Source organism: Silene latifolia, chromosome 10 (genome assembly GCF_048544455.1).
Source record: "Silene latifolia isolate original U9 population chromosome 10, ASM4854445v1, whole genome shotgun sequence".
In the NCBI taxonomy this organism is placed as follows: Eukaryota; Viridiplantae; Streptophyta; class Magnoliopsida; order Caryophyllales; family Caryophyllaceae; genus Silene; species Silene latifolia.
The window spans coordinates 125997133-126068541 of record NC_133535.1 but is presented as its reverse complement, the minus strand read 5'-3'; the positions used below and the strand labels follow the sequence as shown (position 1 = coordinate 126068541).

General features: G+C 42.6%; 6 protein-coding genes and 1 long non-coding RNA gene across 7 annotated transcripts in view; 4 read left to right on the top strand and 3 right to left on the bottom strand.

Annotated features, from left to right (window-relative positions):
- Window positions 1–21109: 21109 nt before the first annotated feature.
- Window positions 21110–22419, bottom strand: LOC141609169 (uncharacterized). The gene is made up of 2 exons (XM_074428345.1): window positions 21595–22419; window positions 21110–21514 (listed from the first exon to the last, which is right to left on the bottom strand). The coding sequence occupies exons 1-2, from the start codon at window positions 22399–22401 to the stop codon at window positions 21377–21379; spliced, it is 945 nt and encodes a 314-aa protein (XP_074284446.1). The 5' UTR covers window positions 22402–22419; the 3' UTR covers window positions 21110–21376.
- Window positions 22420–22450: 31 nt separating this feature from the next.
- On the bottom strand, window positions 22451–23435 carry LOC141608178 (uncharacterized). The gene is made up of 3 exons (XM_074427540.1): window positions 22857–23435; window positions 22561–22740; window positions 22451–22504 (listed from the first exon to the last, which is right to left on the bottom strand). The coding sequence occupies exons 1-3, from the start codon at window positions 23433–23435 to the stop codon at window positions 22451–22453; spliced, it is 813 nt and encodes a 270-aa protein (XP_074283641.1).
- A 3255-nt stretch (window positions 23436–26690) lies between these two features.
- On the top strand, window positions 26691–27452 carry LOC141608176 (F-box/kelch-repeat protein At3g23880-like). Its single transcript, XM_074427539.1, has one exon. It carries the CDS (start codon window positions 26691–26693, stop codon window positions 27450–27452), a length of 762 nt encoding a protein of 253 aa, XP_074283640.1.
- A 12263-nt stretch (window positions 27453–39715) lies between these two features.
- On the top strand, window positions 39716–40287 carry LOC141609168 (uncharacterized). Its single transcript, XR_012527262.1, has 3 exons — window positions 39716–39758; window positions 39856–39959; window positions 40153–40287. It is a non-coding gene; the product is annotated as an uncharacterized LOC141609168 (long non-coding RNA).
- Window positions 40288–40919, top strand: LOC141608175 (wax ester synthase/diacylglycerol acyltransferase 5-like). The gene is made up of 3 exons (XM_074427538.1): window positions 40288–40368; window positions 40464–40601; window positions 40794–40919. Exons 1-3 carry the CDS (start codon window positions 40288–40290, stop codon window positions 40917–40919), a joined length of 345 nt encoding a protein of 114 aa, XP_074283639.1.
- Window positions 40920–65474: 24555 nt separating this feature from the next.
- Window positions 65475–66140, bottom strand: LOC141608174 (uncharacterized). Its single transcript, XM_074427537.1, has one exon. The coding sequence runs from the start codon at window positions 66138–66140 to the stop codon at window positions 65475–65477; it is 666 nt and encodes a 221-aa protein (XP_074283638.1).
- A 3455-nt stretch (window positions 66141–69595) lies between these two features.
- The window catches only part of LOC141608173 (uncharacterized), a 3226-nt gene continuing 1412 nt past the window's right edge, over window positions 69596–71409 (top strand). The window contains exon 1 of the mRNA XM_074427536.1: window positions 69596–69614. Within this exon, the coding sequence (XP_074283637.1) occupies window positions 69596–69614 (19 nt within the window). The remainder of the gene's footprint in view (window positions 69615–71409) is intronic.

The following is a 71409-nucleotide window of genomic DNA, read 5'->3' as shown; positions in this document are numbered from 1 at the left end:
ACGGTGACGGGCTCGGGTAAGTCCGGGGAGAATCCGAGGGTCGATCGGGTAAGACTAGGGCTCAGGTCAGGGATGCCACAAGGCTCCCACTCGGCCAAATGATCAACAACGGGGGAGACGAGCCGGGTCCGGAAGTACCATCCACATAGTCCCTCTCACCCTCCAAGCATACGACCCATCATCCATCTTCCTCAACCATCGGTTCGACGCCAATATCAAGGCGTCCATGGTAGGTACAATCTCAACATACTCATTCCCCTCAGGAGGTGGGGCCTCAAAGTCGGCCGGTCGGCCGAGCTAGGCGGGTCACTATGGCCCCGCAAGCAACAAATCGGGTCTCGGATCGTGCCATGCGCTCCGGACTAGAGCACACTATACCAGGAGCACTGTAGTAAAACGGTTTCCGGCGGTGGAGGTTAAGGTAGGACACAAGAAGCATGACCTCGTGAGAGTTGAGTTTACTCACGTCCTCTCTCGAGTAAAGTAGACAGGTCAACATCCTTAGAAACATACGAAGGGAAACGTCTTTGAATATCATTAATCAACATGGCATCGCGACGGTAGGGGGGGTGCGCGGTCAAATAAGGTAGGTACCGAGGTGCGCCACTTTGTTCTTGGCCACGTCACTAAGGTAGTCATCCTCCTCGGCCTCTAAACCTAAATGGTCACCAACTCGTCCGTGGTAAGCTCATGATCCTTATTCATGAGACGAAAAGAGACGGTTTTTCCCTTCTTATCATACACAAAAGAACTCAAAAACTCTAGGGTCAAGTGAGGGTATGATTTCTTTCTCAAGTGATACAACCCCTCCATGCCCAAAATCTTGAAAATGTGAATTATGTCTTCCTTAATCCCCAGAGTCTCAAGAATACTAGGGTTGACACAACGGGTGGGGCGAAAAGGGCGACGCATAAGAGCCACGAAAGCCTTACGGTGATCAAAGTTAGCGAAAATTACTGATGGATGAGCCGCCACCGGCGGTACAACCGGTCCACTGCTACCTTGCCCAACCTCGAGTTGGACCTCCGCGCGAGGTCTCTTGTTGGGTAAACCTCTAGTTTTCACCATACTGCAAGAAAATTTATCTTTAACAAAGGATTGACATTGAAAACTCTCAACACAAAGACGGACTGTTTCACTTGTATACCGATTTAAGAACAATATTTTTAGGACAACTTATCAGAAAAATCACCAATTATTTAATGTTCATATGGTTCCAATTCCAAATCACTTCAAACCGGAGAATACTAATTTATAACAATGCGAATTTCGTTTTTGATAACCCCCCCATCATAAGATAATCAACCAAAAGTGTACACAAAGCCTATATGAAGTCAAATTTGATCAATTAATAAGTTTAAGACTGAATTTCAATTGTTTTTGACAAGAAATCGAAGTATAGTATACTAATACACAATGCCTTTGAAAACAATAAAGGAATTTGAGTTTAAATCTTACCTTAAACTGAGTTAGGGCAACTAAGGACAAGTGTGGCACCAAGATTTTACCCAAAAGCTTGAGAGAAGAGGAGTATGGAGTTTTAGAGAGAAGAAAAGATGAAGATGGGAGGCGGAAATAAGAAAGAAAGGCACGAATTTAGGGTTTTTTGTATAACCCGCAATTGGCCTGCTACAGCAACACTCGGTCGAGTGTTGGGAATACTCGGCCGAGTGTTCACTACTCGGTCGAGTGCTAACGATACTCGGCCGAGTGTGAAATACTCGGTCGAGTAACATTCTTACTCGGTCGAGTTTTGAGGACCAGAATAGATTATTATTCTAACAAAATGAGCACTTGGTTATGTAACCTGACACTCGGCCGAGTTTGGTCCACTCGGTCGAGTACTCGCATCTACTCAATCTAATTTTCGAAATAAGGAAGGAGTCATAACTTTTCACTGTTCCTGCAAAACCAAATAACATCGTTCGGAGTTCCGGGATTCCGGCTCGTCACAATTAAGGCTGATTCCTACCACGTAAACACACAACAACACGTATATCTCCACATTCATCTCCAAACAATCATTACTTTCACTTCATCCCTCACTATACCAAGAAACTATTTTACTGTACCCATAAGGCACATGTCACAATCTAATTACGATAATTACCAAGTTTAGTTCTATATCACATCATTTCTACTTCCGCTAACCACCAGACACACACCTTATTCACAATTGCAATCCAAAAATTTTACACCTAACACATTCCAAATAAAACAAATTGATTAAGTTGTCACTGATCACACATTGCAACAATTCCATATTCCCTTCCACTTTTCTACACATCTAACTAACTTATATCGCTCTATTAATAAATACGCACACAATAGATACACACAGCACACAACACTTAGCAATCCACGACTCACACTAGCTACCCTTTTCCCGTGTCTGGTTTAAGTCCGATGGGGCCATGATTTTGAAATGAGGGCGCCTACTCACCCAAAATCTAGCATCGGCTGGGGCTCCCAACGTACATACACCAGGTTCATTTTAATTGACACCCTATGTTCTTTAATTTCGTTAGTTTAGGTTCCAAAATCGTCGGCTCTGATACCACTTTGTAACACCCCCTTACACCAGAACGCCTTACCAAGGACCATTCCAGTGTATGACGGTGTCACCATCTCGGTTTCCCGAGGAGGTAGATCAAATTAGACAATACAAGAACAATATATATCATTAGAGAATCTGTTACAATACCATTCTATTCAAGTTCCCTAGAACACAGTTCAATTACAACACTTGTGATTCTACATCTCTAGACCAGTAGCGTGATGACTCGATCCCTCCAATCCCAAAGCAGCAGTAATCAATCAATACCGCTAAGCCAACCGCTCACCATCCCCGAATGGATCACCGCAGACACCATAAAACAACACGGGGTCAAGATGGCTAATCAAATATAAGATAAAACAATAAAGTAAATAGCTGATCATCCACTATCCCAACTCACCACCTCGTATACACACCGACTACACACGGAGTGTGTAGTCCTGCCAGATTACCCATCGCAACAGGTAATCCTCGCCGCCAGTGGGTGACCGCAGCCCATCCCCACCTAGTCCAGCTCCTCACGAGCGACTAACAGTCTCTGTCCCTTAATGTGCACATCCCCTCCCGTGGCGGGTTCCACGGAGGGCGAACTAGGGTGTGAAGCCACTCCCGCAAGTGACTCCACCACAATCTCAATCACAACATCACAGCAGTCGCACGACAACGTCAACATTACCACCACCACTATACTCCGATGATCAGCGGATAGCCATGATTCACAATACAATCATAAAATTCAATTCGATTAACAGTAGACTGAGTAGGGAGACCCTACCTCATAACAAAGTATGAAAGACTTCCATCTATAGCCACGCACAACTCCATTAAGCACCCTAACAATGGTAACCATATCCTATTACACAACTATACTCAAATAATCATACAAAAGGACACAAGGCAGTAACTTACCTAACCTTGCACATCGGTGACGACATAGACAACCACCATTTACGATCTCCTTGCTCCGCGAGTCCCGACGTTCCCATGGTAGGGGTTAGGCTAACTCCTTAGAGGTATGAGGCTATGGAGTGATTGAGTAGGGTGATGGTCTAGGGTTAGAGAAAGAGAAACTGCCGAGGAAATGAGAAAAAAAATAGAAATGAATCTCGCGAACTCGCATTTATAATAACGCGTCGACAGCAGTCATACTCGGTCGAGTATAGGAACACTCGGCCGAGTAGACTCCACTCGGTCGAGTATTGGTGGTACTCGGCCGAGTGGCCTCCGCTAGGTCGAGTAACTAATCAAAATGTCTCCTATCACCAGTCTGATCTCTCACCAATCATTCCTAAGGTCTGTTTAGTCAACATGGTCAGTCAACAACGCTCCTACAAATCCTGGGTGTTACAGAATACTCGGCCGAGTATGGAGAATACTCGACCGAGTAGAGGATACTCGGCCGAGTATAGCTTTACTCGACCGAGTATCCGGTCTGGCGAGGGTTATTTTATCGGTTTGATTAGGGAATGTTTAGGGTTATTTTATATTCGACGTTAGTTTCTAAAACATCATTTCCAACCCTAATCATTTTACGATCACTCCCTAATCACTCCCTAATCATTCCCTAATCTCGTGGTGTGTGCAATCGTTGTGGTCCTTACGTATAATCTCTTGTTCTACTGTTGGTAAGTATCACGTTCATGTCATTTGTATTCTTTTGGGGTTACTATTTATATGGAATTGGTAAATATGGGGGATCGTGCAATGTGTAATTGTGTTATGTGGTTATTGTATAGGAGAAGACTTCGTAGAGGAGCCTTTCTGATTGTTCGATTTCCGTTCTACTGTTGATTGCTAAGGTAGGGTTTTCCCTACTCAGTTTACTGTTCATTGTTTAAGACATGTTTGTTTTGTAAATATTGTTATCTGCTGATCATCGGAGTATGGGTGTTGTTGTGACGGTGTTGGTGTGGAGATGTTGTGACAGCTGTGATGCTGTGTGTTTGTGATTGTGGTGGAGTCACTTGCGAGAGTGGCTTCACACCCTAGTTCGCCCTCCGTGGAAGCCGCCACGGAAGGGGATGTGCACATTAAGGGATAGGGATTGTTAGTCGCTCGTTGATGAGCTGGACTAGGTGGGATCGGCTGCGGTCACCCACTGGCGGCGAGGATTACCTGTTGCGATGGGTAATCTGGCAGGGCTACACATTTCGGTGTGTAGTCAGTTACTGTGTGAGATCGGGAGACTGGGATTGGAGGATGATCAGCTGGTTACCGTGTTTGTTTGTCTTATAGTGATTGAGTAATACTGACCCTGTTGTTGTTTGTGGAATCTGCTGTGATCCATTCGGGGATGGTGAGCAGACTTGACAGGTATTGCTTTTGGTGAGCTTGGGGCAGTCATGGGAGAGTTGTCATCACCAGTCGTAGCATCACCGTTCGAGTCTTAGTTTTGATTTCTTAGTTGTTAGACATTTGGTTTATTTTATTGTAACAGTTTGGGATTTGGTTGATGTAAACTTTTATACTTTACGGTACCTTAATAAATGTGCTCAGTTCAGACGCTTTTGATATGTACTAACCTCGGGCAACGATATGGTAACACACTTTCATGGTAGGGTGGTCCTGGTAAGGTACCTTGGTATGAGGGGGTGTTACAAAGTGGTATCAGAGCCGAAGATTCCGGCACCTAAACCAATGAACCTAATGAACTTAGGGAGTCTAAATAAAATGAACCCGGGAAGAGTTGTTTGGAGCTACCGCAAAGACTCGGGAGACGTCCCGGAGTCGCAATTTGGCCCTTATTAACTCGAGCCGGTCACATGGGGAAGTGTGTGAAAGTTGTGTCTTGTATGCGTATGTATGTGTAGATTCATGTTGATAATAAGTGATGGTTGAAAAGGCATATGTGGAACTTGTAAGTATCGTGAATGGAAAAGTAAGGGAAGGGACGGGTACGTGAAGTTTGGTGAAGTGGAATTCGCATGTGAATGATTAGTATGATTGTGTGTTTATAACATGGCACTAAAGTTCTTGTTTATGTATGTTTGATGAGGGAATAGAAAGCATGATAGGGGAGTTTATACTGTTTTAACCCGTCTTTTGTAGGGCTCGGCCGAGCAGGGCAGGTACTCGACCGAGTAGGGAGTACTCGGCCGAGTAACCAAGCACTCGACCGAGTGTTGTTTGGCAGTGAGTAGTCTTGGCTACTATACGTGTTTACTCGACCGAGTAAGTAGGGGTACTCGACCGAGTAGGGATTACTCGGCCGAGTATTGTTGGTACTCGACCGAGTATGCTTTCTGGGTTTTTAAGGTCGGCTACTGGAGTCGATGACTCGACCGAGTATCTAGGATACTCGACCGAGTAGTCGTTACTCGACCGAGTATCGTCTTATACTCGGCCGAGTGTTCCTTTGGCGGAAGATTGATACATTTTGAGCCGTAGGCTTTTGTGCTTACGTTTCCTTGTTTCTTATCAGCTCAAAATGCCGCCCAAAAGAACCCCCGCACAGATCCAAGCTTCTGAGATGACTCTTGATGAGGTTGCTCGTATGATTGAGCAACAAGAGGCCCTCCTCGAAGCTCTCAAAAATGTGGGAAAGGGGAATAAGAAGCCGATGGATGCTACTCAGCTCAGCATCATCATTGCTCGCTTCAACCCTCCCACTTATGAAGGGGTGGGAGAACCAAAGCTGCTCAAGAAGTGGCACCGTGAGATTGAAGCTCTCATGGAAATGGTTAAGTGCCCCGAAGACATGATCGTTGAGCAGGTAGTATACTACCTGAGAGGTGAAGCCGCTGTGTAGTGGCAAAACGTCAAGGAAGATGCTAGAGCCTATTACCAGGCTGAGGGTCTGGGAGCTATTCCGTGGTCTGGGTTGAAGAGCGCTATGAGAGAGCAGTTTGTGCCGGAGCATATCCGACATAAGATGAGGTCTGAGTTTGATTCCTTCACCATATCTGAGGAGATGACAATCACTGACTACTATCATCGGTTCCTAGAGCTATCTCGTTATGTTGAGGACATGCAGCTGGGACAGAGGGGTTTGGCTTTCCGTTTTGAGAGGGGTCTATCTGCCAAGATCGTGAGTCATATGCCAGCTGGGGTTGCTACTGACCTTAAGGAGGTGTACCTAAGAGCGGGCCAAGTTGAGAGAATGGTAGATCTCTCAAGAGAGATCAATGAGAGGACTGCTGCTGAAAAGAGGAAGGCTGACAGTGGAAGCAACAGTCAGTCGGGCAACAAGAAAGGGAACTTCAACCATGCAAAGGCTTTTTCTGGTGGAGCTGGTTTCTCGGGGGGATCTTGTGGCTGGGGGAAGAATGGAGGTCGGAGTGTAAGTGAGAACTCAAACCTTACATGCTTCAACTGTGGTGGCGTAGGCCACAGGAGACGGGAATGCACGAGTTATAGGCCCGACACTGGTTCAGGAGCTCAGCAAGGGAATTTTTCTCAAGGGCCAACTCAGAGTTTTGCTAGTAACCGACCGGGAGGTTCATGGGGCAACATAGGTGGACAGAGCAACCAGGGCAGTTATAACCGCAGTGGTGGATCATATCAGCGCCAGAACAACAGCACCACCCAAGATTCAGCAGCCAAGCCAAGTACCTCCAATGCTTCGGTTCAGAGTGGAGGACAGAAAAATAGTGGGAAGGTTTTCATGATGGACAAACAAGAAGCACAGGTTGATGCTCATGTAGTTACCGGTAGCTTTATTGTTCATGGGTTTGGGGAAGTTTGAGGTTGTAAAAGATGATGTGTTCATACCTTCAGGGGAGTCTGTGTCGTGTCTCAAGTTGTATAAGGGAGTGTCTATGGTAGTTGGAGGGGTAGATTTACCGGTAGACCTGTTAGAGTTTCCTATGGATGGGTTTGAGGTGATTGTCGAGATGGATTGGCTGGGTAAGTATGACGCCAAGATAGATTGTCGGCAAAAGAGAGTGTCCTTAAAAGGTCCTAAGGGTGTTAGAGTGTCCTATAGGGGGTTTGTGGTAAAACTTAAGTGTAAGTTCATAGCTGTGATGACTTTAAAGTCATGTTTGAGGAAGAAGTGCCCCTTGATTCTCTGTCATGTGAGAGATCGTCGAGTAGAGCCGCAGACAGCTGCTGAGATACCTGTGGTGGGAGAGTTTGATGATGTCTTTCCTGAGGAGATACCGAGTTTGCCGCCTAAGAGGGACGTTGACTTCAGTGTGGAGCTTAAACCGGGAACAGGTCCGATATCCAAAGCACCTTACCGTATGGCACCTAAAGAGCTAGCTGAGTTGAAGAAGCAGATACATGAGTTTCTAAGCAAGGGTTATATCAGACCTAGTGTGTCACCGTGGGGAGCTCCAGTTCTTTTTGTGAAGAAGAAAGATGGGAGTATGAGACTGTGCATTGATTACAGAGAGCTCAATCGTGTCACAGTGAAGAACAAGTATCCTTTGCCTTGGATTGATGATCTGTTTGATCAGCTAAGTGGAGCAGGTGTGTTTTCCAAGATTGATCTGAGGTCGGGATATCACCAGCTGAGGATAGCAGACGAGGATATTCCTAAGACAGCGTTCCGATCTCGATATGGTCATTATGAGTACGTAGTGATGCCTTTTGGGTTGACCAATGCACCAGCAGCTTTCATGGACTTGATGAATCGGATCTTTGCACCGTTCTTGGATAGGTTTGTGGTTGTTTTCATCGACGACATCTTAGTCTATTCTAAGACTAAGGAAGAACACGAGGAGCACTTGAGGACAGTCTTGCAGACTCTGAGAGAGAATCAACTTTATGCTAAGCTATCTAAGTGTGAGTTCTGGCTAGAGGAGGTGGCTTTTCTGGGTCACGTTATATCTAAGAAAGGGGTGTCTGTGGATCATAGCAAGATTGAGGCCGTAACCAAGTGGGAATCGCCGAAGAATGTTGCTGAGATCCGGAGTTTCTTAGGCCTTGCTGGCTACTACAGGAGATTTGTAAAAGATTTCTCTACCATAGCACGGCCTATGACATCCTTGATGAGGAAAGAGACCAGATTTGTTTGGGATGAGAGTTGTGAGACAGCGTTTCAGACCTTAAAGGAACGCTTGACCACAACTCCTGTTCTAGCTTTGCCGGAGGGATGTGAGAACTTTGAGGTATATACCGATGCTTCAAAGAATGGTCTTGGTTGTGTTTTGATGCAGGCAGGGAAGGTCATAGCATATGCTACGAGGCAGCTTAAGCCATATGAAGAGAACTACCCTACTCATGACCTGGAGCTGGGTGCAGTTGTTTTCGCTCTTAAGATTTGGAGGCACCACCTTTATGGAGCAACCTTTAAGGTGTTTTCTGATCACAAGAGCTTAAAATATATCTACACTCAGAAGGAGCTTAACATGCGACAGAGACGGTGGATGGAGCTTATCGGAGATTATGATATGGAGATCATCTATCACGAGGGTAAGGCTAATGTTATTGCAGATGTTTTGAGTAGGAAGAGCGTTCATTCGCCATGTACAGCCATGTCCTTGCTGAAGCTGAGGGACGAGGTGTCCAGGATGGGGATCTTTATGTTAAGGAAGGGAGATACCATCGGGGACTTGACGATCGAGCCAGAGTTATATGAGAACATCAAGAGTAAACAGGAGCTTGATCCTAAGATCCAGGAGTGGAGGTCAAGAGTAGAGAGTGGGACAGTTTCCAGAATTTCTATCCATACAGATGGGAGTGTCCATTTTGATGGGAGATGGTGTGCTCCTGAGGATACAGAGTTGAGGAGAGTGATCTTGACGGAGGCTCATTGCACTCCTTATTCGGTTCACCCGGGTGGTGACAAGCTTTACAAAGACCTTAAGAAGACTTTCTGGTGGCCCAATATAAAGAGGGATGTAGCTGAGTTTGTGGCTAGATGATTGACCTGCCAGAGGGTCAAAGGTGAGCAGAGGAGACCACAGGGTAAGATTCAGTCCTTGGAGATACCCGAGTGGAAATGGGAGTCCATTTCTATGGATTTCATTGTGGGATTGCCTAGGTCACAGCAAGGTAATAACATGATCTGGGTAATTGTTGATCGGTTAACCAAGTCAGCTCACTTTGTTCCTATGAAGGATACTTGGTCTAAGATGCAGCTGGCACTGGGTTACAGGAGGCATGTGGTGCGGTTACATGGTATACCCAAGGATATCGTTTCTGATCGTGATGCGAGGTTCATATCCAAGTTTTGGCAAGAACTGCAGGAGTTGATGGGTACAACTTTGAAGATGAGTACAGACTTTCATCCGGCAACCGATGGTCAGACAGAACGAACCATCAAGACCTTAGAGGACATGTTGAGGGCATGTGTCATGGAGTTTGGGGGCAGCTGGGAAGACATGCTTGACCTGATTGAGTTTTCATACAACAACAGTTATCATACGAGTATCGGGATGACTCCTTTTGAGGCTTTGTATGGCCGGAAGTGCCGAAGTCCAGTCTGTTGGGATGATAGTTCTGAGACATTGGTTTTAGGACCACAGCTAGTACAAGATATGGTTGAACAAGTTCAGTTAATTCGGCAAAAGATGAGAGCAGCTCAAGATCGTCAGAAGAGTTATGCTGATTTACACCGCAGAGACATTGAGTTCGCAGTAGGTGATAAGGTCCTTTTGAAAGTGTCACCTATGCGAGGCGTGATGCGGTTTGGGAAGAAAGGTAAGCTAAGTCAGAAGTTTATAGGCCCTTATGAGATTTTGGACCGTATAGGCGAAGTAGCCTACAGATTAGCTTTACCGCCAGCTTTGGATAGAGTCCACAATGTTTTCCATGTTTCCCAGCTTCGGAAGTATGTGAGTGATCCATCGCATATCCTTGAGATGGAGAACATCGAGCTTGATGAATCCTTGTCCTACGCCAAAGTTCCTAAAGAGATTCTTGATCGCAAGGTTCGTAAGACAAGGAATGGTGAGACGGTCTTACTCAAGGTCCTTTGGTCTAATCACAATGTGGAAGAAGCCACATGGGAACCCGAGGACGCTATGCGAGAACGTTTTCCTAGCCTTTTTTATCAGGTATGTTTGGTTACGAGGACGTAACCGTTGTCCTTTTAGGGGGTAGGAGATGGTCGCGGTTGTGTTTTGTCTTATTTTGAGTCGGGTTGGCGGTGTTTTGTGTAGTTCTTTGCGTTAACAGATGTTTGTATGGAAAGTCTTTTTGTGTTTGTGGTGTGCCTTTTGTGTTTGTGGTGTGCCTTTTGTGTTTGTGGTGTCTCGTTTTAGGTTGGAGTGTGAACTTCGGGACGAAGTTCTTTTTAAGGGGGAAAGACTGTAATACTACGAAATTTATTAAGCTGTATAATCGACCGAGTAGTGTTAATTGTGGAGTTTGTTTTGGTTCTGCCGAGGAATACTCGGCCGAGTATGGAGAATACTCGACCGAGTAGAGGATACTCGGCCGAGTATAGCTTTACTCGACCGAGTATCCGGTCTGGCGAGGGTTATTTTATCGGTTTGATTAGGGAATGTTTAGGGTTATTTTATATTCGACGTCAGTTTCTAAAACATCATTTCCAACCCTAATCATTTTACGATCACTCCCTAATCACTCCCTAATCATTCCCTAATCTCGTGGTGTATGCAATCGTCGTGGTCCTTGCGTATAATCTCTTGTTCTACTGTTGGTAAGTTTCACTTTCATGTCATTTGTATTCTTTTGGGGTTACTGTTTATATGGAATTGGGAAATATGGGGGATCGTGCAATGTGTAATTGTGTTATGTGGTTATTGTATAGGAGAAGACTTCGTAGAGGAGCCTTTCTGATTGTTCGATTTCCGTTATACTGTTGATTGCTAAGGTAGGGTTTTCCCTACTCAGTTTACTGTTCATTGTTTAAGACATGTTTGTTTTGTAAATATTGTTATCTGTTGATCATCGGAGTATGGGTGTTGTTGTGACGGTGTTGGTGTGGAGATGTTGTGACAGCTGTGATGCTGTGTGTTTGTGATTGTGGTGGAGTCACTTGCGAGAGTGGCTTCACACCCTAGTTCGCCCTCCGTGGAACCCGCCACGGGAGGGGATGTGCACATTAAGGGACATGGATTGTTAGTCGCTCGTTGATGAGCTAAACTAGGTGGGATCGGCTGCGGTCACCCACTGGCGGCGAGGATTACCTGTTGCGATGGGTAATCTGGCAGGGCTACACATTTCGGTGTGTAGTCGGTTACTGTGTGAGATCGGGAGACTGGGATTGGAGGATGATCAGCTGGTTACCGTGTTTGTTTGTCTTATAGTGATTGAGTAATACTGACCCTGTTGTTGTTTGTGGAATCTGCTGTGATCCATTCAGGGATGGTGAGCAGACTTGACAGGTATTGCTTTTGGTGAGCTTTGGGCAGTCATGGGAGAGTTGTCATCACCAGTCGTAGCATCACCGTTCGAGTCTTAGTTTTGATTTCTTAGTTGTTAGACATTTGGTTTATTTTATTGTAACAGTTTGGGATTTGGTTGATGTAAACTTTTATACTTTACGGTACCTTAATAAATGTGCTCAGTTCAGACGCTTTTGATATGTACTAACCTCGGACAACCGAGATGGTAACACACTTTCATGGTAGGGTGGTCCTGGTAAGGCACCTTGGTATAAGGGGGTGTTACAGCAGTAGTTACACAAAATATAAATATTGTAATGAGATCACGAATGGATGAGCTACCTTAGGAGCAGCGTATGTGCCTATGGATATAAATCTTCTTTCTTTTGCTTACCGTTAATTGTAGCATATAAAATGATGAGTATGGTTTATAAGATACCTGGGTTGAGTGCTGCCCTCAGGGTTGTGAGGGCGTTTGCCTCCAGGTTCTGGTCCCTGATCGGGGATCTGCCTAGTTTCGGATATCCTCAGGTTGGTGATTTTCAGGTGGCTAACTTTCAGGTGCCAGACTCAGGTGGCTGACTTTCAGGCACCAGACTTTCAAGTCTGCTCCGAGCTCGAACGATCAGGCACCTGACAGGTGCCTGATTTTCAGGACCACTGCAAGCTCGGACGATCAGGTGCCTGGCTTTCTCGGGTGCCTGTCCTACTTTCTTCGTAGGTACCACACCTTCTTCTGTTCCCCTCATATTGGTGGCCCTACCACTGCGCTACGTCCAACTATAGGTCCCATGTCTCCCTCTAGGTTGGGGGTGCTTTTATCCACCTAGGTCTGAGGTGCTGGACTAAAGTAGGTACAAAGTCTAATATGGTCTGTGACTCGTTCAATTGGTCTTGCTGCCTGATATCTATGGTTTACTTATAATGGCTTTCAGGGGGATAGTCAGTTAGCACATGGACATTACTAGACTAAAAATACGAACGCAATTTATAGAAGGCTATAACATGTGAAAGAACCAGTTTTCCAAGTGGTGTGTACCTAGTCTCTGCAGGATGCAAAGACTTAATGAAGTAACATTCTGGCTTCCAGCATGACATTGGCTATTGTCTCAGCCACTGATAGGTATGGGGACCAAGATTCTTCTGGTTCTGGTTCGGACAATAGAGGTGGTGCGCTCAGATAGTGTTTCAGTTTCGTGAATGTCTTTCATGCTTCTCCGCACAATCGAGCTTTTGGTGCCTCCCAAGTATGCCGTAAAATAACCTACATCTGCCCCCTTTCGCTTCTGGCTCCTAGGTGATACTCCTTGTCCAAGCTGCTTCTAGATTCTGTCTGCCTGGGTCGCTGGCTGAAAGGATTGCCGCGACAACTAATCCAGGTTGCCGTTCTGGTGTCTGTTGACTGCTTTCTGTCTCCTCAATTTTCGACTCTGCTCCCTCCTGCATCCTGCATCCATCTTCCTACTTTCTGCTTCCTGAATTTTTGATTCAGGCTCCTCCTGCTTCCTAAATTTGAGAGAAGGCAGCTGGTCGAGACTTCCTTATTCTGCTAGATCCCAGCGTGTTGAGGACCTGATTCTGGATGCTGATGAGGTCAGCTCCCCTAAAATGCTATTGAGGTTGCTGATGTCTCCGAGCCAGAGCTAGTTCCTGCAAGAAGAGATCAAGTAGAGATGGATGGTAGAGCTGGTATTACAGCTGCTGAGGAAAGGATCCTTGTAGATAGATCTCTCCCCTAACTTGTTCGGACTTTTGTTTGTCAGTTTCGGGGGCTTGACCCTTTCTGATTTGCTTTGTTTCGCTTTGTGATGTTTCTCGAATTCTAGCCTGGCCAGGAGACTCGTCGTACAAACTGATTACTGTTGGCTGCCGACCCTATGAGGGTGACAGTTGCCTGGAGTTGCTGAGGTCAGCATTCTGATTATTTTTTCTTGGCTGGGTCCAACCTGCTGGCTAAATTTGGTCTGGTTCCTATCATATCATCATGGGACCAAACGAAACAATCCATGTTAATTTTATGAAATTCAAACAATTGTTGATGAAGATTACCTGTATACTTTGATCCTGTGAGCACTGTTAGTTCTGGGTCCAGCTTATCCATGTTGACTGAGTTTTACTGTGACCACTAGGATTTTTCTCATGGTGTAGTTTCTATGTATGATGTTATGAAGAGAGAATCATGGCGGTGTCCCTGAGTGTCATGAGCATCTACTTTGTCGAATATGACAGGTGGCAGATTCTCATGGCTGTCTCTGCAGGAGGACTCTAGGAGATCTTTTTTGTTTCTGTGTCATGCCTTTTTTTTTTGCTGCTGCTTAGTATGTTAGGCTGCACAGTTCTGATCCACCTATTATCACGTATATTATTCTAGGACAAATAGGAAGTGTAGAGGGTAGAACCTGATTTGTGGAGCCTATTTTACTGGACCTTGCCCCCACGTGATAGGAGGTGCTCCAGGTTACCCCGTTCGTATTGAAAACTCTCTAGCAACATTTATTTGTCTTACGGTGCAATTGATCATGTTCCTTAGCTTTTGATGTTGTCACTCCACCAGGCTTACAAGTCCTGAAAGAGGGTTAAAGACAGATGGAACAATACCAAAGATGTTACCTCCGCGATGACATTCCTGTAGAGATATGTTCTCCGGGTTACTGATTACTGGAGTTAAGCGACAATGGCTCCAGATTGTCATTCTGATTCCTGATGGCTGAAATTCCTGCAATGAGGATAATTTTAGCTACAACAGAATCAAACGATAAGGTGTTACCTGATGTAGCCTACAGTCTGATCAGCATGAAGGGTGGTTATATGTTGGGCCCCCAGGTTGTAGTCTGGTGACTAGCTCCTCAAAGATCTGTCTATCTGGGCCAGAGATTCTTGAGGTCCTGATCTGCCTGTCAGCCTTATATGTTTGAGATTGCGACTCTGTATTGAACATTCCTGCTAGTCCACCTGATGTCTGTACACTAACTGTTAGTACATTGTTGCTGATTTCTGGTGGATTGATCATTCTTGCTCCGACAGAGGCTGGTGAAACTCTATGAACCAGATCTGTTGTAGGACTCTAGAGGAACTCTAAGAGCAGTTCTGTTGCAAGCATCTGGATGAATTCTGGGGAGCATGTCTGCTGCAGGCATCTGAAGGAATTTCAGGGACCAGATCTACTGTCGGACTCAGGCGTCTGAAGGAATTCCAGGGACCAGATCTGCTGCAAGACTCGGGCGTCTGAAGAAATTCCAGGGACCAGATCTGCTGCCAGACTCAGGCGTCTGAAGGAATTTCAGGGACCAGAACTGCTGCCGGTCTCAAGCGTCTGAAGGAATTCCAGGGACCAGATCAGCTGCCAGACTCAGGCGTCTGAAGAAATTCTAGGAACCAGATCTGCTGCCGAATTCACGCGTCTGAAGGGATTCCAGAAACCAGATCTGCTGCGAGACTTCTAGAGGATCAGAGGAAGCTGACCTGCTGCTGGCTTCCGGATAACTTCCGGAAGCAGATCTACTGCTGACTTCTGGAGAATTCCAGGAAGCATATCTGCTGCGAGACTTCTGGAGGATCCCAGGAAGCCGATCTGCTGCGAGACTTTTGGAGGATCGGAGGAAGTTGATCTGCTATTCGCTTCTGGATAACTTCCGGGGAGCAGACTACTGACTTCTGGAGGATCCCAGGAAGTAGATCTGCTGTTGGCTTCCGGATAACTTTCGGGGAGCAGATCTACTGCTGACTTCTGGAGGATCCCAGGAAGCTGATCTGCTGTTGGCTTCCGGACAACTTCCGGGGAGCAGATCTACTGCTGACTTCTGGAAGATCCGAGGAAGCTGATCTGCTGTTGGCTTTCGGATAACTTCCGGGGAGCAGATCTACTACTGACTTCATAAATAACGATGGGATTTTGCTCGTTAGCACACATGGCACCGGAGATTGACTTGATCACAACTTGGCTATAGAAATCGATCACCATGGCCCACTGATGAGTAGTATTTTGGTAGCTTTTATCTCGCATTTATACCTTATCTCGACTCGATTTTGTGTTCCTCAATTGTTAAATAGCTCATTTATTTACTAATTTATAATAATTAGTTGTCTTAGTTTTATTTAATAATTAGTCGGGTTTTTATATCATATTAGCATTATTACTATTATTTACATTTATTGCAAATAATTATCACCCTTATAGAATTGGTAATGTGGTTTGTTATATTGGTTTTGTAGGAATTGGTTCGTTAATTTAAGGGAAACCGAGCCCGAAGTGATACGAAGCAAATTGGAACGAGTAATATAAATAAAAGACCAAATCAAGGCCAAAGTCAAAGTTGACCCTTGATCAAACTCGGCATCAACCCGCATCAACACATTCATCCACCATTAACAACCAGCCATCAACAATTCATCATCGTCTTCAACCTCCCTTCATACTCAACTTCATCACCATGGCTGCTCAACAACTCGCCTCACTATCCTGCTGCTCCGTTTTCATTCGAGAAACACGAGCTCAAAACAACCAACAATTCAACCACCATAACCGCCATCACCATTCACCTCCATCAACTATCAACTCCGTCATCACCAATCAACTGCCACCATTCTTTCCCACCATTCAATCAACACCATCAACCTCCATTTCCGTCACAAATCGCACCATCACCTCGCATCAGCCACCTTCACCTCCATCGTCATTGCCCATCAACCTCCATCACCCTCCGTGCTCACCATTAACAACCTCCTTCACCGCCATTTCAGTCCCAGCACCATTTCACCCACCATTCCATAGTCCATCATCAAAATCATCAATCAGCCACCATCGCAACAGGTACCACCGTGGTACCCCACCTTCATCACCACCTCACCTCTGAACCACCAGTGCAGCCGCTATCACCAGCATCAAGTTCGCACCATCAAGTGAATCACCAATATTGAACTCGGAATCGAAACCGAGTCAATTGGATACAAACGCAGCAAAGTGCATCCCCAGACGGGTGCCCGTCTGCCTCCTACCCAACCGGCTGGGAATACGCAAAGAATTGACTCCATTTTCAAGAGAACTCCCAGCCGGCCTTGTCACCGGTGGCCGGCCAACCGGCTCGCAATACAAATTGCATCAAATCTGCTCTCCCAGACGGGTGACCGTCTGCCGCCCCTCAACCGGCTCAGCGTACCACCAAATTCATCCTTTCCTTCCATAGAATCCCCAGCCGGTCACCTAACCGGCGGCCGGTGGCCCGACTCCCAACCCCTGCCATTGATTATTTGGTTGTTTGAAGTCGTGTCTTTTGTATTGTGAGAGTCGTGTCTTTTGTATTGTGAGGTGATTGAGTGTATTATTAGATTATTATTATTATTAATATTAATATTAGCATTAATATTTGTATTATTAATTAGGTAGTATAAAAAGGAGACCTTACACATGACACTACACATTAGAATTAGTTTACCTTACCTTAGATTTATTTTCTCCAGTCTCTCTATATTGTAACTCAAGAACCCTAGTTTATTGAATTTTTCCTCTAAAATTTCTCCTTTAATTAAAGTTGCAATCTTTCTTCAATAATAGTTCAATTATTCTCTAGTTCATGCTAGTTCTTCATTTGCTCAATAGTTTACATTTAGTTTTGGGGTGTAATTTGAAGGAAGAAGACATTCATCCTCCATTTTTATCATCCAAGTTTGTTACTTTCCTCTTAATAGGTATAATTCTCATCTTTTATCCACAATTATTTCATTAGGTTACATTTATTGTTCTTTACTTAATGTTTTCATTCAAAGTTTCTATCTTTATCATGTTTAGCATGTTTGTTTGTGTATTGTTCTATCTTATTGTTGGATTTTCATTGCTAAACATGTGTGAGTAGTCCTCATCTAGAGCTTAGGGGGATCTTGGGTAGTAAATGAGCGTGAATTTGGGTTAGAATTATAAGGAATTGGGTGTTTGATTGGTTTTCACTTTCTTGCACATGAAGTGTTTGTAAAATTGCTCCTATGAAAGTTTGAGTATTTTCTCACATGTTTGGTTGTCTTGGTGGCTATACTAGTGGATGAACAATCTTGGTGTGTAGACTATTGGATGATCTTTGTGCATGTGTGTGACGGGTTTTAGTTAATCATACAATAGTGGGTTAATGAATTCTAGGTGTCCCAAGACATTAGGCATAATTCCTTGACTAATTGAATCACCCATTCCCCATATTTGCCTTGTTTCATGCCCAATGACCCGAGTGAACTCGAAAGCTCTAGTCTTTCTCATATTGATTAATTACAATTTTATTTATTTTAATTTTATTCCTTATTTGCATCTTAGTTTTATATTAGTCAACATCTTATTTTTATTTGACTAAAATAGGACTTAAACAAATCAAGTATCTAACTCCCGCCATCTTTGTGTTCGACACCCGACTAAATACTACTTTTTAATTGGGTTTTATAAATTGTTTTTGATTGGGAAATGACGACAAAATCCTGTATCACCCACGGTGGGCGCCAAAACTGTTTTGGTAAAAAACTGTCAAAACACGATATTCTATCTCGTTGGGGGTTAAAGTGACCTACTCTTAATAATGATGTAAGTAAAGGACAAAATAAGAGAATAATGACACAAGAGATTTGGTGACGCGGAAAACCCGATGTGGGAAACAACCGTGGGGGGAGTCGGTATCCCGCCAATATTCCACTATTTGATAATTAGACTACAAGTACAGTATGCAACGGGTCCGGATCCGATGATGGATAATCTGTCCAGTACACAAGCACACAAGCGAGACAGACGGAGTCACAATTGAACTACGCCGTATAATTTGTGGGTTTGGTGATGGTGTACATACATTGGTTTATATTGTGATATTATATTATGGTAATGATTAGGCAATCATCAACTTGTGATAATTATGAGGAATCTTCGATGGTGCTTAGGGTTTATGTGGACTGGTTTTATGATGTGTAGTATTGTTGAGCTAGGTAATATACGTCGTCTCATTTGTGTATGAATAATGGATTCCTTCTCTCTTCTTATCTCCTTGTATTTATAGTGAATAAATCTTAGAGGGTTTATTAGGGTTCCCCACTTTAATTGCCTTGTTCCTCAAGGTATAGTTTGGTATTAATTCGGACTTTCCTTATCCATAATTTGGTAACAATTTGGACTTCCTTATCTCACTCGTGGTCTTGTCGATATCTCAGTCCAAGCCGAGTTCTTCTTCTTCTTTCGGTCCGTGGGCCCGACTCCCTCATCTATGACATGAGTCCATTTGCTTAATTAATTACCCACTCGTCTTGTGCCACGTAGTTTAAACGAAATAGTGAATTTTAGCCCAAATAGTGAATTTTATCCCAAACAGTACCCTCCCTCTGCTTTATCGATTTAGTAGTCAGTACTAAATTTATTAATACTGTTTTGCTCTAGTACTAGTCCTCCTTATACAAGGGTCCGATGTATATTATGTTGGACGGGTCCAGGGAGGTAATAGTTACTCCCGTTCCAAGCGAGCCATAAGACATTTTCAAGATTAAATGAGTAATATAGCTCAGTTGAATCATTTATTTTTCATTACATTCTATAACTTTTAAATCATATTAAAAATAAATACGTTTACTTTATAAAAAAAAGCAAATATAAAACACATATCAAGTATAATAGAAATCAATCAATCAATACTATATATGAATTCCAGAAACCAAGGGACTTCTATGTAATTAAATAAATCTATACAAATTAATTATATTATATAGTTTTTGTGTGATGGACCTGAACAAGGGACTTCAATGTAATATTATATATTTTTGGTTAAAAGTATAAATTTAGAGAATATTAGAATATGGTGAGTTTCCTTAAAATAAACGGGTCTCACTTATGATATTAATTAGTATAAAGATGTTAATTATTTAACATACACAAATATAATATAAGTATATGTTATATTTTGGAAACAATTAAAAGGTAAGTAAATCAATTCAGATTTCTATAAAGTATAATATTCCATAATTCATTAGATTTGTAATTTAATTACTAAATAATAATGATTGTTCTTAAATAATACTCTAATCTAATGTTTCAGATTTATTTAAATATAACTCTAATACAACTAGATAATCAACAACTATGATAGTAACCACCCATGTGAATAGTAAAAGCAACAATAATAGCAATAGGAGTAGTGATAGCCATACTAGCAACAACGGGAGTGTGAAATTAACAATAATAAATGCGGGAGTAATGAATAAAAAAATAATGACGGCGGGAGAAGTGGAAGTAATAGTAGTCACAAGACATGTAATGAAAGTAACAGTAGGAACAATGGGAGTAGTGAAAGTCATACTAGCAGCAACAGGAGTAGTGAAATTAACAATAATAAATGCGCGAGTAGTGAAAAAAAAATAGGGTTATTTCACAAGAATAATCCAAACTAAGCCCCCTATTCTCATATTAATACATACTACAGTTTAACTGAGAAAAATCCAATCTTTTGCGTCATTTAACTTCCAGTAAACCGAGGCCAATTTTTACCTCCTATATTCGGTTTTCCATCAGGTCACTGATATTTTTTTTTTTTTTTTTTTTTTTTTTTCCCAACTCCTTTATATCTTCATCTTCATCCCCTTTCCTCTTTGATTTCTTCATTCTTAATCATCTCCATCTCTCTCTTTCTCTTCTTTACCTCTTATTCTTCCCTCTTCATTATTAATTATCTCTCAAATTAAATTTCTGGTACCTTATTATATTCCACCCTTATTCTTTAAAATTGTAGTAATGAGGAGTTCATCTTCTTCATTAAACTCAAGGACATCATACGGGACAAAAACCGTGTTCTGTAAACACAACAAACCTGCCGTGAAGAGAACGGTGAAGAATGGAGTAGATGTGGGGAGGAAATTTTATGGCTGTCCTTTTTGGCCGGTAAGTTAATTTTGTTGTTTTATTTTTGAATTAGGTTTAGTTTGGTAGTTCACTGACAATAAGTTGTTAAATTTGTAGGAAAATAATTGTGGGTATTTTGAGTTCATAGATGAAAAATCAATTGATGAATATGAGAAGAAGATAGTAGAAGAGAAGATGATGAAATTAAAGCTGAAGAATGAGAAGTTGAAGACTGAAGTTATGCAATTAAAAGTAGAATTAGGAAAGAAATGTAGATGTGAAAAAATTGCAATGATTTTGTTAACTGCATCTTGGGTTTTTTTTGCAATTAGTTGGATGGTTAAGAATGATGTATGAAGAATGATGTATGAAGAATGATGAATCTAATGAACAATTTTTGTTGCTGCCAAATTGTACTGTCTTTCTTTTATAAGAAATCATTACATTACTTGTGCTAAGTTTGCCTTTACAACCCTTCATCAAAATATACAAAATGGCTGCTTCACCCAAACTTGCAGCAACAAACATACTAACACTAACAGCAGCAGCAATAAACTGACAGCAGCAACGTTGCATTACTTCCCTAAACTGACAGCAGCAACGTCTACACAAAATGGTTGCCTTAGTTGCATAAACTAACAACAGCAACAATTACACAAAAGAGGATGATTGTCTGTTACATAAACTAACACTAACAGGCAGCAAATTGACTAATTTTCAACATCAAAGGTGTCTTCAGATATGGTTGCTTGAGACTTGTGTTGAACCTTGTGTAGATGCTGGTTGGTCAATGCTCATAGGTCCTGAACTGTTGAGATTGTTGGTGAAAACATTCCCTTCCCCATCAAATAGAATTCCCATTCCTTGTGGTAACTGTAATAAAACAGTTATATTAGTTCAATTAGTTTGTTTAAAATAGCTCAATAAAATAGTTGAATTAGTCATTGTCTTACCCTTTTTCTTGCACCACTTCTGCCTGATCCCCTTGAACCACCTCTGCCTGCCCCCCTTGAACTCCCTCTACCTCCTCCCCTGCTGATTACCCTGCCAGTCCTACCTAGCCTTGATGGTTGTGCAGTTGGTTCACCAAGGGCTTGGTCCCTTGTGCTATCAGGAGTGTTGCTGACTTTCCTTGGTCTTCCCCTACCTCTTTTAGGGCCTGTATCTGCTTCCAACACATAAGTCCCTTTTTTAGGACACGTCCTTTTGTTGTGCTCCTTGGACTTGCATATTGAACATGTCATTTCAATTCCATGCTTAGTTAGCTTTCCACTTCTCTTAGGGTCTTCATGTGGATCCCTTCTTCTTTTTTTCCTCGGTCTACCTGGACCAACCTTGATGGGTGGGGGAATTAGTGGGGCATCTACTTTAGGCCAATGCCTTTCACCTGGACAAGGGCCTATGGAGTAGTTGTATGCCCTAAGATAGGTGTCCTTCCTATACATTTCATGCACAAAGTCCTCTGCTACAAGATGTTGGTCAAAAATGGCTGCTACAGCATGATAACAAGGCACTCCAGTGACATCCCATTTCCTACATGTGCACGTCTTTTCTACCAGATTCACCTTAACCTCATCAATCCCATCCTTTACTTGATACATTGTTGGACTAGAGGGTAAGGCTTCACATAAAGCTGCTTTCTCCTTCTCTTTCTCTAACTTTTTTTGAATGTTAGGACATATAGGACTCCCCTCTTCCTCCATTTCCTTCTTTTTGGTCATCAGCCTTTTCATTAACATGGTCCTTATATCTTCAAGCATGTAGATCAAATGCTTGCTCCTTGCATTTATTATGTAAGCATTAAAAGTCTCAGCCATGTTGTTTACTATGACATTGTTGGTAGTTCTTGTGCTTATGAATGCCCTACAGAACAAGGTGGGATTGCATTTCATAAATGCATCAGCAGCTCTAGGGTCAACTTCTTTCAAAGCAGCTAGTGCATCATCAAAATCTGCCTGACTGTAGGCTTGAGCACAATTCCAGAACATCATTTTCATTTCATCTCCTTTGTAGGATTTATGCCAGTTAGCAAAGATGTGTCTTGCACATCTTCTATGTTCAGCATTTGGAAATTCTTCAGCAACCATGCTGATAATACTCTATAATTAAACAAGGTAACAATAAGCTACCTGGTGCCTAGTACTAAAACATTAAGCTACTAAAAAAGAATAGGAAAAGAGAATAATAAGAGAATAAAAAGAGAATAAAGTAGTACCTGGTGCTCATCTGAGATAATTGTCCAACCCTCACCATCTTCCTCCCCTAAAGCTATCTTCAGTTGTTGAAAGAACCACTTGTAACTGTCATTATTCTCACCCTCCACCACAGCCCATGCTAAGGGGTACATTTGGTCATTAGCATCTCTTCCTATTGCACTAATTAATTGACCACCCAAGAATGTTTTCAAAAAACAAGCATCAACACAGAGAAGTTTCCTACACCCTTCCACCCAACCTCTTTTAAGGGCATCAAAACAGATGAACATTCTGAAAAATACTGGATCAGACATCCTAACATGAGGCTTGGTGCATAAGGTGAAAGTACTATTAGGGTATTCTTGTTCCAGAACTGACATGTAACTACCTAATTTACTGTAATGCTCCTTCATAGAACCATGTAATAATTTATGAGCATAGTATTTCACCTTATAAGCAAAGCTTTTCTTGATCATTATCTTATAAGCTCTCCTCACAGTCTCTATAATGTCTTTAGCTGGCCAATGGGGTGTAGCTTTAAACACCTCAAGAAACTGTTTTGCTAACCAAGTTGATTTCAATTGCCTGTTTTTCTCCATAGTCCTCTGGCAGTGGTGTTTTGGGTTGTGATTTTAATCAAAAACATGCTTGACTATTATCCCAGCTACCATACAATTTGAATGGACACCCTTCTTTGCACTTAACTCCTAATCTTTTACCCCTAGACTTATCACTAATCACAAATGTGCAATTTCTACCTTGTGCTATAGAGTATCTTGTAACACAATCCCTAAAAGCTTCTCTTGAAGGAAATCTTATCCCCACACCCCACTTTAACTTGGTAAAATCAGTATGCTCATTGACAACAAGAACTGAAGACTTTTTCCTCTTACCTGGAACAGGATCCTCTTCATTTTCATCAGGTGTGTCTATGTCATCATCACTCCCATCATAGTCACTCTCATTACCATCCTTTGCCCCATTACCTTCACTCACATTGACACTAGTTGCTTCTTGAGTAGCTAAGAGTTTGGATGTAGCTTCTAACTGAAGTTGTTTAACTACTTTAATAGCTTTAGCATTCCACTGTTTCACTTTCTGTCTAGCTTCTTGCAGCTCCTCATCCTCAGAGTTCTCATCATACTTAACCTCCTCTTGCTCCAACAAGTTCTCTTCTACCTCCCCTTCATCAACACCATCATCCCCACTTGCCTCAACTTCAGAAACCGTGTCATAACCTTCCTCTGACTCTAACCCAACATTATCATTAAGGAACTCCTCATATGCAGAATATGCATCAGGTATAGTAATATCATTGCAATCAAAGCCAAGGTTATCAAATGATGTAGACTGAAAGTCTTTTGGGGTAGATCTAGGTGATTTTCTTTGAACTATTGTTGATGCTTGGCTTTTCTCTTGTGTTTTTTTGGCTGGTGTGTGATTTAGGGTTTCAGGGCTTGGTATGTGAGAGGTATTCTTGGCTTTTTTGTTGCTGATTTCAGTGGTCAATGCCACTTTAATACCAATGTGTGAGTTTTTTTTGTCTTTTTGCTTGTTTTTTGGTTGTGGTCCCTGCTTTTTAGAGGGGCATTGTTGTACTTCTATCTTCCTTCTAGGGGCCAACTTCTTGGAAGATTTTTTAACAATTACTTCACTACCATCAGCCACACTGCCCTCTATTAAATACATTAAATGAGGAACATCTTGAGCAGATACCAAATAACATTCAACCACCCTGTTAGCTACACCCATTTTACACATAATCTGAGCCCCTTTATCATCAACAACTTTCTCCAACCCAACTTCAGGATTCATAAAAAAGATGGCATCTACATCCCTCTTATAAACCCCACACTTCTCAGCCTCCTCAACCATGGTAAACCAACAAAATTCATCAACATCAACCGCAGCCGTCCTACTAATTCTTCCATTATACACCATACCAGATTCATCTTTAGCAAATGAACCACCATACAAGAATTTCAAGGTAACCATATTCAATGAATTAACCTAAATAATAATCGCAAACATTACTAACAGCAGCAGAAATACAAAATCCAAATAACATTGAAACGCAGAAATTGAAAACCCGCATAAATTTAGGGTTTGTTGATTGAAAAAAAATTAGAAATTGATTTAGGGTTTGTTGATTTAGGGGTTTTGATTGGAAAACCCGCAGAAATTGTAACGCAAAAACACAGCAATTGAAACACCCAAAAACACACGAAAATTGAAAACCCTAATACAAAAATAAAGTAACTTAATCGAATAGGGAACTTACCTTTGCCATGGCACTGAAACTTTATGATTGATGATTGATTTCGCAAAGATGAAGCTTCAGGATTGATTAATTTCGCAAAGATGAGGATTGATTTTGATTAATTAGAAATTATTTTAGGGATTTAGGGTTTTCATATTTGGGTTTGTGAAATTGAGTGTGTGAAAATGAAACACAGTAATTAGATGTTAATAGGTAACTTTCAAGGGGAAACCGGTTCTCAAGGTTACCCTTCCATCAGTTTATTAGAAGTTAAGTAATGTTAAATTTTGGCTTTTCCTCAGTTAAATTGTAGTATGGGTTAATATAAGAAGATAGGGCTTAGTTTGGATTATTCTTGAGAAATAACCCAAAAAAATAATGAGGGGGGGGAGAAGTGAAAGTAATAGTGATCACTACAAATGTAATGAAAGTAAAAGTAGGAACAACGGAGAGAGTATGAAAAATTAACTAACAATTCGATTTAAAAAAAAAATATTAATTTATTTAAATATACGAGTTTGACAAAACTAACAGGTTAACCATAAAAATAGTAGGAGTAGTAAAACAAACCGCAGTAGTGAACGTAATAGTATTAATCGGGGATGTACTGACAGTAATAATATTAACAGCGGGAGAGGTGAACGTGTCTCATAATTTGTTGATTAATTTTACCTCTCATCGTAATTTCAATATATAAATTGTAAATGTATGTGTTAACCATATTGGTACTGTCTAATTGTATCTCATCCAAGTGCCCCGGGCTTTCTTTGCTTTGATTGCTCTCCAAACGTCCTCTATTTTAGATAATAGCCCCTTGGGAGTTTCCTGCTGTGCTTGTTAACTCTACTAGGCCAACCTGATTTCGGCCAATTTCTCATGGTAATTGCTCCAACTACTAAATTTAAACAAAAAGGATAGAACTATAGCAACACAATTTAAACAAACACATATGATAATAAGTGTTTGTTCGTGAGTTCTTACACTCTTTCCTTCCTTGATTCAGTAGTCTATTTTTATGTTTTGCAGTGCTATGCGGTATTACTAGGCCTCCAAATTCTATTACTAGGCCTCCTTATTTGGGGGACCTTATATATGTCAAGCATTGAGTTTGTTGCCTGTGAAGCACACACCAGTCATGACCTCTATTAAGATTAACTGAGGTTGCACCCTCGCCTGGCCCATTACAGGTCGGCGCTGGGTCTAAATTACCATGAAAGGTAAACATATGTTCATATTTTGGCTGGCTTGGGATTCGGGGCCGGCCGGAAAGGTCAGGTGTGCGTTAAGATTGAGTCCGGAAATTCACTTGGTCGGAAAATATTTTGGCTTGGGTAAAACCAAATAGGAGGAAATGAGACCCATGGGACGGATTAGGAATTAGGATGACCCGCAATGTTGGCCACCTCTAAACGACCTACGCTCAACACATGTATGTATCTAGATTCATTAATGTGATACTGTGATAGTGTGACACGCAAATTAGTACGGCCACATGCCCACCTTCAAAAGATGTATATATGTTGTATCCTAGAAACACATAAAATACACACTTCTTTATCCTTATTATACGTTTACCAGTTGAATGTTTTAGAAAATGGGAGACGAATACTCAACTAATGCTAACAAGAAACAAGTTGTTGAGCAACAAACATACTTCTCTGATGATCTGATGAATGAAGAAATACTTACAAGATTACCTGTCAAATCCGTTCTTCGATTTAAATCAGTTTCCAAACAATGGTATTCTACTCTTTCTTCTTTCAATTTTGCCAATACCCACCTTTTGAAATCTCCCTTGTCTCACCCATCTGCTTCTGTTAACACCTTGTTTATCAAATGCCGTCTTAATTGCTACCTATTTTCTTATGATGATGATGATAATGATGATCAAATTTCTAGTAATGTACAAGGTAATTTGGTTAAACTAAACATCGACTTTGACGACGAGGAAGATGATCTCCAACTTACAGGGTGTTGTAATGGGTTGATTTGTTTAAGTAATACGTTCGGTGCAACACCGGCTTCTAATGAATATTTTATTATATGGAACCCGGCTACTCGTAAGCTGCACAAATATGCGTCATACGGGTATTTAGAGTGTTTTAATGAAGAACAATACTTTTTTGTAGCTCCTGGATTTGGATATGTATCGTCTGTTAATGACTACAAATATGTTCGAATTTTGAAAGTGCTTTCGTATATCGGAGAAGGTGAATACTCTAGTACCAATAGTATTGTCCATATCTTCTCCCTCAAGGAAAATAAGTGGAGGAAAATTGATTTTGATCATGATGCTGTCTTTCCTTATGGACGAGCTCTGCTTATTAATGAAAAAATTGTATTGGGCCGCTCGTAGTAGTCAGACACCAAGTTATCTTCAGACCAAAAAGTTTTGCCGAAGCGTCTTCAGTCTCGTTTCACCCAGGGGTATCTCAGGTATGGTTTCTTCTTATGGCTGGCGAGCCTACTTACGTAGTCTAATGGACTTTAAACGACCCTCCCCGATAGTCGTCAGACTCTAAAATGTTCCCGACGACAGGTCCTTGGTTCAGACCCCTTGAACCGCCTCGCGTCGCCATAGTCGTCAGGTTGTAATCTTCGATTGACCTGATGGCTATACTTTGACTTTCGCCTTGTCCAAGCCTCAGTCAAAGTGGGGGCTCTGTAGATACCTCATTTCTACACCTTCCGCAAACCACCCGGTGATGATTGGGCCGCATGTTTGGTACGCGGAACGATTTGTGACAGTTTGTAAGTTTATCGTCGAGTGATCGCTCAAACATTTATGTCTACCTCTTAATTGTCATCTACGTGCCGATACGATCGTTTTGACAGTAATTAGAGTACATTTGGAGTCCGGGCCTAAAACCGTCTTCATTTTCTAACAGCCATTAAAATGCCGAGTCGGAATGTTCTGGAATGTTCCGGATATTTCTATTCCATATTTTATAAATCTTTTAATCTTTGGTAAACAATTTCCCGTAATATTCACACAAAATATTAAGGAAAACCAAATTATTCCGTTATTCCATAAACTAAACACGGAAATCTTTCTTCCGCAGAAGGAAACCACTTGGGAATAGACGCAGCAGGTGCTGCGCCTCTTCCAAGAGGACGCGCTTGATCTCTTTGCGCCTCTTCCCAAGTCCTTTTCTGCGTATTTTTCGTATCTTTTCATATCTTTTCGAGATTCACTTCCAAAGTCTCTCCGAAAACCCTACTTCCTCCACGTGATTAGTATAAATAGAGACCTTCGGTCTCACATATTTCTCACGCGAGTGTCCGCCCTTCTCTTCTCCCTTTGCATTCTCACTACTACAAAACTCGTTATGGACATCAGTCGATGGACATCGGATTATCTGAAAAACCGATGTACATAACATGCACATCGGTTGTTTGCAAAAAACTGATGTGCATATAATTATATGTACATCGGTTGCGTTAAGAAACACATGTCCATTATTTCTGATTTTAAAGGACATGTGATATTTAATAAAACCCATGTCTATATAAAAGTCATGGACATGGGACATTGCATTTAACCGATGTGCATCTAAAGTTAAAATTATAAGCAGCAAAAATATTTACCTCACCACCATCACTTATAATTTCGACTACAAATATTTTTCCCCAAATCCCTCTCCCTTACTCTCACTCCCAAACCCTAACCCCCAAAACCCTTACATAATTCCTTTTGTGACGAACAATTAGTCACATAAAGGAATATGAAAACTCGGAATTTGTGACGGACTTGTGACGGATAGACCGTCACATGCTTCTTTATTCAAAGAAATATCGCGACACTCCTTCATTTCCCCCAAATCAATTTCAATCGCGCACCAAATCGCCCGTCACCACCACCACCACCACCGGCCTCGCACCACCAGCCTGCCGCAAGAGGCCTGCCTCCGACCACGCCCTTCTCCTTCTCCTTTCCTCTTTTCCTTTGGTGCTCTTTTTCTCTTTTCCTTTTGTGGTGCCTCCAACCACGCCTGCACGACTGCACCACCGGCCTACCACCACGCCTGCACCATGGCCGTCTCATTTTCACTAACCTTCTTCACTCTTCTTCTAAGCTTTGCGAACAAGCCGCCCCTTCCGCTCAGTTCCCTCCTCTCCAGGTTTTCTCCTTTTTCAATTTCATTTTTATAATTTTCTTTTGTTAACAAGTTTGTAATTTCCGAGCATTTTAATGCTGTTGCGTTTAATTAGGGTTTTATTTGATAATTGATTCACTAATACTGATATGATTTGAGTTAAATTTATAGGAATTTGGATCAATTGGAAGCATTGTCGAAGAAGATGAAAGCTAAAACCCTAAGAGGTGAAGCTCCCTCTCAGTCTATCGCTGCTACTCGGTGCGTTTTCCCCTTCGTTCTCGTTTCGCTTTTGCTGTATATAGTTGTGTTTTGTGCTATCTGATTTAGCATAGGCTATGTTATTTTGACAGCATTTGGTTAATTGGATTCTTATATGTTCCATGTGTATTGCTATGACAGTGATAATCAGTTTGTGTGAGTTTTGTCCTTGTTTGGCTGTCGAGGAAGGGTCGGAAGGTATGGGAGGAATAGGAAGTTTTATTTGGTTGGAGCCTGGAGGTAGTAGGTTAGTGTGAGAAGTGGGTTGAGTTAGCGTTGTATACGTGATCCCGTCTCTCTTACTGTGGTAAGATAGTAAGGTGAGGTGTCGATGTTCTCTGATGTGCCGCGGTTTCACCTACTTAAACTGGCTTGGTTTTGTCGGTAACTTTTGTTTCTCCTCAGGGCAGTGTTAATTTCAGTATTGGTTTGTTGTTAGAATGGTTGTTGAGAGATGGAAGATGGGGGAGATTAAGAACGGGAGGGAAAGGTAATCCAAGACACTAGGCTAATGTCATGGTTGTTGTTTTCCTGTTGATTTAACTGAGGGTCTCTAAGACATAACCATTCGATAATTTAACAGCTACTCTATACACTAGGCTAATGTTGTTGTTGTTGTTGTTGACTGAGATCAATCTGCCAGGAAAGTTGATTCAGACCCATAGTTGCCTTGATTACTGGTTATACCAAGTAACTATGAAAGACGTGCTTAGGCCTCTATGTTGTTTTGTCAGGGCAATGAGAACTGTCTGAAAATTTGACCTATGGACTACTGCTGTCTAATTATCGTGTACTTAAACTTCTCTGCAGCCATCCAAGCGACACGCCTATGCACAAATTACTCCTGTGGAGAGAGAGCTCGTATTTGATATTGTATGATACAACTACTAAGTACTCCGTATCTGCCAACATATTGGGTAAATTAGTATGCTTTTCGCTTATAATTCATTTTATTCTGCAGAATATGACGGATTACGACGATGTCGATTTTTTTCGCTCTGGGCCGACATTTCTTTGTGATTGTTGGCCCTCGATGACATTGCTATTAAAGTTGTGGACACGCTCTTAGAGGTAGTTAACTTATATTGTGTATAATTTACATTTGTCATCTTTCTCGCTCATGTCCACTTTCTTAAAACCTAATACCTAGACTTTTGATTTTGCTAAGAACGGAGAAGGCCTTAAATTGTATGATTGTATTAAAATGAAATGTTGTTTTCAGTAAAAAAAATTGATATTACTAATTGTGCTTTCATCCTCTAGAATTTTACTTTGGCAAGTGTGTGTGATAGTGTTCTGCATTATATGTGACTGTACTTGAACAAGTTACGTCTCTGGAAATGTAAAAGCAAGAAGGTATAAAAACAAGTTGAAAATGATCTTGATCTTAGGTATTCCATGATATGCAGGAAACTACTTAAATCTCAGATGTCATACTTTCTTTGCAGGTTAACCAATGAACAAAGAGCTGCTATAACCGCGTATTTTCATGTGTATAAGGTGATTTATATCTTTCATCTTTCCAGACGGGCACCCATAGTTGCCCTGATTATTGGTTATACCAAGTAACTATGAAAGAGTTGCTTAGCCTGTTACGTTGTCTTGTCAGGGCAATGAGAACAGTCTGAAAAAGGTTTCTTTAGGTGGTCCTGCTCTTCATCCGTTTCTTGCGTGAGTGTGCCTGCTATTAATTTTTGTTTTTGGTTTCCTTAAATTGATCTGTATCACAAGTTCATATCTAATTTTTACAGGAGATCGTACACTGAATATTTGAAAACTTTTTTTGAGGAGACGTTCCTGTGTAGCCAGAAGCTTCTATCATCGGAAGAGATTTATGAGAAAGTGTTGGACCTGATGAGTATATGTGATTCAAATTCGAACTCGCTTGTTATCAATAATATTCTTATCGTCACCAACACTGGTTTGTTGCATTTCAGCCTTGTAGTCTTTCATCTATATTGTGTATGATGTATTGCAGCAATTACTTCCGAGCTTCGAGAGAAATGGCAGGATAGTCGAAGATCTTCCATGGGTATAAAAGATATTTTTATATAGGTTAGTCGTCTAAGTAAATTTTACACAGTAGATGAAATTTTTTTGTAATTGACTTTTGATAACCGATTGATTGTATACAGATATTTTTTGTTGATTATGGAATCATTTTGCATTGTCATCATGTGTACGACTAATATTGGCAACAGCGTAATATTTTTTTTTTATAAAAAATAATAATTATAGACATCGGATTTTTGCAAAAAACTGATGTCCATTGATCAAATAGACATCGGTTTTCCTAAAAATCCGATGTCCATTGATCAAGTAGACATCGGTTTTCCTAAAAATCCGATGTCCATTGATCAAATGGACATCGGTTTAAAATCCGATGTCCATTAATCCACAATGGACATGACCAAACTCTACATCGGGTGTGTATCCGATGTCCATATAGCGAAAAGTCCGATGTCCATCACAAGTTTTGTAGTAGTGTCTAGACCACGTTCTTACTTTTTGGCGCCTACGTGCTTGAACATTCGACCACGTAAGCTCGGATCTTTCTGAGTACCAGCCTCGTTTTGCATGACCGACCAATTTGACCAACTCCACCATAATCAACTTAATCAATCTGTTTTAAATTCCTCTTACGAGGGCACTTTCATCTACATTCGAGTCGAGCATCACTAAACGTTAACTTAGTTCATCTCGTTTCGTCAAACATGTAAGTCTGAGGGTGTAAATCTCTCTTTTTGTTTATTGTTATTTATTTATTGTAATCATTAATGTAAGGTTTATGTCGACAATACAATTAAAACCGATTTCTAAAACCCTTTGTTTAAAACCTTTTTTTACGGATTATCAGAGGACAACCGTCGAGAAAGGACGCAGCAACTGTTGCGCCTCTTCGAAGGGACGCAGTACCTGCTGCGCCTCTTCGTGAGGCTGCCGCAGTTCCTGCTTCCTTTCTTCTTCCTTCGTCTTTTGATAATTCGATTGTTTTGCTTTGTTATCAATTGTTCATATTTCTTTTAACCCGATAATTTAATAATTTTAAACATGTTAATAATCGTCATTAGTATTTAATTCGTCATTAAATCTCGACTTAAATCCCTTATAACCAATATTTGCGAGTTTTCGTCATTAAAATCAAAACCGGGTTGTAGAGATTCGATTCGTCAATATTGAGTCTCTGGAATTCGTCGTTGATATGTTTTTCACCTTTTGTTCATCATATCCATCATTAATTCGTCATTAATAGTTTGTCTAAACCCTAATTAATTAGTTCATTCATCAATTAATCATTATTAATCTTGTAATACTTGTCCTAATTAGTTTTTGTCCATGTTTATCGCTTTCATGACCATCAATCATATGTAAATAATCTGCTAATCACTTTCATCCGAGTAAATAATACTAATCGATCATTTAAATCACCAATTAACATTAACGACTTGCAATTCCGGCTTCACAGCCAGAACTGAGCCAAGGAACAGACGCAGTGACTGCTGCGTAGAGCTGGCAAATAATGACACGACACGAAAACACGACACGAACCCGACACGAAATTAACGGGTTTGGGTTGAGGCTCAATGACCCATTTATGTAAGTGGGTTGACACGAACACGACACGATATTTAATTGGGTCGGGTTTGGGTTGAGCTCTCCAAACACGAACCCGACACGAATGACCTGTTTAATAAATTAATCCTAATTTTTTTATCTTTCATCACATAAATATACTTAAAACTTTCCAAATATTGACATGACACGAAAACACGACCCGAACCCGACACGATATTAGCGGGTTAGGGTTGAGGCTTGATGACCCATTTATGTAAGTGGGTCGACACGAACACGACACGAGATTTAAATGGGTCGGGTTTGGGTTGAAGGGTTTGTGACCCGTTTACATGTGACACGAACATGAACCCGACACGACCCGATCTGTTGGTCAGGTCTACTGCTGCGCCTCTTATAGAGGGCGCAGCTCTGCTGCGCCTGTTCCTGGTTGACTTCTGTCTTTGAACTTCTGTTTTGCCTTGACCTAGTTTTAGTTATATAATTAATTAACTATTAACCGTATTATCACCTAATATTCTGTTCGTTTTTTTCATTTATTCCTTTCTCTTTTCTAAATTATCCGTTTTGGATGTATTTTCGACATAAATCAATTAAACCCAATGTAATTATTGTAATTTTCATTATTGTAATTTTTCTTTATTGTATTTATTGTATTCCATGTATCATATCACTTGTATGCCTTCATATGTAATTGATCTAAATTCCTACTTCGACCCCAATTTGTGTGCTAATTACATGTTTACCGACTTAGTCTAATTCTTTACATGTTAGGATCAAAACGTTGGATGTTGCATTGCATGCATATAATCGACGATATATCGAGTATAGACAATTTCCCTAATCATTAGTAGAGGCCGTTATCGAGGCGGGCGGGATTAGGTGTTCGATCAAAAGAGCTTCCTAATACGTACCCTCACCCCTTACTCCAGATCTCTGTGAACATCCGTGTTCATTGGCATCCACGAGAGTCATTCTAGACATAGAATGCTAAGGGTAACGAGTTCTTGGTGTTCATGTCACTACTTTGTGTCTTGACATGGCACGAGGTATTCGAACAGTTTTCAATTTTCCACAATAAATTGGTGGCGACTCCACAAATGCAAACGCTTGTTCTTCCCAAGCGCCCCCGCGGGCCCATTTCCACAGGTGGGGATAGAACCGGGTGGTTGAGTCGACCATGTTAGGGCTGTTTTGGCGGTTTCAGGTGGTGGGTTTTGGTGGCGGAAGTCGGAATAGCGAGAAATAGGGGATGGGGCTATAGTGGTTGTTAATGTCGGTTTTGGTGGTTGTGGGTTGCTGTGTGTGAGGTCGTGCCAGGTGGTGGAACCACCGTGTGTCAAGGGAGACCACGGTGGTGGCCACTGGCGATCATGGTGGTGGCAAGGGTAGTGGGTGCGTGTTTGAGTTCGTTTCGCAGGTTGGCATGGGTGTTGGGGTTGAGTTGGGTTCAAGGTTTAGTAGGTGTTGCAGGTGTCGTATGGCTAGGGCGTGGTCAGGCTATCGTGTGTAGTGGTTCTGTGTACGGTGGGGGGGGGGGGGGACTGTAGTGGTGGTGATCGTAAGTATTGTCGGGTTTTCGGTATTGATGAGGTTGTGGTTGGGTTGCTAGGGCGTGAGTGTTCGGGTTGTAGGGGATCGCTAGGTTTGTGATTGGTGGTCATTGAGGAATGTCGTGGTGCAGGTTAGGAGGCGGCAGGCTTGGGTGGTGTTGATGGTGGCTAGTGGGGTCGTGAAAGATGGGTTTAGGAGGGGGTGTTGGTGATGGGTCTTATACGGGTAATGGTGGGAAGGTGTCGTGGGTTTTGAGTATTTGTGCGTGGGTTGGTTATGGGTTTGTGTTTTTATTCATTTGTGACGGGTTTTAATGGTTAAGTTGGGTGGCTTGGGTTATGAGTAAATAGGGTTTTATGATTGAAGCGGGATTTGAATATCGTAATGAATTAATAATGAATTAGTAATTAAGTTAAGTGATAAATAATAATTATAAGTTTAATTATAAAGGATGAGAATAATGAATTGTTATTAATAAGGGAATAATTATAATATTTTGTTAGGTGGCGATTTGTGAAGAATTGTTTATCGGGTTCGTGTGCTTTATTTATTGGGTTGCTTGAGCTGCTTAATTGGAATTGGTTGCTTGTCAGGTAGGGATAAATCTTACTCAACTTTTACTCGATAATGTTTGTTGGATGGTTATATTAAAGTGAATTAATCGTATGTGAATTGTGTTGGTTGATATAATCGTAATTGTTGGAAGGGAAATTTATATTGCGTATGTTGGTCAATTATATCGTAATTGTTGGAAGGGAGAATTACATTGTATATGTTGGTTATATTGTGGTGGAGTATTGTTGTAGTATTAACAGATTTATTCTGGCAGACATTACTTATAGTAATATGGAGTGGTTGAACAGATTTATTCTGGCAGACGATATTTATCGTGTTTACTCGAGGCAGGCCCCAGATTGGTCTGTCGGCCATCTGGTGGATATTACTCAACTATATGTTGAGGCAGACATTACCTTTTGGTAATGTAGTGTGTGTTTACTCACCTTCGGGTTGAGGCTGCCCCGACCAGGGATTAGCGGGATGATTAGTGTAACGAGTATAGCTCGGCTGAAGTGTGCTAAGTAAAAGGATGGAGCACGTTGTCAGGGGGTTGTGCAATGTAAAAAAAGAAATTGGTTGTTTATCGTATGTTTTTGTTGTTAGTATTTATTCCTACTCAACCTCGCGGTTGACTGTGTATTCGTGAACACCTGCGGTGAACCGTTTTATGCGTAGCAGATTTGACAGGTACTAAAGATTAGCTGACTTGGGAGCATTGGGATGAGAGCTTGACTTGGACCATAGTTGAAGTCTAGATCACATAGAACAATTATGTCACTTTATTTATTTATTTTCGCTGCGATTTGTATTGTATTTTATATTAAGATTTTAGTTGGCTGAATTGTAATAAACATGTAATCATTAAGTTTTAATTTAAAGTACTTTGGTATTGTTGTACTTTGTTATTCACTACCTCGGAAAACCGAGATGGTAACAATCCTATTTATTTGGGAATGTCTAGCTAAAGGCTCCTGAATAAATGGGGGTGTTACACCAACCGCCACTGCTCAACAACCTTCCTACACCAAACTGTATAAAGGACGATGCCACTTTTGTGATGAGGTTGGTCACGCCGCTTCTAACTGTCGTGTCCTTCGACAACGTTATCCCAATGTTGTGTTTCCCACCCGTCAGCCAAAGGGACCTCGTCCTCAAGCTCACACTGCTGCTCATTCTAGCCCTCAGCCATCGCATTCTTGGACCGTCAATAGTGGTGCTTCTCATCATATCACTGATGACCTAAACACCCTATCTCTCCATTCCGCCTACGAAGGCCCTGATGACCTAGTCATTGGTGACGGCTATTCTCTATCCATCACTTACACGGGTTCTTTTTCTCTTCTTACCTCCTCCTCTCGTCCCATTCTTTTGTCCAATGTTCTTGTAGTGCCTAAAATTTCTCGTAAATTATTTTCTGTTTCCCAATTTTGTCGTGATAATAATGCGTATGCCACCTTCTTAGCCGCTTCTTTTTCTATTCATGATGTTCAGACGGGAGTGGTCCTTCTTCAAGATCCACTAATTGATGGGATGTATACTTGGTCGCCATCTCCGCCTCACGCTCATGTCGTTCTTGCTCCTGGTCAGTCGTCCTGGCATCATCGACTCGGCCATCCATCCAATAAAACTCAGCAGCCTTTCAATTCTAAGTTTAATTTACGCATTCCAATTTCCGAGCAATGTATTTCATGTCACATAAATAAAAGTCATAAACTTCCGTTTGCAATATCTAGTCTTATCTCGTCTGCGCCACTTGATCTTATTTTCTCTGATTTATGGACCTCCCTGATTACTTCATTCGAGTCCTACAAATATTATGTTATATTCATTGATCATTATACACATTATATTTGGTTATATCCGCTCAAACAACAATCCGACACTGCTTCGACATTTATTAAATTCCGTGCCATTATCGAAAAATACTTTAACAAATCAATTTGTCAATTCTATTCAGATAATGGCGGTGAATTTATTAAACTTACACAACACCTTCACCTTAATGGAATTACCCATCTCACATCGCCTCCCCACACTCCGGAACATAATGGTTTTGCCGAACGACGACATCGTCATATCGTCGAAACTGGTTTATCTTTACTTACCCATTCCAAAGTTCCGCTCTCACACTGGCCTCACGCACTCTCTACTGCGGTTTATTTAATAAACCGACTGCCAATACCTACGCTCCAAAACTCGTCACTTTACTCTGTTCTCTTCAACACCGAACCCAATATTAAGAAACTCCATAGCTTTGGATGCTTATGTTTTCCATGGTTACGCCCTTACACTCACCACAAACTCGAGCCTCGGTCAATTCAATGTGTTTTTCTCGGGTATTCACAAACCCAAAGTGCATATTTATGTCTTGACCCGATCACCTCTCGCATATATACTTCGCGTCATGTCCGCTTTATAGATGACCAATTTCCATACATGTCACTGCTTAATCTTTCTACAACTCCTACCACCATGACCCCATCCGAGTGGTGTCCTCTCGTCCTTCATGTTCTCTCACCATCTACTCCTTCCCTGCCTCTCATGCCACACCTACCTCCTCTACTCCTTCCCCGACTTCCCCTGCCTCCCCAACCTCTCCACCCGTCACCCCCTCTCTCCCACATCTAACCCTACTACTGTTGTTCCCTCTCCTCCACCACCTCCTCCCCCTCCTCCTCCTCCTCTCCACGCCACCCGACTCTCCAATAACATCCGAAAGCCGAATCCGAAATATGCCAAAGTAGCTTCTCTGCCTTCCTCGCATGCCACTCCCAACACAATAAAACAAGCTCTTGTTGACCCTCTTTGGAGGGCAGCTATGCAGGCCGAATTTGATGCTCTTATTCGCAACGAGACTTGGTCTCTTTTACCACCCAGTCAAGCCCAAAACATAGTTGGTTGTAAATGGGTCTTCCGTATCAAATACAACCCCGATGGCAGTCTCAAGCAAACAAAGCTCGTCTTGTTGCTAAAGGCTTCCATCAACGACCCGGTATTGATTATACCGAAACTTTCAGCCCCGTCATCAAGCCTACCACAATCCGTCTAATTCTTTCTCTTGCAGTTTCCCATGGCTGGACTTTACGTCAAATTGATGTTAATAATGCCTTTCTTCAAGGGACATTAACCGAGACAGTGTATATGATTCAACCTTCGGGTTTTGTTCATTTGGAAAAATCAGATTATGTCTGTCAATTACGCAAGGCTATCTACGGTCTTAAACAAGCTCCACGAGCTTGGTACACGGAATTAAAGAACTACTTAATTTCTTATGGTTTTCGAAATTCCATTTCGGACTCCTCCCTATATATTTGTGATAAGTCTAACATCCGATTGTTTGCACTTGTATATGTTGATGATATCGTTATTACAGGTCCAAACTCCAACGATGTCCTTCGTTTTATCGCAGCTATTTCTGCTCGATTCTCACTTAAAGATTTGGGTCCCTTATCGTATTTCTTAGGCATCGAAGTCACACCCACGGCTTCTGGATTGCACTTAAATCAATCCAAGTATATTTCTGATGTCCTTGCTCGCTTTGATATGCTCGACTACAGCTCCTCAGCTACACCAATGATGTCCCACCCTCCATTAGTTCGTCAAGACACTTTGCCTATTGAAGATCCGACAAATTATAGAGCTATTGTCGGAAGCTTACAATACTTATCGCTTACTCGACCCGATATAGCCTTTTCCGTGAACAAGTTGGCTCAGTTTCTTACACATCCGACTTCTATGCATTGGTGTGCTCTCAAGCGTCTCCTTCGGTTTCTCAAGGGTACCCTCAATCATGGTCTGTTGTTCTGTAAAAATAATCCCTTTAATCTTCATGCCTACTGTGATGCGGATTTAGCTGGAGATCATGATAACTACCTCTCCACCACTGGTTATGTCGTCTTTCTTGGCCGACACCCAATTTCATGGTCCTCGAGAAAGCAAAAGTCTCTATCCCGATCTTCGACATAGGCTGAATTTAGAGCAATTGCCGACACCACGTCTGAACTCCTATGGCTCAAGTCGCTTTTCTCTGAACTTGGCATATCACTAGCAAGTGCCCCTGCTATTTTCTGTGATAATCTCGGTGCTACCAACTACTTAGCCAATCCCATCTTTCATTCACGAATGAAGCATCTCGCTTTAGCCTTTCATTTTGTTCGTGAACAAGTTCAATTAGGGACTGTCCGAATTCAGCATATCAATGGTGATGATCAGCTAGCCGACACCCTCACAAAACCATTAGCTTGACCTCGGTTCACTTTGCTTGCTTCCAAGATTGGACTAACTCTACGCCCGTCCATCTTGCGGGAGTGTGTTAAGAATATAATATCGTCTCAAGCATCTCCAACCGAGTTCATCATAAAACTGGACTCTCCAAGTCAACAACCGACTCCTCAATCCTCTCCTATAAACTCTAAGCTGTTAATATCTAAGTCAATGTAATTTGTTAATATCCTAGTCTGTGTTATCCTACTTTCTAGTATTTTGTTAACTTAGAAATAGGCTTCCTTTTTGTATAAATAGCATCCTCTGTAACCTCATTATTCATTCATTCAATATATAATATTTCATTCTTTACATTACACAGGCAGGCATATCTTATTATCTCAACCGCAAATATGGTCCGTCTTGTATACAAACAGCTTAACGACTCATGAATTTGTTCTGTTTATTTGTATTGCATAAAATTTACAACTGCAATGGTCTTATATTTATCAGGGGAGATAAAAGGAGAAGAGAAGGCGAAATTCGATAACTTGCCAAAGCATATCCGCTTTAGATCAAGTGTAATAGTGAATCTCAGACCAGTATCCACCATCGAGGTTACAATCATATTGTTTTGGTGTCACGGTCTTGATTTTATTAGGCGTAATAATAGGAGAATAATATTCTCCTAATATTACGCCTAATATATTAGGCGTAATATTAGGAGAATAATATTCTCTTAATATTACGCCTAATAGATTTAATGACAACATACAAGCATCTAATTAACCATTGATGTTTGGTAAACAGAATTTAGCGGAAAATATGGAGGCGAGTACCAAGGGGAAATGGAACTGGGGGAATGCAGTTGGTTATGTGCATCTTCCCTTTCACATCGCGATAAGAAACGACCCATTGGATTATATACGCAATGCTAAGGCGACAATGGACAGAAAGAAACACTCACTTGAGGCATTGTGTACTTACAAAATTACTAGGATTGATCTCAAAACACTTGGGCTTCGGGTATGATATCTAAATCACCTCGACTTTTTCCTAATAGAGACCGTATTTCCTTATACGGTTTAATTTCTCACATAGGACGATTTAATGATTTTCAGGCGATCGCTGCTTTAGTGTACCGGGTTATTTCGCATCCTTCATTGCTCTTTTCAAACGTCGTTGGTCCGAAGGAAGAAATAAGCTTTTTTGGCCATCCCATTGATTTCATTGCTCCAAGCGCCTGCGGAATACCACAAGTATACTCATGTTACTCCCTCTCTTCGTTCCAATTATGTATTTACCTTTGATTAAAATACTGATCCTAATAATGAATATAAAGGTTAGACAAATGATTGAAAGACGGAAAGAGTACTTAACAACTAACATCACTATTTTGTGTGTGGTTTCCTTGATTACTTAATGTTGGTTAATGTTTTTTGCTAATGCAGGCATTGATAGTCCATTTTCAGAGTTACATGGATAAGATGACCCTGATTTTAGCCATTGATCAAGATGTTATCCCTGATCCACAAACACTATGTGATGATTGTTTTGGTAAATTTCTACCAATTTAGGGTTAAAGTAGTCTTAGCGTTAGGTCCGTATTATGATTTGATTGTTTTTTGTAGGTTAACCTGTGTGTGCGATGCAAATAAAGAACACAAGCAATTTTGGTGACGCGGAAAACCCGATGTGGGAAACAACCGCGGGGGGAGACGGAATCCCACCAATATTTTCACTATAATTCGAGAGGAAATACAGTTCGTTCGTTTGCTATGAATGCTAGAGTGTAGTTCTCGTATTTTCTGATGATCCTTCTTCTTTGCATTGAGGCTCTTTATATAGGGAGAGCTCGGCTAGCTAGGGTTTCTTGCTTTCTTTCCAAGTTATTCCTAATTTGATGCCGAATAGGACTTTCCTTCCCTGGATATGGTAAGTGGTAGAACTCTCATAGGCTTCTTTCATGCGGATCAAAGCCCACGTCCTGCGCCGTTTGCTGATGCTGTCACCCTGGCTCCCTGATATCCTGCGTCCCACAATGCTTCCAGGCCTGCTGTCCCAAGTCAGCCCATATCCAGATTTTGGGCCTAACAGTTTGCCCCCAATTTTCCGCGAAAGTGCAACCCTAATTATTTGAGTGGGAAATTGCAGTGTATCGTTGAGTGACTTCTCGCATACTCCATTTCAATTCACATTTTTCAAAACCCCAACTACCCTCTCCTATTTAACCTCACCCGTCCCCCTCTTTCTCTTTCATCATCATTTCATTTCCTCAAAACCTTCAAATTTCCGTCTCCCCAAACCCCTCTTTTTCAATTGTCCTTTCACTGTCAGCGCCGCCTTCTCCCGTCTTCTCAGGTACTTTTGCTTCTCTCTCCTCGTTTATTATGGCAAAACCCGTTTCACATCATCCTCCTCCACCACCATCGACCTTGAAAACGATGACTTCCCTTCACAGGGGGTCCTCAAAAAACCGCACTCTGGAGACTCCCACCTAACCCAAGAGGATATCCCTAGGATTAAAGCCCTGCTTGGATTGGGTGATGATGTGGTGATCTATATCCCAAAACCCGGTCAGAAGGCAGATGCTTTCCGCGAGGGGTGGATCTGCTTGTACACCTACCCCTTCGTCCTTGGCCTTAGATTCCCTTTTCCCTTGATGATTCAAGAGTTCATCCGCTTGAATTTCCTACCCATGGCCCAAATTGCTCCCTACGCGTGGAGAATCCTTTTGTCCACTGTTGCTTTGAACAACAGTCTGGGCGCCGAAATTGGGTTGTCAGATCTGGCCCATAGGTTTGAGTGTCGGTCATTGGGGCATGGCCAATACACTTTCAGGGCTGTGGAGAAGACTGAAAATTTTCTTCAGTCGGCTGCTAAAGGGAAGGACGATGGGTGGTATGAGGATTTCTTCTATGTCAAGCTTGAATCCCTCCCCATCCATGCTGATTACTTGTTCGAGCACTGGATTTTTGCTAAGAGTAAGTATATTTTGCATGTCTATTCTTGATTGCTCTTGTCACTCACCGTTCTTACTCTTTGATATGATGCAGAACTCAAGAACCCTGAGAAATCCGAGGACGAGGAAACTTCTGGTACCAAGCTCTTTTCCACCCCTGAGGACCGCAGACTGTTCCCCATCCTACTCTCTGGTTTAGACGCCTCTTCCGCTGAAGAAACCATGTCCTCTGGTAAATATCCCCTTTTGGCTTCCATGTCTATTTACCCTTTTCTTCTTCTTTATTTTGACTTCTTGTACCCTGGCTTCTTCATAGGAAATGCTAGACCCTCTGCCTCCGAGATCCTGATGCGCCAAGCTAGGAAAAGAACTGCTGACTCCTTCACTTCTCCTGCTTCCTCAAGAAAGAGATCCTCCTCTAGACCTGCCCCAGAACCCATTGAAGTGACTCCAATATCGCGTGCCCCTGGGTCCCCTGTTCATGCTGACGAACTACTGCTGCACCTCCCTGCTAACTTTGGGGATGCTGATCATTCCAACTACTGGCCTGCACTGGAGAGGCTCCTGACTCCGGCTTGCTCCAGGGCATTTGATTCGACTGCTTCCCAGGAGATGACGGACCTGGTTGCTGAACATTGATTCCTTGTGAGTCTTCCTTTACTGGCCCCTTTCTTTTCTCTGCCCCTGTGCTTCCTTGACTAATGATTTTCTTCATTTCAGGCTCTCTAATCATCTCTCTATCTTCGCAAGATGCTGCAGAGAGCCAAGACTAAGTGTCTGGCTTCCGTGGGGAAGAATAAGGAGCTCACAGCTACCTGTGCCAAACTTAGGGAGCAGCTATATGCGGCTTTAAAAGAGAAGGAGGCAGCTAAAGACCAGCTGGGGAGGACACGGGAAGCTAACTGCGTTCTGACTTCTGGGCTGACGAAGGCGGAGGCCCGTGCTGAAGAGATGGCTGAACTGGCCAAGAATGTGGGAGCCTACACTGCTTTTGAGGGGCGGATTGACTGCATCCGTGCTTATACTGAGGGGAGGCACATGTCCTGGAACCTGGAGGAGGAGCTGGCCGAGTTCACCCGCGCGTTTCACAATGGCATGGACCTGAGCGCCCTATTCCCTCCTGAAGCTGAAGCTGCTAACCCGGAGCCTGAGTTTACTGCCATGGATATCTCTGGGGCCATCTTTGGGACTGTAGAGGAGATCTTGGCGGGGGAGACTGGCGATGGTGCCACTGCAACTCCTGAGGCTGTTCAGGTACCTACAACAGAGAAGCAAATGGGGCACGGGGAGCAGAGCACTGGTCAGGATGCAGTTGTCGAGAGGATTGACCTCTCTTAATTTTTAATTCAAATTATCTGGGGACTTGGCCCTGTGTGGCGCAAGTTTGTAAAAAAACTCTTTTCCCTTTTTTTTTTTTTTTTTTTTTTTTTTTTTTTATTTTGGCTTGTTTTGCGCCTGCTGGTACGCAGGCTTTAAACTCTGGTGGCGCCTGCTAAAGGTAGCAGGTGCCTTAATTTAAGATAGTTCTGGGCCCCGGTTTTAGGCCATCTTTTGTTATTCTTGCGTTTTTTGCCATTTGATCTCTGGAGCTATGATTCCACATAGGTGTACCCAGGCGGCTGACCTGGTTCCAGGTGCACAACCCCTGTTCCTGGTGACCGGTTTTTGATAACATATTTTACTCATGACATAAAATATGTTATCACTAGAGTTAGCTGACTGGAGCATACCTTCATTGAATGTCTCTGACTAACAAGGAATGTTGCGTTCCTTGTGGTTCCAGACGTTTGAAATACGTGCGTGCACCCTTTGATCTACGACATAGCTATGGAATTACTGAGTTAACGTTAAGGTATGGGTGGTCTTAGTATGCCGTACCCTGCGCGCTACCTCGGCGTATGCTCTCCATGTGGCTTGACTTAAGATAAACGTCTTCGTGACCTCACATGGCGGTGGACCCTCAAAGTGTTCCTCATCTGACAAGTAACCAACATTAGTACCAAAGCCTTTCTTCGTAGAAGCATTATAAAGTCCAAAGTAGTGCAAATTACCTGGTGCTATCTCATGGTCTTCCAGGGCAACACATGGATCCAGGAAGCCACAGCCTCGACTACTCGGTTTAAAAACGACTCTTTTTCACTTCAGAAAAGAAAAACTAAAAGAAAAAAAGTTTTCTGAAACACACTAACACCTAAAGCATATACTAACCCCCACCCCTTTTTTTTTTGGGATATTCTACATGGTACCCCTCTATTTTTCGACTTTCTACATGGTACCCCTACACTTTTTAAAACATACATGGTACCCCTAATTGCTGTCATTATCACTAAGTTTACCTCTAAACTTTATTTTCCATCAATTAAACTCAATTTTAAGCGTTAGGTAATGACTTAGACGCGTAACCAAACTTGTCATTTATTATCCCATGACATAAGGACTTTATTGGGCTCAATATCCATCTCGATCCTAACATTTATTGATATATATGGCCTAAAAAGTTTTTGACGGAAAATTTATTGAATTCTTGCCAAATTATCAAGTCCAAAGATGGATATTGAGCCTAATAGAGTCCTTATGTCATGGGATGATAAAATTCAAGCTTGGTTACGCGTCCAAGTAATCACTTAACGCCTAAAACTGAGTTTAATTGACGAAAAATAAAGTTTAGGGGTACACTTAGTGATAATGACAACAATTAGGGGTACCATGTATGTTTTAAAAAATGTAGGGGTATCATGTAGAAAGTCGAAAAATTGAAGGGTACCATGTAGAATATCCCTTTTTTTTTTCACGGACTTTTGAAAGGTCCTTTGTACACTAAAGTTTTGGCACTTTGTCAGACAAAGTACAGTTTTAAGTGACGGATGTTCCAGGGTTTATCCAGGATTTGACCGTGCATGGTCATCAACCTGTATGCCCCATTCTTGATAACGCTTTCGACTTGATATGGCCCTTCCTATTTATAGGCAAACTTGCCTGCTTTGTGGTTCTTGTTATTTTCGAATACCCTTCTGAGTACGAGGTCCCCTACTTCAAGGGCCCTGATCTTGACATTCTTATTATATGTCCTTGCTACGGATTGTTTATATGATGCCATACGTATGTAAGCGCTTTCTCGCAGCTCATCTACTGTATCCAGGCTCCTAGCCATTTCGACTTTGTTTTGCTCTGCCGTCTGACAGCCGTATCTGTGCGTGGGTACCAGAACTTTTGAGGGTATCACTGCCTATGCTCCGTATACAAGGCTAAACGGAGTTTGGCCTGTTGCCATTTTCGGTGTTGTCCTGTCTGACCAGAGTACCAATGGTAGTTCATCTGCCCATTTACCCCCCAACTCTTCCAGCCGTTTTCTGAGGTTCTCCACAATGATTTCGTTTCTGGATTCGGCTTGGCCGTTGGTTTGTGGATATCTAGGGGCTGACTTTCTCAGTGTTATGTTCCATCGTGCACAGAAGCCCTCGGTTTTATCTGATATGAACTAGGATCCATTGTCGCATATGATTTTGGATGGTATCCCAAATCTGCTTATGATGTTGCGCTTGATGAAAGAGATCACCTGGCGCTCTTTTACCTCTGTCATTGCCTCTGCTTCAATCCACTTTGAGAAGTAATCAGTCATAACTAGCATATACACTCTGTTTCCTGGAGCCCTGGGCAGCTTACCCACTATGTCCATGCCTGTGGACAGCGGGCCGCCCACGGGGGCGCTAGGGTAGGAAAAGAGAAACAAGCGTTTGCATTTTTGTTGGAGTCGCCACCAATTTTTATGGGAAATTGGAACCGTTCGAATACCTTGTGCCATGTCAAGACACAAAGTAAAGACATGAACACTAAGCAATCGTTACCCTCAGCATTCTATGTCTAGAATGACTCTCGCGGATGCCAATGAATACGGGTGCTCACGGAGATCTGGAGTAAGGGATGAGGGTACGTATTAAGAAGCTCTTTTGATCGAACACCTAATCCCGCCCGCCTCGATAGCGGCCTCTACTAATGATTAGGGAAGTCATCCGTACTTGATATATCGTCGGTTATATGCATGCAATGCAACATCCAAGTTTTGATCCTAGCATGTGAGGATTAACTAAGTCGGTTGACACGTAATTAGCAAACAATTGGGTCGAAGTGGGATTTAATGCTCATTTACATGTGAAAACATACAAATGATAAAAGGAATACAATAAATACAAATTACAATGATGAAAATTACAATAATTACAACGGAATAGGCGATTTACGTCGAAAATACCTTTAAAACGGATAATTTGAGAAAAGAGGAATAAAAGGAAGAGATAAATTAACGAACAGGAATTAGCGTGATATTACGATTAATAGTTAGTTAATATGTAAACTAATTAAACTAGGTCGGGCAGAAACGGAGTTCAGGGACAGAATTCAGCCAGGAACAGGCGCAGCAGAGCTGCGTCCTTTGGAATAGGCGCAGCAGACGCTGCGTCTGTTCCGTCTTCGGCCCGCCGTGAAGCCGTAATTGCAGGCCGTTAATGTCAATTGGTGATTTTAATGATGGATTAAAATTATTTACTCGGATGAAAGTGATTAGCATGTTATTTAACATATGAATGGGTCGGGAAAGCAATAAAACATGAATAAGACGGAATTGAACGCATTAATTACAAGATGGAATAATGACAGAAGTGAAAAATATTAATGAGTCCAACAAATTAAATCAATTAATTTAGATACGAGGGATTAATGACGAATATATGATAGATATGAATAAACAGATGAAAACTATTTCAAAGACGAATTCCAGAAACTCAATACGAACAAATTGAATCTCCATAACCCGGAATTGAATTTAATGACGAAAACCGGCAAATATTGGATTATTAGGGATTTAAGTCGGATTTGTGATGAATTAAACATGTTAATGATGAATAATAATATACATGTGAATTATATACTATTGTGACGAAGTATTAAAGAATAAACGAAACAAATAAAAGGATTTTGACGAATAACAGAGGACGAACGAAGAAGAAAGGAAGCAGGAACTGCGGCAGCCTCACGAAGAGGCGCAGCAGTTGCTGCGTCCTTTCTCGACGGTTATCTACTGGAAATCCGTAAAAAAGAGGTTTTTAAACATGGTTTTAGAAATCGGTTTTAATGGTATTTTCGACGTAAATCTTACAATTGACGGTGCAAAAATTAAAATACAATAAAATACAATAAATAAATAAGGATTATACACCCTCAGACTTAAATGTTGACGAAATGAGAAGGACTAAGATATCGATTAGTGATGCTCGACGCGAATGCAAAGAAAGTGCCCTCGTAAGAGGAAAACGATTAATTAATTAAGTTGATTATTGTGTAGTTGGTCAAATTGGTCGGCCATGCAAACGGGGAGGCTGGTACTCAGAAAGATCCGAGCTTACGTGGTCGAAAGTTCAAGCACGTAGGCGCCAAAAAGTAAGAACAAAGTCTAGAATGCAAAGGGAGAAGAGAAGGGCGGACACTCGCGTGAGAAATATGAGGAGCGAAGGCTCCTATTTATACTAATCACGTGAAGGAATTAGGGTTTCGGAGACTCTTTGGAAGTGAATCTCGGAAAGATATGAAAAAGATACGAGAAACATGTAGAAAAGGGCCTGGGAAGAGGCGCAGAGCCCATCGCTGCGTCTCTTGGAAGAGCGCAAAGACACCTGCTGCGTCTGTTCCCAAGAGGTTTCCTCCTGCAGAAGAAAGATCTCCGTGTTTGAGTTATGGTAGGACGGAAATAATTCGATTTTCCTTAATATCTTATGTGAATATTACGGGAAATTACTTACTAAAAGATAAAATTTATGAAATATGGAATAGAAATATCCGGAACATTCGAACATTCGACTCGGGATTTAACGGTTATCGAAAATGGAGACGGTTTTAGGCCGGACTCGAATGTACTCTAATTACTGTCAAAACGACCGTATCGGGACGTAGATGACAACTAAGAGGTAGACATTAATATTTGAGCAATCACTTGACAATAATCTTACGAATTGTCACAAATCGTTCCGCGTATCAAACATGCGGCCCAATCATCACCGGGTGGTTTGCGGGAGGTGCAGAAATGAGGTGTCTACAGAGCCCCCACTTTGACTGAGGCTTGGACAAGGCAAAAGTCAAAGTATAGCCATCAGGTCAATCGAAGATTACAACCTGACGACTATGGCGACGCGAGGCGGCTCAAGGGGTCTGGGCCAAGGACCTGTCGTCGGGAACATTTTAGAGTCTGTCGACTATCGGGGAGGGTCGTTTAAAGTCCATTAGACTACGTAAGGAGGCTCGCCAGCCATAAGAAGAGATCATACCTGAGACTTCTTCTCGAGATGCTTCCGGAGGTGCGTAGGAGCTAAGGGTAAGACCTAAAAGATAAGTAAGGATTGGTACTAGGGTGTGGGACCCTAAAGGAAAGCATTATCGGGAAGGAGGCCTAAAGTAAGTTCAACTTAAGGGTAACTAAAGCTTGGGTACAGGAACTCTATTGGTTTGGGAACTTCTGGAGAACGACACCTTTGTCACACTCCGCGGGGAAACAAGAAATATTGCGAGTAGCAGGACACAGGCGGGAACTGCTGAGGAGAAAACTGCTTGGGGAGTCTGGGAAATAATTGCGAGTAGCAGGACACAGGCGGGAACTGCTGAGGGGAAATCTGCTTAGGTAGATGTCAATCCTCACGTCTTGAGAGGGACAATACGTCCGCTTACTCTCGCTGGAGACATGATTGGGAGTTTATTCTTCTTGTCATGAGAGGGGAAGTGTATCCGCTTACTCTCGCTGGAGACATAACGAAGGTGTATCGAATTTTGTGAAGGAATAAATGCTCGTTGCGACAAGCAAAAGGTCTTGGACGGGACAGATAACGTGCGACAGTCTGCTGCGGGCTCGGAAATGCGGGCCGGAACGAAAGAAAATCGTCGAACGGACCAAAAGAATAAAATAGCATCGGGGAAGAGGCGCACCAAAGATGGGCCCACAAATAACGAACTCATAACGAATTTTTGAAAATCCGTATGGAGGGAACAAAAGGAAGAGGCGCAGCAAGAGCTGCGTCTCTTCGAAGAGGCGCAGCGCCTGCTGCGTCTATTCCCCAAATTGATTTTCCTGCGTAAAAACGCGAAAATCAGGAGGCTTTGTATCATTTGCTCGAAACATAAATCACACATTTCTCTCTCAAATCTTCACCATTTCCGCTAAGGTTTGATCCAAAAGCTTGCATTAATCATGACTAATCGAGGTATGTGTCTCAATCTTGCATTAATCGTCTACATTTGTCCAATTTTGAGCCGAAAAATCTAGGGTTTATGACCCATTTGATCGAAAATTTGGGGCTTTTCCCCCAAACGCATTTGCCTTGTCAAATTGACATTAGTAATGGATAGTAGGTAATATTAGGAACATAACGATGTATTTGTTTCGAATTTTCATCAAGTTTTGAGCCTTTGAGTGAATTTTGAGACGGTTTTACAGCTAAACCGTAAATTGCTCCGAAAATAGCCTTAGGATTGCCCATTTGCGATGAAACTTGATATTTGGGATCCTTGAATGATTGGTAAACTTTCTACCATCTCGGAATTTTGGTTTGTGATGGCTTTTTCAGGGCACTTTTCTAGGGCATAATCGCCATTATAGCGAAATGCTGCCGAAATTTCGACTCGAACCCGGAACTAGGCTTCAAACTAGACTTGACTTGACCCTAATTACCACATGAGTGATCGGGTAGGTGGGGATATGGCCAAAGATGGCGAGAAAAGAGTGGTTTCAGGGCTTTGAAGGCTCGAAAATCCCTTAACCAAGGCTCGTCGTCATGTGACGCGACCTAAATTTGCTTTAATATTGCAGGTGATGAGGCTTCTACTTCTGGGAGAGCTCCCATGGAGATTGACGCTGCCACTGTCGAGGAGGCTTTAGAGCAGGCCTTCACCGCTGCGGTGATGGCTGCTGGAGACGAGTTCCACGAGGAGGAGGAGGAGGCCGTTGAGGAGGAGGAGGCCCCGAGACGGGCCAACGTCGGACGAGGAGGTCGTCAGCTGAGAGGGGCTCCCACGTGGGCCGAGACTTGGGAGAGCAGGCACCTGGTGTGGGCTGCAGAGGGTCACCTGTCCTACATGACGGTGAAGAGTCTGGTAAATAGGAATTTACTACTCATTACTCATCATCTTTCATTCATTTATTCAAATTTCATTCAAACTTCATTCAAAACTAAAGATAGCTTTGTTTCAAATCACAATAGGAGGCCGGGAACATCAGGTCATTCTCGGGTTACACGACAGCGATGGAGCACTACGAGCGGCTGTCGGCGGAGGAGAGGGCCATGATCGAGCGCGGAGCGTTCGGTCCTTTGGTTCAGGTCTGGAGAGATATCGCGAAGAGGAAGTTGCGGGCTAACCTTAGCCTAGTCCGCGCTTTCTTGGACCGATTATGGGATACGACTTCCACATTTCACATGCCTTTTGGTGAGGGGGAGTCACTTTGGAGGACTACGGCATGATTTCTGGTCTGCCGTGTGGGACCGAGGAGGTGGTGTGGCCGGAGACTGCCATGAGGGCGGACTCGGCCGAGGCGAGGAGATTGATCGGCTGGAACTTGTCGCCGAAGGTCATTCTGATCGGGTTTGATAGCCAGTTCTTACGTTCGAGACTACTTTGCGGGGAAGACCCCGGCGCTGGTGACGATTGACGGGAGGGAGACAGCTCCTCCTCCCTGTACAGCTGAGCAGAGGGCTCGTCTGTGGCTTTGGTGGTTTCTGTCTTCGATTTACCTCGGAGACAAGGGCGAGAGGTTGTCGACGAAGCTTCTCCCCTTCCTTTCTCACCTGAGCTTCCTAGGGCGTTGGGATTGGGTCACTGCTGGTTTTGCGGTCCTCATCCGCTTCATGAGGGCCATGGTTCGTCCGGAGTTGATGGAGAAGGGGACTTCTCCTGGTGCTGTCGGACCTGGACTACTGCTGGAGGTATGATCCTTCCTTTAGACCAAGGTAAATTCCTTTTCTTTATCAAATCACGAAAGATCGTCATTGATTATTTTGTTTTACAGGCGTGGGTGTACTCCTACTTCCCGAGCCTCGCGCCCAAGAGGACGGAGCCGCTGGAGAGGGCCTATCCCGTGGTGAGGGATTGGGTGATGTGCCGAACGAAGAGCAAGCGTTCTTCTCACAACGTCTACCGGCGGGACGTGAACGCTCTTCAGCTGAGCAGCGTGAGTATCTCACTTATATTCACTTGCTTCTTGCTTTTAGTTGATCATAGGAATGATCTTTGCTTTATCTTGTCACAGTGGGTGCTCAGACCTTGGGCAGAGTACGCGGGAGCGCCTCCTTTCGTGGCTGAGGTCCTTCGACCTAGGAGCTCGAGCTGGCTGCTGTTGAGGACGTCGATGGGTCCTGTGTGGTACTTGGGCGAGCGTTTGGCTCGTCAGTGCTCACGGGACGTGTTGACGGTTCCCGTCGATCCTCCCAGGACGATGTTTAGGGAGCCTTCTGAGGCTGAGAGGGAGGCGGACTTGGCTGGTGCCAGTGGTGACGACCTTCTTCTCCTTGGCGAGGACTACTCGGCGTTCCTTTACAGGAGGTTGGCGTACTGGCCAGTAGTGGTGAGGACCTTTTATTTTGATTTGATTTTTGAGAACCATGATGAAAGATCATCGATTGATGAGAACCATTTGTCTTTGCAGGAGGTCGAGGCGGCGGGCATCGAGCCCCCAGAGTACCCCGAGACCCTCGAGTACACTGACGCGACCGGGAGGACGACGATCTCCGAGCTGCGTGATTTCGACGTGAGCCGTGACGGAGGATCTTGGCTCGGACGACGCGGCAAAGATCGATTCGGAGGGTGAGCCTCTAACTTGTATAACCTTTGTGTAAGAACACATTTGATTGAGTTTGTTCAATTGTTGAGAATTTCTTTTTGAAAATGCAGGTTGCGCCGTCTCGGTTCGTGGCGTTGTGGAGGGTGGCCAACCGGCTGCGAGCTACTGCCGTCGAGGCACTTGTCAGCGGTCGAGGTCGTCAGGCATGAACCTTACGCCTATTTCCTTTTTGATTTTTGATTTTTCTAATTTTGTTCGAATCGATTGACATGAGCCAATTTATTGTTTACAGGGTGACCGCGGGCTGGAGCGAGAGTTGTCCCAGTCTCGGGAGGAGACAGCTCGCTTGTTGAGGGAGCTCAAGGTTCGGGACGCCGAGATCGCCGTTCTTGTGGCGAGAGTTGCAGAGTTGGAGGGCGCCCAGCAGTAGTTTTGTGTAGCTTTTGTCGTATTTTGCACATTTGTACATTGATTTTGAACATTTTTGGACTTTGTTTGGGGCTCGAGCCCCCCATTTGTTGTACATTTCCTTCATTTGGTATATATACGATGGCCTGAGTGCCTTTGCTGCTGGATTGTGTTGCTTGTACCTGCAGGTTAGTTTCGAACAGGTTTGGTAGATGACGGTTTACGCCGTCATCGCGAAAATTACATAGAAAACATGCAAAACATACATTTGTATATAAATATGGCCTTAATTAGCGCAAAATGAGAGACTCGAGAGAATGCAAAAAAATGCAAAAAATTTGCCGAAAATGACCGGACGGTAGGGAGGGTTACCCCCCTAAAAAAAAAAAGAAAAAAGGAAATTTATAAGTTAGAAATGTAGAAATGAAATTAAGAAATTAATATATACATGTTGAGCTTCGTTAAAAATAAACGAATAAAAATAAAAATTATTTCCTAAAAATGAAAATGAAATTTATAAAAAAATGAAAATGAAATTTATTTCCTAAAAATGAAAATGTGCACATGTGGTAAAATGGCGAAATGTCGATGTCGTCTCGAAATGCGTGCCTGCGGAATTAGGAAACTTGAAACATGGTAATCTTCCCGTATTTACCAAAATAATAACCCGTAGGAATAGGAAATTATGGAATTAGGAAAGATCCAATGCGGGAAATCATAGAAGTGAAACTGAGGAAGAGGCGCAGCATGAGCTGCGTCCCTTTGAAGAGGCGCAGCAGGTGCTGCGCCTGTTCCCAAGTTGTCCTGTTCTGACGGATTTTTGGAAACAGCAATTAGTATAAATAGAAACGTCGATAGAACTTTTATTCACACAAATCTTCCGTCTCTTCTTCGTCTAAATACATAAAATTCTCAAGACAAAATTTTCATCATGAATACTTTGGAGATCCGCTTGAAGGAATGGACCAACGAGTTTTCAAATATGGAGAAGCATGATATGGGCTCTTATAATTTTGGATCGTTGTTGAGTTTGAAACTCATCAAGGTTGTTAAACCGTTTTTGGATGCTTGCCTTGACTACTGGGACTCGAATTACCATGTTTTTGCGTTCCCCGGGGGTGATATTTGCCCCTTTCCTGAAGAAATTGCTGCTATTGGTGGATGGGACCCCGAACATTTGCCTGCTATTCCTTCTACTTCTCAAGGGTACAAAAGCAAATTTAGAGATTTGTTTGGATTGACTAGGCTTGAGGTGGACCGTCTAGTTACCTCAAAAGGCGTGAGAATGTTGGACTTCATAGATCGATTCATCAACAGGGCCGACCCCACCGTTTCTCATGTTGCTAGGCGGAGGGCATTTGGCTTTTGCTTGTTGCATGTATATGTCTTCCAAGGGCATGTTGATGAAGACTTGAGAGGTGATCCCCGTCTTCTGGGCCTTGTTGAGCGGATGGAACTGCGTAGGAGCCCGGCTTGCTTATGCTTAGGAGAGATTATTTTGGGCTTGGATAATAGGAAATCCAACCGTGATCTGCCATTCTTGGGGAGTCCCGTCATTCTGCAGGTAAAAGACATCTTCTTTTTTTTTTTTTTTTTTTTCTTTTCGTTTTTTCGTTTTTTTTTCTTTGTTTTTCGTTTCTTTTTTTTTTCGTTTTTTTTTTCCGATATCTAATACCCGCTTTTGGTAGGTTTGGCTTATGGAATGGCTCCGATTGATCGAGCCCCCAGTTCATGCGCTTTCCTATCATGCTCGTTCGATTGCGATGAGGACGCGGTTGTACATGGTGGACTTCACCCGGGTCTGTGATTATTGGAAGAACAAGCTGAAGAGTGATGATGGCCCGTTGATCAGGTGGGTCGTGCCATGGTGGCACCTTAAGTCCGTCACTGGAGTGTCTTCTTTGGATCCCACTAGGTCCGTGCGCATTCCCGGATTGGAGTTTATGGTATGTATCTTCCCAGAAAGGCTAATGAGGCAAGTTGGGCTGAAACAGACGATCCCTAGGCTTGATACCGTCCCGTAGACTGCTATGGCGCTTACTACAGAGAGCCGAAGAGAGTGGGCTATGAAATGGGCCCAAAGAAACATGTGGTTCTTGAATTTCTCTGCCAATGCTTTATGGGTGTCGGATTCCTATCTGAGATGGCGAAAGGCCACTACTCCGGAAGAGCGCGAGAAGTTGAGGAAGCGCGAGCCCATCGACTACAAGGTGCGCGAGGGAGAGAAAGAGAAGGAGAAGCATCTGACAGAGGGAGAAGAAGAAGCCGGGTTTCAAGTTGTTCATCCGTCGAAGAAACCGAAGACTACTCCTGTCGCAGAAATGGTGATTGGCAAAAATGGAAAAGCTAGGCCTCGAGAAAGACCGTTGGTGATTAGGTCTGAAGTGGCGCAAGAGCGTCCGGCTCGAGGTCGTGACAAGAAATATGACAAGAATGACAAGGGCAAGGGGAAGATGGAGGAATAGCCCGAGTCTTTATTTATTATTTGATTATTATTATTATTGTTGTAATAAAAAAAGGTGGGGTTTTTAGAATCCTAGCCTATTCTATTTTTATTATGTAGCGTACTATTATTATTAAAAAAAGAATGAAATAAAAAAAGGTTAAATGGTTATGAAACCGTTGTGATTTTCTTTTTATTATTCTTGTTGAATTTCAAATGCAATGCAAATGTCCTTCTATTTACATTTTAGATATGATGGGTTGAATCCCGTGAAGGATTGCCTACGTATTCGCTTTAAAAAAAGCGAAATCAAACCCTTGCGCGTAGTTCGAGTAAATGTAAAAGAATAATTGTTCTAAGCAAGAGCTTGTAATGAACTTAGAAAAGAAGCATGAGCCTTTGCTTACTCTGAAGGTGCGAATTTAGTTTATTTGATGATATGAGGATGACAAATTTGTCAAAATGCAAGAGCATAGTGACATTAGCTTATTTTAGCTTGGCCAGGGGCCGTTTATTTAGTGCCACAAGAGCGACACGTGGGGTTACGCGAGGCGCGTTTTTTGTTCCTATTCTGGGCATAGTATTGTTTCAGTTGGTCAAGGTTTGTTGGGTTTGAAAACTCATTTCCGTCTAGGTCTGTGATTCTTACCGCACCCCCTGGGAGTATGGATTTGACTAGAAATGGTCCGGCCCAATTAGGTTTGAATTTTCCCCGTGGGTCAACAGGTAAGAGAGCTCTAACCGATTTGAGCACTAAGTCTCCTTCTTTGATGTTCCTTGGCCTAATCGTTTTGTTGAAAGCCCGTTTGATACGTGCTTGATATGTTTGGACATTATGCAAGGCGCGTAGCCTACGTTCATCCAGGAGGATGAGTTCTTCATACCTATCCCTTTTCCAATCGGCTTCTGGGATTTGACTTTCGAGTAAAATACGCAAGGATGGTATTTCTAGCTCGACTGGTTGTACAGCTTCCATGCCGTAGGTCAAATAGAAAGGAGTAGCCCCAGTGGGCGTTCTGACAGATATACGATACCCCCATAAAGCAAAGGGTATCTTGCTTGGCCAATCTCTATAGTTGTCAATCATTTTTTTGAGAATTGTGACAACATTCTTGTTTGCCGCCTCTACCGCGCCGTTAGTCTGTGGTCTATAGGGCGAAGAGTGGTGATGCTTAATCTTGTATTTGGCTAGCAATTGCTCGGTCTCGGCTTGAAAATGTGATCCATTATCGCTAATGATCTCATGCGGGCATCCATACCGACAGATGATGTTGTTTTGTATGAACTTTGCCACATTTTTAGCTGTAAGACCAGTGTAGGAAGCCGCTTCTACCCATTTGGTGAAATAGTCGATTGCTACTAGAATGAAACAGTGACCTCTGTTCCGGCCGGGTTATCTTCCGATTATGTCAATTCCCCATGCAGAAAATGGCCAAGGAGATGTCATTGTGTAGAGCAATGAAGGAGGGACATGTTGCACATTCCCGAAGATTTGGCAATTGTGGCAATGTCTTACGTATTTGATGCAATCGGATTCCATTGTGGTCCAATAATATCCCAAACGTGTGATTTTCTTTGCCATCATAGGCCCACTCATGTGAGGACCGCATTCTCCGTCGTGGACTTCTTCCATCACCTTTCGTGCCTGTGAATGATCGAGGCAACGTAGGACTACACCAAGAGGTGTTCTTTTGTATAATTCTCCTTGCATGAGGATATATTGGGAAGCTAGTAGGCGTATAGCACGTTGTCCCCTCTTGTCCATATCTGGTGGGTATGTACCATTGAGCTTAAAATTCAGGATTGCTTGGAACCAGGGTTCCTGTGCGATTTCCTCTTCATCGGTGATTTGGTGGACATAAGCCGGTTCTGACCGTCGTTCGATGCCCAAAGGCATTTCCACCATGTGGTCTGGCATATTAATCAAGGATGCGAGTTTCGCAAGAGCGTCTGCAAATTGATTTTCCTCCCGAGGTAGGTGTAGGTAGGTTACGTGATCAAAGAATTGAGCGACTTGGTCTATTCTAGCCTGATAAGGTGCGAGGCTTTCGCTTCGGATTTTCCAAGATCCTGTAACTTGGTTGATGATCAGTGATGAATCCCCATGTACTCGGAGGTTTTTAATGCCTAAGCTCACTGCCGCTTGTAGTCCAATGAGACAAGCTTCGTATTCTGCAGCATTGTTTGTCACCTCGAAGTCGAGTTTGACAGCAATTGGTGTATGCTCGCCTTCAGGAGAAATGAGCAACACTCCTATTCCAAATCCTCTTAAGTTTGATGCTCCATCAAAGTACAGGTCCCAGGAGTCTACATCAGTTTGGAGTATATCCTCGTCTGGAAATGACCAAGTATCTATTGTTTGTGCGTCATTGATAGGATTTTCTGCGAAGAATTCGGCGACGGCGCGACCTTTTATAACTTTCAGTGGCACGTATTTGAGGTCGAATTCTGAGAGCATCAGGGTCCATCTTGCTAGACGTCCGTTGAGGAAGGGTTTCTCGAAGAGGTACTTGACTGGATCCAAATTAGAATGTAATGGCGTAGCTTCTTCGTTGCCCACACAAGAGCGAGGCATGTCTTTTCGAGTTGTGAGTATTTGCACTCGTACTCCAAGAACTTCTTACTAAGATAGTAGATAGCTCTTTCTTCACTTCCTACGATTTGAGCCAAAGCATGGCACCCATGGTTGCTTTTTGATTCTTGTGAGATATAAACCAAGAGGTTGATCTCATTGTGGTGGCATGAGCACTGGTGGTTTAGCCAATATCTCCTTGATTCGGTCGAATGCCTTTTGACAATCGTCATCCCACATGGTGTGGTCTGTTTTCTTGAGTTTCTTGAAGATAGGCTCACAAATCATCGTAAGTTTCGATATGAATCGACTTATATATTGCACCTTTCCTAGGAATCCTCTGGCTTCTTTTTCTGTTTGAGGTTGTGGCATTTCGATCAAAGCTTTGATTTTGGAAGGATCTATTTCTATACCTCTTTGACTAACGACGTATCCCAGGAGTTTGCCAGATGTTACCCCGAATGAGCACTTCTGAGGATTGAGTCTCATGTTGTACTTTCGTAGCCTTGCGAAGAACTTGCGAAGGTTCGCAATATGCCCTTCTCTTTCCTTGGATTTGACAATCATGTCGTCTACATATACCTCAACTTCTTTGTGCATCATGTCATGTAAGAGTGTAGTTGCGGTGCGTTGATATGTAGCTCCGGCGTTGATCAATCCGAACGGCATTACCGTATAGCAGTAGGTTCCCCATTGGGTGACAAATGCGGTCTTATGCATATCTTCCATGGCCATCTTGATCTGGTTATAACCCGCATACCCATCCATGAAGGATATTAATGCGTGGTCTGAAGTATTGTCCACCAATATGTCGATGTGAGGTAGTGGGAAGTCATCTTTTGGACTTGCTTTGTTTAAGTCCCTAAAGTCAACGCAAACGCGGATTCTCCCATCCTTTTTGGGTACGGGTACTATGTTAGCTACCCAGTCAGAATACTCGGAAACTTTGATGAACCCGGCTTTGAATTGTTTGTCAACCTCTTTCTTAATCTTTAGAGCCCATTCTGTTCTCATTCGTCGAAGCTTCTGTTTCACAGGTTTGAAACCCGGCTTAATCGGAATCCTATGTTCAGCGATATCCCTGTCGATCCCTGGCATATCTTTGTAGGACCAAGTGAAAACGTCTTTGAATTCATTTAGGAGGTCTATGAAATCGGCCCTTTCGGTAGAGCTCAAGGTAGTCCCTATCCTAAGTTCTTGGGGTTCTAGTTCGGTTCCTACATTGATGGGTTCGGTGTCTTCTATTACTGGTCCCCCTTCCCCTTCCTGCAGTATTTCTTTGGCTACGTAGGGAGGTATTTCGATCGAGTCTGGGTCTTGGTCATCCTCAGTATCATCGTAAACAGAATTGCACTCAAGATAACACAAAGAGTAAGCAGAACCTGATTTATTCATATTAAAATTTGAGTAAAGTTGGAACAAAGAAGCCAACTGATCCATGGTCAGTGGCGGCAAAGGGACAGTGGTTGGGGCATTTCCCGAACTACTGTGACTACTCGAGACTAAACTAGGAGAAACGAAGGGAGTGGGGATGACGACAGGAGTAGACTCTCTAATGACTTCTCTAGACTCCGACTCTGACTCCGACTCCGACTCGAACTCATCGTCTTCTGGTTCTCCTTTGAACATCTCTCCTTTTCCAGTGGTGAGCTTGAAGAGCCTTCCTTGATTGTTGGTCCATTTGATAGATTTTCTCCATCCTTTCTGCTGTTTTGTGTCGGTTTCTGTGATCAACACGGTGGGGTTGAAGCGATCGTCTTGAAGTATCATGGTAATGATCTCATCCTGCGCGGCCCTAACGAATCGATCTTCTCCAAACAATAGGCTAACAGCTTGTTCGTCTAAGCAAGGTGCTTGACGGGTTTTGACGGTAGGAACCATTTCTGGAGGGATGAAGTAGCAATCGTGAAAGATCTCGATTCCGGCTAACTTCCTCTCGAGATAATGCCAAGGTTCGGGAAATCCGTGAAAGGGTTCTAGACTTCCTTCTTGAACAAAATACCCATTTAAAGTAGGGAGATAGGGCCTCATTTGGACTCCTACGTGCTTGCGGTTTTGGACTTGGGCGAGCATTTCGAGAACCTCCTCTTTCGTGGGTTTGTACCCTAGTCCAAGTGGTATCCTTGTTGAGTTGCCTTCCTTGTATGGTGCGAAGGTATTCTTTCGAATGGGGTTCAAGGGCATTCCGGGGAAGTATCCCTGGGATTTGAGTATGTGGTTGACCACCAAGTTAGAGTAGGGATTATAGTATAAAGGTGTCAACTCACTTTCTATGACACTTACACTTTGGAAGCCCCCAAGTTCGTATATAGGATCTGCGAGGACTTGATTGTTCGATTGTTTTTCGATTATTGCCTTGATGGGTGACGAAGTGATCGTCACTACTTTGCCATTTAGTGGGATCTTGATCTTTTGATGAAGGGTGGATGTTACCGCTTTGGAAGTGTGAATCCATGGCCTTCCCAGAAGTATGTTGAATGAAGCTTCAATGTCCACTATTTGGAAGTTAACCTTTCGTTCGATTGGCCCTGTGGCTATGGTTAGGTTAGCAAGTCCTACTACTTTTCGTCGTGTACTGTCATATGCACGCACACCTTGATTGGTAGGGGTCCAATCCGACTCTTTCATGCCTAGCTTGTATGCCGTTTTGAGGGGTATGACGTTGACCGCGGAGCCATCATCCACCAAGGTCATTGGCACATTCTTCTTTAGATAAATGACAGTGATATATAGAGCAAGGTTGTGACTAGCGCCAAAGGGTGGCAAATCTTCGTCCGAGAAAGTAATAGGATTACTTAGCTTCGGTGATTCTTGGAAGACCAAGTTGACTACATCTTCAAGAGTGGAGTTATGTGCCACATTTAGCTTGGCTAGAGCTTGCAATAAAGCTTGGCGATGTGGGAATGAGCTTGCTATTAATTGCCAGACTGAAAGATCAGCCTTTGTTTTCTGTAATTGCTTGAGCAAATGATCAGTGGAGTCATCTTCGTTGTCATTTGGTGTGATGACGTTGGTTGGACCATTTTGAGTAGTGTTTTGATATGGACGACCCGAACGAGTTAGGTGGCCCACATCTTGGTCTTCACCATTTTGGACTATTTCCTTGACTAGGGAGTTTTCAATGAGATACTCGTCCTCATCATCATCGGCCCAAACCCCATTGATTGCAGCTAGTTCCCTCATTCTCATGATATCATCTTCTAGTCGTATGATTTGATCGACTAGTTTATCAACCACGGTGATTATTTCTTGCATAGTGGCATTTTGAGAGAAGATTAGTGGCACATGTTCTTCGGGTATTGCGTTGGGATTGCGTAAAGTTGTTACCATGTTTTCTAGTTCCCAAACTTGTCTATCCACACTTCTTGCCCATGTGATGAAGTCGGAAATGGTAGGGGAGATAGTAGAGTAGAGCCCTTCATTCTCAATTGCATGAATTTCATTTTCGATGGGAGAAATGAGGTGTGAGCAATCTAAGGTAGATTCATCACTTGTGATCACTAGAACTCCAAGAGAATTCTGAGTGTTGTTGGGCTTACCTCCCGGTGGTATTGGCAATCGACCATCTTCAATCATGTCTTGAAGCACGTTTTTCAACTTGTAGCATTTTTCTGTGTCATGCCCTTTGCCCCTATGGTATTCACAGTACGAATTCTCGTCCCAAAACTTGGACTTCCTCTCGGGTTCGGGAGTAGGTCCAATGGGTTGGAGTTTACCTTGTTTCATTAACCTTTTCAGAGCGTTGGAGTAAGTGTCCCCAAGGTTTGTGAATTTCCTTGGTGGGGTAGTTTTCTTGGATGGCTCGAGAAGGTTAACTTCATCGGTCTTGCTAGTAGAGCCGTATGAACGACTTGTGGACCCTTGATATCCTCGACCTGCCGTTTTGGACAAGAGTCCTTTACGGATGTCATCTTCAATCCTTGTTCCTAGTACGGTCAAGTCCTTGAAAGTCTTGATGTTTTGGTATCTCAAATGATTGGCATAGATGGGCTTGAGATTATCCACAAACTTTTCCACAAGAGTAGCCTCATCCGGGCGTTCAACTAGTTGAGTGCTAGTCTTCCTCCACCTACTTAGGAAGTCGGTGAATCCTTCTTTGTCATTTTGGGTAAGAACCTCTAGAGTACGCATGTTGACTTGGATCTCGGCAGTATCCGCATATTGCTTAGAGAACTCGATTGCGGCATCTTCCCAAGTAGCGACCTTCTTGTGATCTAAAGAGTAGAACCATTGTCTCGGGATGGTGTCAAGAGATGAAGGAAAGATCCTTAAGAACATCTCGGGTTTGATGCCTTTGATAGACATGTAATCCTTGAAGGCACGGATGTGGTTCAAAGGGTTCTCGTGTCCCTTGAACTTAGGGATATCCGTCATACTAAAGTTAGTTGGCAATTTGGAATTGACGGCCTCATACTTGCGATTGTTCTCCCTATAAATGTCATCACCCTTAAGGTACATCAATTGCTCCTCCAGGTATTGGAGTCTTTTCTCAGCTACAGTCATCCCTATGGGAGGATTCTCATCCCTAGATTCATCATCGGAGTTACGTAGTACTTCATTTTCAAGAGGAGGCAACCTTCCCTCTACGGCATAGATACGGCCTTCGATGAGCTCAAGGCGGTCATAGGTTTGTTCTTGGGTAGCTTGCATTTGGGCTAGCGCGGCTAGGATTCGATCATTACCATTTTGAAGTTGGTTGAAGTTCGTTTCATCGCTTGATCCGGGCATCTTGAAAACTGGATAAGAGATCGGCGACGAATCAAAACACGATCGACCATTCTAACACACTTGCTAAAAGAAGAAATGTTTTGACTCGTGAAGTGGGTGTGTGCCACTTGTGTTGAGTGAGTTTTGAAGAAAGACAAGGTCTTTGAAAATGTGTGTCCTAGTCAACTATAGTGTAGTTGTAGGAGTGGACTCGAAGTGAGGTTTTGAAATGGGCTTGTGGCCCGAATTTTTGACACGACAAACGGACAGAGTTTTGACCGGATTTTGCGCTAATTAAAGGCCTCTTTTTCGAAAATTCTTGATTAAAAAAGGGTTTTGATTTTTTGAGAAATCGTCATGGTTTTGTTTAGAAATGGTGATCACGTAAGGTATACATATTTATACAAGCATTATAACGGGATGCTGAGTGCATTTAAAAGGGGTTTGGTTTAAAGGGTGGGTTGCCATACCGAACCATCAAACCCGAAGTCTGTGGAGAGGCTCGTACCAAACAAGAGTAAGGCCGATTCCTAGTCCATTTCCTCAAGTAGTGAAGGCCCTTGATACAAACAAGAGTAAGCATCATGGTACGGATGACGTCAATCGCTATCCATCTTTAGGCCCAAATAAGAATTAGGACCGTTTAGACGGGACGATTGGTCGAATGGGTTGGGTTGGGCCTAGGAAGGCCGAATAAAACGGTCTAGGAAGACCGAGTTATGAAAACCGACAATTGTCTTGTACAAATTATTCCCTAACCTTGTTCAAGTTTCACCCTTGCTACACGTAAGTGTATTATCCCTAGCGGAGTCGCCAAAGCGTGGACGACGGGCCGCCACGGGGCGCTTGGGTTGGAAAAGAGAAACAAGCGTTTGCATTTTTGTTGGAGTCGCCACCAATTTTTATGGGAAATTGGAACCGTTCGAATACCTTGTGCCATGTCAAGACACAAAGTAAAGACATGAACACTAAGCAATCGTTACCCTCAGCATTCTATGTCTAGAATGACTCTCGCGGATGCCAATGAACACGGGTGCTCACGGAGATCTGGAGTAAGGGGTGAGGGTACGTATTAAGAAGCTCTTTTGATCGAACACCTAATCCCGCCCGCCTCGATAGCGGCCTCTACTAATGATTAGGGAAGTCATCCGTACTTGATATATCGTCGGTTATATGCATGCAATGCAACATCCAAGTTTTGATCCTAGCATGTGAGGATTAACTAAGTCGGTTGACACGTAATCAGCAAACAATTGGGTCGAAGTGGGATTTAATGCTCATTTACATGTGAAAACATACAAATGATAAAAGGAATACAATAAATACAAATTACAATGATGAAAATTACAATAATTACAACGGAATAGGCGATTTACGTCGAAAATACCTTTAAAACGGATAATTTGAGAAAAGAGGAATAAAAGGAAGAAATAAATTAACGAACATGAATTAGCGTGATATTACGGTTAATAGTTAGTTAATATGTAAACTAATTAAACTAGGTCGGGCAGAAACGGAGTTCAGGGACAGAATTCAGCCAGGAACAGGCGCAGCAGAGCTGCGTCCTTTGGAATAGGCGCAGCAGATGCTGCGTCTGTTCCGTGGCTCAGTTCTGGCCGTGAAGCCGTAATTGCAGGCCGTTAATGTCAATTGGTGATTTTAATGATGGATTAAAATTATTTACTCGGATGAAAGTGATTAGCATGTTATTTAACATATGAATGGGTCGGGAAAGCAATAAAACATGAATAAGACGGAATTGAACGCATTAATTACAAGATGGAATAATGACAGAAGTGAAAAATATTAATGAGTCCAACAAATTAAATCAATTAATTTAGATACGGGGGATTAATGACGAATATATGATAGATATGAATAAACAGATGAAAACTATATCAAAGACGAATTCCAGAAACTCAATACGAACAAATTGAATCTCCATAACCCGGAATTGAATTTAATGACGAAAACCCGCAAATATTGGATTATTAGGGATTTAAGTCGGATTTGTGACGAATTAAACATGTTAATGATGAATAATAATATACATGTGAATTATATACTATTGTGACGAAGTATTAAAGAATAAACGAAACAAATAAAAGGATTTTGACGAATAACAGAGGACGAACGAAGAAGAAAGGAAGCAGGAACTGCGGCAGCCTCACGAAGAGGCGCAACAGTTGCTGCATCCTTTCTCGACGGTTATCTACTGGAAATCCGTAAAAAAGAGGTTTTTAAACATGGTTTTAGAAATCGGTTTTAATGGTATTTTCGACGTAAATCTTACAATTGACGGTGCAAAAAGTAAAATACAATAAATAAATAAGGATTATACACCCTCAGACTTACATGTTGACGAAACGAGAAGGACTAAGATATCGATTAGTAATGCTCGACGCGAATGCAAAGAAAGTGCCCTCGTAAGAGGAAAACGATTAATTAATTAAGTTGATTATTGTGTAGTTGGTCAAATTGGTCGGTCATGCAAACGGGGAGGCTGGTACTCAGAAAGATCCGAGCTTACGTGGTCGAAAGTTCAAGCACGTAGGCGCCAAAATGTAAGAACAAAGTCTAGAATGCAAAGGGAGAAGAGAAGGGCGGACACTCGCGTGAGAAATATGAGGAGCGAAGGCTCCTATTTATACTAATCACGTGAAGGAATTAGGGTTTCGGAGACTCTTTGGAAGTGAATCTCGGAAAGATATGAAAAAGATACGAGAAACATGCAGAAAAGGGCCTGGGAAGAGGCGCAGCAGCCACTGCGTCTCTTGGAAGTGGCGCAGCACCTGCTGCGTCTGTTCCCAAGAGGTTTCCTCCTGCAGAAGAAAGATCTCCGTGTTTGAGTTATGGTAGGACGGAAATAATTCGATTTTCCTTAATATCTTATGTGAATATTACGGGAAATTACTTACTAAAAGATAAAATTTATGAAATATGGAATAGAAATATCCGGAACATTCCAAAACATTCTGACTCGGGATTTAACGGTTATCAGAAAATGGAGACGGTTTTAGGCCCGGACTCCGAATGTACTCTAATTACTGTCAAAACGACCGTATCGGGACGTAGATGACAACTAAGAGGTAGACATTAATATTTGAGCAATCACTTGACGATAATCTTACGAATTGTCACAAATCGTTCCGCGTATCAAACATGCGGCCCAATCATGACCGGGTGGTTTGCGGGAGGTGCAGAAATGAGGTGTCTACAATGCCCCACATCATGAATGGCCATGGAGAGATAATCGGGTGCATTGGTTCTGCTGGCTGGTGGATTGCTGGAGCCGCCTTTTGACATGACTCACATCGTTTGGCATGATTAACGGCATCTGCGCGCATGGTGGGCCAGAAGTACCCTGTCTCAATATTTTGTTTGATAGACTTCGTCCTCCAGCATGGTTCCCGCATTCCCCGCCGTGTACATCCTGCAGCACTGTTTCTGCTTCCTCTTTGCTCAAGCATCTGAGGCATGGTCCTGCCAATGACTTTCTAAAGAGAATGTTATCAATCATGATATACCTGGAAGCTTTTATCCTGAAACTCTGTGCTTCCTTTCTGTCTTCAGGGAGTGTCCCATCCCTTAGCCAATTTAGGTATGGGACCCTCCAATCTGCATCCTGTTGTCCTACTGTGGAAACCAGCGTCCTGGCTCCCTGCGTATACTGCATGCGTACATCCTCTTTCACCGGATTGTGATCTGGCTCCTTCTGGATTGCCGGGGTCAACACATGGGTGATAGGTATGTTTGATAGTTCTGTGGGCTGGAAGGTTGCCCCCAACGTTGCCAGGGCGTCTGCTTCCACGTTCTGATCCCGTGGCACCTGAGTTATCTTGAATGTTCTAAACTTTGACTTTTGCATTGTGGCTATCTTCAAGTAGGCTATCATTTTTTAATCACGCGCCACATATTCGTTGTTTACATGATTTACCACAAGTAGGGCTTCATACTCGGCTTCGTTGTTGGTTGCCTTGAACTCACACCTAATAGCTTGTACTACCAGATCACCCTTGGGTGATCGAAGGATCAAACCCACACCGGCTCCTCTTGCATTTGAGGCTCCGTCGATGTATAGGGTCCATATCTCGCTATCCTGACTCCCCATCATTGTCAGCATTCCTTCTTCTGCCTCCCCACGGGTAGCAGGGCAGAAGTCAGAGACAAAATCTGCTAGGGCTTGGGATTTTATCACCGTTCTAGGTTCGAATTGCAAGTCATACCCACTAAGATGTACTGACCATTTAGTCATTCTGCCCGAAATTTCAGGCTTCCTCATAATAGTCTTTAGCGGGTAGTTAGTTATTACATGGATGGTGTGAGATTCAAAGTACGGCCGCAGTTTATAAGAAGCAGTAACCAAAGCCAATGCTAGTTTCTCAAAGGAAGTGTACCTGGTCTCTGCAGGAAGCAGAAACTTGCTAATGTAATACACGGGGTGCTGCACTCCTTCTTGTTCTTTGACCAAGACGCACTTACTGACCGCTTCCGTGGTAGCCGAGTACGGGAATAGTGGCGCCCCTTGCTCCGGCTTTGCGAGTAACGGTGGCGTGCTTAGGTAGCTTTTGAGTTCTGCGAATGCTTTTTCATGTTCCTTAGTCCACTCAAATTTCTGACTCTTCCTCAATATATTATAGAACAGCTTACACCTGTCTGAAGCCCTTGATATGAACCTGTTTAGGGCCGCCACCTTCCCTGCCAGCCTTTGCACATCCTTTGGTTTTTAGGGTGATTCCAGCTGGAGTATTGCTTTTATCTGTTCCTTGCTTGCTTCAATTCCCCTCTGGGTCACCATATACCCTAAGAATTTTCCTGAAGATACCCCAAACGAGCACTTGGACGGATTAAGTTTTATTTTAAACTCCCTTAACGCCTGGAAGGTGTCTGCCAAGTGCTCCATGTGCATTTCTGGTTTTTTGGACTTCACCACCATGTCGTCTATGTATACTTCCATGGTCTTTCCTATTTGCTGCTTGAACATTTTATTTACCAACCGTTGGTATGTGGACCCGGTGTTCTTTAGGCCAAAGGGCATGACCTTGTAACAATATATACCTCTTTCCGACATGAATGTTGTTTTCTCCTGATCTTGTGGATGCATCTTAATCTGATTATAGCCGCTCCAGGCGTCGAGGAAAGTGAGTACCTCGTGTCCCGCAGTAGCGTCCACCATTGCATCGATATGTGGCAGTGGAAAGGGGTCTTTGGGACAAGCTTTATTTAAATCTGTGAAGTCTACACACACCCTCCATTTGCCGTTCTTCTTGGGCACCAATACCACATTAGAGAGCCATTCAGGGTAGCTAACTTCCCTAATTTTACCTGCTACCAAGAGACTGTCTACTTCTTTGTTAATGACCTCATTTCGTTCTGCCGCAAATTTTCTTCTCTTCTGCTGTACCGGGGTGCAGCTTGGGTTCACGCTTAGTTTATGTGAAATAACGGACGGGTCTATACCCACCATATCGTTGTGGGACCAAGCGAAGCTGTCCATGTTGGTTTTAAGAAATTGAATCGGTCATTCGTGACTCTTCATGCAAGTTGCCCCAATCAATATCTTGTCCTATCCGGTGTTCCTCGTCCGGTGTATCGGTCCAGTTCCTCTGAGGGAGGTTCCTTGTATTCTGTCGAGGTGCCCCGGTCCTGTAATTGCTATGAGGGGAGCTTGGTTGTAGCCTTGAGGGCTTGGGCGTAGCAGTTTCTGGATTCCTCTCGATCTCCTTTTACTGTGACCGTGCCCCATGGTGGGCGCCAAACTGTTTTGGTAAATTTCTACCAATTTAGAGTTAAAGTAGTCTTAGCGTTAGGTCCGTATTATGATTTGATTGTTTTTTGTAGGTTAACCTGTGTGTGCGATGCAAATAAAGAACACAAGCAATTTTGGTGACGCGGAAAACCCGATGTGGGAAACAACCGCGGGGAGAGACGGAATCCCACCAATATTTTCACTATAATTCGAGAGGAAATACAGTTCGTTCGTTTGCTATGAATGCTAGAGTGTAGTTCTCGTATTTTCTGATGATCCTTCTTCTTTGCATTGAGGCTCTTTATATAGGGAGAGCTCGGCTAGCTAGGGTTTCTTGCTTTCTTTCCAAGTTATTCCTAATTTGATGCCGAATAGGACTTTCTTTCCCTGGATATGGTAAGTGGTAGAACTCTCATATGCTTCTTTCATGCGGATCAAAGCCCACGTCCTGCGCCGTTTGCTGATGTTGTCACCCTGGCTCCCTGATATCCTGCGTCCCACAATGCTTCCAGGCCTGCTGTCCCAAGTCAGCCCATATCCAGATTTTGGGCCTAACAATGATATTAAGGAATCTCTTAGGCTCGCTTACAAAGTTATTACCGAACAAAACCTCTTAGTGGCAGAACCAGGATTTTAAGCCAGCGGGAGCAAAATCGTAATAATATAAGGGGACCTCGAAAAAATTCGAAAAATTTAACTAAGAAATTCAAAATTTTCCAACGCCAGCAGGAGCGAAAGGGTAATATTATTAGGGGACTTGGTCAGATCATAATGTATAGTATTTCAGTATTTGTATAAGTGGATTCGTTTTACAAGAAGCGTAAAACCACCTTACATAATAATAACTCTTTGTTATTGGAGTACTAGTTACAGTGTAATTTTAGAAACAATTTCTATTTACAAGGCATACATAAAACAGATTGTATTATACAAAAAGTCAAACTAGTATGATACCCAAATAGGAAAACAAACCAAATGGCCCAACTTGAGAGGGTATGAGAAGATATTGTAAACACAAATTCTTATTTAACGCGGGCATATCTATTTGAAACCAAGACAATCTCAAACCGACTGTACTAAAATCTCATTGGACTGTCCTAGTTGTTGGCACGAATGTGCAATTTTCTAAGGCATATTTATCTCAATTAGTCTTGCTATGGACGGGTATATCCGTCTATTGCTATAGACGGGTCAAATACAATGAAAGTGGTGACATTTTTTGCCCCACCACCCCACTTGTTGTTTGTCTTATTAGAAAAGTGGTATTATATTTGGCCCATCTTTCATTATAAAATTTGACTTTGGGCAACAAATTCTTTATTCTCGTTCCCTCAAAAATAAATTTCCTTACAACAATCAACCCAAAATTAAAAAACACGACACAAAATTTTGAATGGAGGGTGGCAAATGGCCGAAGCCAATAAGCACAAGGCAAAACACCAACGTCGTTGAGACGAATTTGGGAAAGGGAGAACGGTTAACTCCGACCGCGCAATTGTTCCACGCTCCACAGTTTAACTGCTTTATAGTAGCGATTGTGGGTTTCAAGACTGATTAACGGTTTTTTTTTTTTTTTGACAACGAAGGGAGAATAACTTACAATGTTCTATCAGCAACTATGTAAGCTATTCGACTAGGTAGCATGATAAGTAGCATTTTAGTCGTATTTTACCCCGCATTTATACCTTATTCCGACTCGATTTTGTGTGCTTAAATGTCTAAAGAGCTCATTTAATTACTAATTTATACGAGTAATAATTAGTCGTATTAGTTTATAATTAATAATTAATTGTATTTATGAATAATAATAGTATTATTATTATTATATTAATTTAATGTGCAGGCAAGACGGGAAAGTGAGGTGGAAGAGCAAGACGGGATTATGAGAAGAAATGGTGGAGGTGAAAATAGGCCAAATCATGGAAAAATAAACTAAGGAGCAGCTGCTAATTTCAGACGGTCTTTGCTGAGCTTTTACTACCACCTCCGGCCACCGTGGCAGCCACCACTCACCACCACTGCCTCCCCCTACATCCACCATCACATTCCATCCACCCATGACCACCGTCTGTCACCACGCCAGCCGCCTTGACACCACCTTTCCCCCCAGCCACAAACATACAATTACAACCAATTCGTGCGACCATCTTTCAACCACCACCAAAGCCACCTCCAGCCACCGTGGGAGCCACCCATCACCACCATTAACATCCTCCCACTTCCAACTTCACAACCCAACCTCCAATAACCACCATTGACCATCGTGGAAGCCACCACGACCTCTCCTTTCACCCCTGTCCGTAAACAATACAAACAACATCCATCTTCTACACCATCTTCTAACCACCATAACAGCCACCATGGACCACCTTGGCCGCTACCCACGACCACCATGACAGCCCATCACTCCCCTATCACCGGCAAACACCACCTCCGGCCACCATAGCAGCAGCCACGACCACGTCTTGCCTCTCATCCATCCATCGACATCAACAAATGCAACCAACAATTCCTTATTTGTCTATGCCGGCAAACCGGCAGCCGCCCTCCCCTACCGGTAGGCACCAACACAGCCTTGCTCTAATTCCAAAGTGCTCGCTACCGGTGCCATCACTGGCAGCCGGCACGCACCACCACATCTTATTCTCGCATGTCACTTTTGCTACTCTATGCCCGTTGCCCTTCTGCCGGTGTACCGGCTCCCACACACACCTCCTTTAATTCTTCCCTTTGCTCCATGGTCTCGCTACCGGTGACCAGGCCGGCGGCCGGCGGGCCGGCATGGCCCCCCTGCTATGTTTTTGACGGGAATTGATTCCATGTGTAATGTCGTTTGCTTTAGTATTATGATTAGTATTATTGTTAGTATTATTATTAGTATTATTGTTAGTATTATTATTAGTATTATTATTATTATCATTATAATTATTATTATTATTATTATTATTATTATTATTATTATTATTATTATTATTATTATTATTATTATTATTATTATTATTATTATTATTAAGATTAGATTATTATTATTAGTCTAATTAGATTTGTAATTAGAGGGTGTTATATGAAGCTCCTCTCTCATTCGTATATTTACTTTTACACTATACACTAACTTCAAAAATTAGACTAGAAATTAGATTAGAAATTAGTCTCTCTTATTCTCTCAATATTGTAAGACAAAAATATCTCCAATTAATTTTCCCTTTAATCAAAGTTGTAATCTTTCTTCCAAATTAATGTAACTCATCTTTAGTTTATTCAAGTTAGACAATTCTCAATAGTTTACATTTACATTAGTGGGTTGCAATTTGAAGGAGGGAGAAATTCATTCTTATTATTTCAATCCAAGTTTCCACTTTTTGCAATTAAGTTGGTATAATTCTATCCCTTAATTTCATTTGTTTACATTTACTTT

What these genes read in the sequence shown, in the direction of transcription:
- LOC141608174 (XM_074427537.1), bottom strand. Translation starts at nt 66,140, where the DNA reads ATGATAGCCTACTTGAAGATAGCCACAATGCAAAAGTCAAAGTTTAGA.
- LOC141608175 (XM_074427538.1), top strand. Translation starts at nt 40,288, where the DNA reads ATGGACAGAAAGAAACACTCACTTGAGGCATTGTGTACTTACAAAATT. An exon ending in TCAAAACACTTGGGCTTCGG is followed by an intron (nt 40,369 to 40,463) that starts GTATGATATCTA and finishes AATGATTTTCAG; the next exon opens with GCGATCGCTGCTTTAGTGTA. An exon ending in GCGCCTGCGGAATACCACAA is followed by an intron (nt 40,602 to 40,793) that starts GTATACTCATGT and finishes TTGCTAATGCAG; the next exon opens with GCATTGATAGTCCATTTTCA.
- LOC141609169 (XM_074428345.1), bottom strand. Translation starts at nt 22,401, where the DNA reads ATGCTTGAAGATATAAGGACCATGTTAATGAAAAGGCTGATGACCAAA. An exon ending in GAAGTGGTGCAAGAAAAAGG is followed by an intron (nt 21,515 to 21,594) that starts GTAAGACAATGA and finishes GTTTTATTACAG; the next exon opens with TTACCACAAGGAATGGGAAT.
- LOC141608176 (XM_074427539.1), top strand. Translation starts at nt 26,691, where the DNA reads ATGGGAGACGAATACTCAACTAATGCTAACAAGAAACAAGTTGTTGAG.
- LOC141608178 (XM_074427540.1), bottom strand. Translation starts at nt 23,435, where the DNA reads ATGGAGAAAAACAGGCAATTGAAATCAACTTGGTTAGCAAAACAGTTT. An exon ending in TTATCTCAGATGAGCACCAG is followed by an intron (nt 22,741 to 22,856) that starts GTACTACTTTAT and finishes GTTTAATTATAG; the next exon opens with AGTATTATCAGCATGGTTGC. An exon ending in CACTAGCTGCTTTGAAAGAA is followed by an intron (nt 22,505 to 22,560) that starts GTTGACCCTAGA and finishes CTTGTTCTGTAG; the next exon opens with GGCATTCATAAGCACAAGAA.